The 71,338-nt window shown below is 38.6% G+C and overlaps 4 protein-coding genes across 9 annotated transcripts in view; 3 read left to right on the plus strand and 1 right to left on the minus strand.

Annotated features, from left to right (window-relative positions):
* slc6a16a (solute carrier family 6 member 16a) overlaps window positions 1–11,945 on the plus strand; it is a 23,747-nt gene extending 11,802 nt beyond the window's left edge. For all 4 annotated transcript variants that reach the window (XM_037544482.1, XM_017686705.2, XM_017686712.2 and 1 more), the window contains exons 2-12: window positions 1–40; window positions 539–696; window positions 1,971–2,097; window positions 3,370–3,545; window positions 3,766–3,876; window positions 4,931–5,172; window positions 5,303–5,480; window positions 5,814–6,015; window positions 7,426–7,585; window positions 8,549–8,711; window positions 9,329–11,945. The exon at window positions 1–40 is cut by the window's left edge and continues 192 nt beyond it. In XM_037544482.1, the coding sequence (XP_037400379.1) occupies window positions 1–40; window positions 539–696; window positions 1,971–2,097; window positions 3,370–3,545; window positions 3,766–3,876; window positions 4,931–5,172; window positions 5,303–5,480; window positions 5,814–6,015; window positions 7,426–7,585; window positions 8,549–8,711; window positions 9,329–9,664 (1,893 nt within the window). In that variant the 3' untranslated portion in view covers window positions 9,665–11,945. The remainder of the gene's footprint in view (window positions 41–538; window positions 697–1,970; window positions 2,098–3,369; window positions 3,546–3,765; window positions 3,877–4,930; window positions 5,173–5,302; window positions 5,481–5,813; window positions 6,016–7,425; window positions 7,586–8,548; window positions 8,712–9,328) is intronic.
* A 1,247-nt stretch (window positions 11,946–13,192) lies between these two features.
* On the plus strand, window positions 13,193–46,391 carry slc17a7a (solute carrier family 17 member 7a). The gene is made up of 13 exons (XM_017686724.2): window positions 13,193–13,357; window positions 29,889–30,141; window positions 33,961–34,079; window positions 34,194–34,308; window positions 35,981–36,068; window positions 36,840–36,926; window positions 37,715–37,857; window positions 38,387–38,536; window positions 39,362–39,494; window positions 40,231–40,341; window positions 41,643–41,770; window positions 42,379–42,448; window positions 42,983–46,391. Exons 1-13 carry the CDS (start codon window positions 13,296–13,298, stop codon window positions 43,270–43,272), a joined length of 1,749 nt encoding a protein of 582 aa, XP_017542213.1. The 5' UTR covers window positions 13,193–13,295; the 3' UTR covers window positions 43,273–46,391.
* A 1,295-nt stretch (window positions 46,392–47,686) lies between these two features.
* On the plus strand, window positions 47,687–53,000 carry zgc:55558. Of its 2 annotated transcripts, none has more exons than XM_017686735.2 (5): window positions 47,687–47,999; window positions 48,495–48,606; window positions 50,113–50,291; window positions 50,928–51,087; window positions 51,885–53,000. In XM_017686735.2, the coding sequence occupies exons 2-5, from the start codon at window positions 48,496–48,498 to the stop codon at window positions 51,996–51,998; spliced, it is 564 nt and encodes a 187-aa protein (XP_017542224.1). In that variant the 5' UTR covers window positions 47,687–47,999; window position 48,495; the 3' UTR covers window positions 51,999–53,000. The 2 variants fall into 2 exon arrangements, with proteins under 2 accessions (XP_017542224.1, XP_017542233.1); XM_017686744.2 differs by lacking the exon at window positions 47,687–47,999 and adding an exon at window positions 48,017–48,209.
* Window positions 53,001–55,212: 2,212 nt separating this feature from the next.
* pold1 (polymerase (DNA directed), delta 1, catalytic subunit) overlaps window positions 55,213–71,338 on the minus strand; it is an 18,984-nt gene continuing 2,858 nt past the window's right edge. For both annotated transcript variants that reach the window (XM_017686775.2, XM_017686758.1), the window contains exons 2-27: window positions 70,088–70,283; window positions 69,886–69,999; window positions 69,656–69,796; window positions 69,292–69,417; window positions 69,044–69,212; window positions 67,761–67,875; window positions 67,317–67,446; window positions 66,679–66,845; window positions 64,914–65,018; window positions 64,624–64,764; window positions 64,414–64,524; window positions 63,358–63,549; window positions 63,159–63,247; window positions 62,800–62,916; window positions 62,610–62,723; window positions 61,545–61,692; window positions 60,943–61,038; window positions 60,612–60,749; window positions 60,355–60,530; window positions 60,100–60,252; window positions 59,598–59,700; window positions 58,326–58,458; window positions 56,711–56,824; window positions 55,947–55,999; window positions 55,542–55,639; window positions 55,213–55,441 (exon numbers count right to left, since the gene is read on the minus strand). In XM_017686775.2, the coding sequence (XP_017542264.1) occupies window positions 55,354–55,441; window positions 55,542–55,639; window positions 55,947–55,999; window positions 56,711–56,824; window positions 58,326–58,458; window positions 59,598–59,700; window positions 60,100–60,252; window positions 60,355–60,530; window positions 60,612–60,749; window positions 60,943–61,038; window positions 61,545–61,692; window positions 62,610–62,723; window positions 62,800–62,916; window positions 63,159–63,247; window positions 63,358–63,549; window positions 64,414–64,524; window positions 64,624–64,764; window positions 64,914–65,018; window positions 66,679–66,845; window positions 67,317–67,446; window positions 67,761–67,875; window positions 69,044–69,212; window positions 69,292–69,417; window positions 69,656–69,796; window positions 69,886–69,999; window positions 70,088–70,274 (3,318 nt within the window). In that variant the 5' untranslated portion in view covers window positions 70,275–70,283 and the 3' untranslated portion in view covers window positions 55,213–55,353. The remainder of the gene's footprint in view (window positions 55,442–55,541; window positions 55,640–55,946; window positions 56,000–56,710; window positions 56,825–58,325; window positions 58,459–59,597; window positions 59,701–60,099; window positions 60,253–60,354; window positions 60,531–60,611; window positions 60,750–60,942; window positions 61,039–61,544; window positions 61,693–62,609; window positions 62,724–62,799; window positions 62,917–63,158; window positions 63,248–63,357; window positions 63,550–64,413; window positions 64,525–64,623; window positions 64,765–64,913; window positions 65,019–66,678; window positions 66,846–67,316; window positions 67,447–67,760; window positions 67,876–69,043; window positions 69,213–69,291; window positions 69,418–69,655; window positions 69,797–69,885; window positions 70,000–70,087; window positions 70,284–71,338) is intronic.

Raw genomic sequence — 71,338 nt, forward strand, 5'->3', positions numbered from 1 at the left:
GTGTGGAGATTTCCCTACCTTTGCCACCAGAATGGAGGAGGTACAAGTTTGTGTATCTCTAAGTGTGTGTGTCAATATTCAAAATGAATCAAAACTACTTTTATGAGTTTTCATGCTATAGGTACAGTGCATTAGTGCTGCATACTATACACTTGTATGCGAAAGTTTAGCCCCCCCCTCCAATGACGTTTTGTTGATTTTTTCTAAGTGCAAATAAAGAACATCCTCTACAGAGAACATACTTCTGCACATTTTAATGCACAATTACTGATTATTTGCTGCATTCAACATATCGGGGGAAAATTAAACCATATAAATTTAAATAATTTATATTTTTAAATTTACACATTTTATATTTTTTGTTTTATTAATTCCCCTATACGTTAAACTTAGCAAATAAATGTAAATTGTGCACAACAATAGGAAGAAAAACGCCATATCTATCTATCTATCTATCTATCTATCTCTCTCTCTCTCTCTCTCTCTCTCTCTCTCTCTCTCTCTCTCTCTCTCTCTCTCTCTCTCTACCTCTCTACAGGGGCGTTCATGGTCTTGTATGTGATGTTGTTGCTGGTGGTGGGAGTTCCTCTCTTCTTCATGGAGCTGGCCGCTGGTCAGAGTATCCGACAGGGCAGCATTGGAGTCTGGAAACACATCTCACCTCGCCTTGCCGGCATAGGCTACTCCAGCTGCATGGTAACGCACACTCACTTGATTGCTATTAATTGGAATTCAGTGTTTAACAGTATTTGTTTTGATCAGAGGTTAAATTGGGCCAGAGCTCCCTGGAGCTGAGCTCTAACACCTTTGGTTTGTGTGAAAGTCAAATGGAGCTGAGCTCTGGTGCTGTACATTGATGCAAATGTGAATTGTTTCCAAATATTACTGAAATTTATTTAACTATGGGCTGTGCTAACCCCTTAAACAGCCAGCACTCACCGGTGGGCCCAGAGTTTTGCTACACTCTACTATAACCTAAGAACAGCTCAGCCAGTTGGCAGTAAAGTTCCTGTAGTATTTGAATAATAAGCCCTAGTGTGTAATAAGTCTGGGATTTTGAGGGGTTAGACCTCTAAACATTCATATTCTAACAGTCTCTGAATGTCAGATGGGTGGCATCATGGTTTGAAACTGTTTTGCTGCTTTGCTAGTTTAAACTCTAGTGTAATTTTGTCAGAAAGTAATCAGACAATATTTTCATATCCTATTGTGAAAAGAATATTTTCATTATATCATTGCTGAGAAAATCTTACTGCATCATTTAAAAAATGTTCCCACATTGTTGACACCCATTGATAAAATAGGGCTCCCCCACTTCCGAAATCTGTTTTGCTCCTTGTTGTGGTCAGTGTGTTGTTCACTGTAAACTTATAATGAAGTAGTAAATACAACATTATAAAATTAAATTTAGTCCATTTTAATATCAGCTCACTAAAAATCTTTTAAGCAATTTTAAAACTGGATTTGGCTTCAAGACACTATGCACAAATAAAGTGTGGTATTTGTGTAAGGGGGAAAGCTGTGGAATTTCATTAGAAATAGTTTCAGATGAGTGTTTGTTGTAGACATTTTAAATGACCCACTCATGGTCAGGTTTTATTGGTCAGACATTAGCCATAGCTCCGGATGAGGCCACTGTCTAGCACTGCTTTCTAAAATTAGACACTTCAGTAAGCGTCAGTGGTGTAGGTAACAGCTCATACACAGAAAGACTCCTGCACGTGCAGTCTTGTGTGTGTGTGTGTGTGTGTGTGTGTGTGTGTGTTTCTCTGTGTGATCAGGTCAAGTATTTACTTCGTCAGTAATTGGAGAGCAGTATTTAAGTGTTCAGACTTGCTCAGACTGTATGTGTGGGTGAGGAAGTGCTGGTGTATGATTGCACTGTTATATAATAGAAACCCACTCTATATTTAAACATATTAACATACCTTGTCTATGTGTCTATTTCTCATTCTCTCCTTCTCTCTCAGGTATGTTTCTTTGTGGCTCTGTACTATAACGTTATCATTGCCTGGTCTCTATTTTACTTGGGGAACTCCTTTCAGTACCCATTACCATGGCAACACTGTCCTGTGGAACTAAGCAGCAACCAGACAGGTATGTCTCCAGATATAGTACATAAAGTCATATGCAAAAGTTGAAATACAAATTCAAATGATGTGTTCTATTAATTCTCTACATGAAAATACGTTGATGGGCATGGCCATAAATATGTCATTTTTCTTCGAATTTTATAGCACAATGTTTGAAATATTGGGGGAAAAAAAACATAAAACATAATATGTGCCATAACTATTGCCACATTTTATGTTTTACTTTTTTTTCTTCTAATATGTTACATTCAATAAATTAAGAGTGATTGCGTATTAAAATGTGAAGAAGTGCATTTGAAGATGCATTTATTTATGACTCAAAAAAAAAGCAAACAAAAAAATATTTGCTGATAATTTGACTCAGGGGTGCCCAAATATTTGCAAATGACTGCATGTCTCTATATGTATTGCAAAGTCATTAAATCAATCAATCATCACTCCTTAATATACAACATGTACCAAATCCCCTGTAAAAACACCACAAAGGCACAGTTTATCAGAGGTTTATCTTCAGTGGCAGTTGTATTTAAAAAATCAGTTTTCTTGTATCAGTCTGAAGACAAAACTTTAGTTTTTCTGTTTTCTTTCACCCTGTTCTAATACATCTTCTGAGTTCTGATTACATCTCTGTGCATCAGTGAGCAGGAAAAATAATATTAACCACTAATGACATGGTTCTCCTCCACCTCCCACCACCCCCACTTATCATGCAGTGAAATCGCTCAGACCCAAGAGATACTCCCTGATACTATACCATATCACTCTGAAATACACCACAACATGGAAGGAAAATACACTAAGATTATAGATTCCGGTTATATTGACTTAAAAATGAGGGAAGGAATACACTGCTGCATGTTTAAGGCCTTAAATATTCATTCAAAAATCAAAGCTGTGTGACAGATTTGGCAGACGTTTTACAGACTCCTCCTGACATTACAGAAGTTCTGCAGCTTGCCTGCAATTACATATTCCCACCAGATTCCCAACTCTGAGTAAGGATTTTGGTCTTTCAGTAAAATTACTCTTTTGGAGAGGTGAGATTTTCTTACAGCAGCAATATCGTCATTGTAATGTAATGAGCAGCAACCACAATATTTTTCTTGCAAAAACAATGTCGTTCCCTTTAGCCAGGTGTTCAGAATCTATATTTATATTCATACATTGATATGGATATTAAATTACTTCTGTAAGTAGGATTTGTACATCTGTGTGTATTATCTAACATGTAAGTCTTCTCTCTCTCTCTCTGTCTCTCTCTCTCTCACTCTTTCAGTGAAGGAGTGTGCTGCTAGCTCACCCACCTCTTATTTCTGGTTCCGTAAGGCTCTTGATATCTCTGACTCTCTCGATCAGTCTGGAGAGTTTAACCCCATCATAACTGGCTGCCTGCTGGCTGCTTGGGCTATAGTCTGTCTGGCTATGAGCAAGGGCATCAAGTCCTCTGCCAAGGTACTATTACAACACACTCTTACACTCTTGCACACACTTATTTGTTCATGTTACCAGTTGGCTCACTTAAATGATCTTTCAACCTGTGCCCTTGGAATATCAACTGTCAACATTCATTGTAATGTATTGTATATGATGATAAACAGTAAAGCCAACAGTAAACATTCAGTCTAAAATAATTGATGATCTTTCTCTTTCTCTCTTTGTTTTCTAATTCCAGGTGATGTACTTCTCCTCAGTTTTCCCATATGCTGTGCTGTTCTGCTTCCTCATCAGAGGACTGATGCTGGATGGAGCCATTGAAGGAATCACCTACATGTTTTATCCTAAAGTGAGTAAAAAGTAAGCGTGCACGGCTACAAGGGCTGTCCCTATCAATTGTATTGGCAATTGTGTAATCTACAGATTAATTTGACAGTTAATTAGGTTATTTTTTAAAAAATAGCCAAACTAAGATTAAATGAACAATAATGAACTATTCATAGACTTTCAAACATTTATATGCTATATATTTCAAACATAAAAAATGCTATTGGGAATAAAGATAAATATTATATATAAAATTACATAAAATCACTGTGATAAAAAAATGTGTACAAATGGTTGTGTCCAATAGGCTCTGTTTTTTGCGATAAGAGAAGGCAGTAGAAAAAACGATAATATGCATTATTTCCATGTAAATTGCAGACTAATCATTCACTAAAAGTTAAACTATAATTCTTTATTTTTTTTAAATAAAGTAATTGTAACAACCTTTAAGCTACTAGTGTCCCTTGCTTTCAAAAGAAGTGGACGCAGCCAGCCTTTTAGATAAACAGACAAATGCTAATGGTCTTTTACCCCAGCTAATGTTATTAGCCTAGCCTTTTTTTCACTGTATCTTTCAGCTCTAGAACAGCAAGCTTGTGAAGAGGTGATAAACTAATGTCAAACATGATAAATTTATTTTAAAAGTTTTATTTTATTAAGCTCATTCAAGTAGAATGTGAAAAACTTGTACTCAGCATTTTCAGCACTCTCAGTGCAAAGCATTCTAGTACAGCAGTGATATTCCATGCTGTATGGCGCAACATGACTGATGTGTGTTGGCCTGTAGTGGTAGCTTTGGATTGCAGTATGAAGAACCTTGTTTAGAATCACATCTAGGCTTCTTTAACTCTTCTTTAAATGCTGTTTAAGTGTACCACTGCTTGTGATAAGTACAAGATCATGCAAGTTGACCATTTGCTGAGCCTCTTCATAAAACGTAATAAAAACAAAGAAGTCTTTTTAACCCCTCTAAGGGCCAGTATGTGAATGCACAATTGTTCACTCACATTTTTACATAAGTAGATTTTGAATAATTTCTATTAAGTAATTAGCAACTAATTCTCTTTCTCTTGCAGTTAGAGATCTGGGGGGAGGTGCAGGTATGGCGGCAAGCAGCCACTCAAGTTTTCTTTGCTCTTGGTTTGGGCTACGGCTCCGTAATCGCTTACTCTTCATACAACCCTGTTCACAACAACTGTCACCGTGATGCCATCATGGTCTCTACTATCAACTTCATGACATCAGTCCTGGCCTCGCTTGTCGTCTTTGTGGTGCTTGGCTTCCGAGCTAAGAACATCGCCCTGGAGTGTGTTGCAGTGTAAGTATGTACGTGTGCGCACTGTTGTAATGGTGTTAACAGTGTTTATTGAAATTGCAGTATGTGTTTCCATTTCAGCCTCATTGTTGGCTGTGTTTTACATATATAATATTATTTTGTTATTTTGCAGAAATGTGGGAAGGCTGATGGAGATGGCAGCTTCAGGCTTGTCTCAGCAGTGGTGGCCGTGGTTCAACATATCTGATCCCAAATCCATTGACCTGCAGGAGTACAGGCAGTGGTACAGCCAATACGGCAGCCTGCTGCCAAACATCACTGACTGCGACCTGGAGAGAGAAATGAACAAGGTGAAGTACAATGCATTTGTGCAACTTTGCATTATGGAGGATATCTGAGTTAAGATTCATTGGTGTGAAAAAAGGAATGTGCACAAATAAGTAATAGAGCTGGATTCATTTCAACAGAAGAGGTTCTGTTATGTAATTTGAAAGAGATTTTACTGCCTAATTCATAAGGATAAATCTTTGTAATTTACCATGAACAAAATTACCATAAACAGCCTGGATTGAAGTGTCATAGGATTTGTACTCAATAACAATAACAGCACGGCACATGGTCTCTGGGTTCAGCCAATTACAGAAGATTATTTACTCCGCAGTTCTTCTGTCTTCCTCACTCAGGGAGTGGAAGGGACTGGTTTAGCATTCATAGCATTCACAGAGGCAATGGCACTGTTCCCTGCCAGTCCATTCTGGTCAGCTCTGTTCTTCCTCATGCTGCTTAATCTGGGGCTGTCCACCATGTTCGGCACCATGCAGGGCATCCTTACTCCACTCATGGACAACTTTAGACTGCTGGGCCGCCACAAGACCATACTCACAGGTACATACACACATGCTTTGGCTGTTCTGTGCTTAAGATGTCTTGTGCCTGTTACAAGAACTCTTCTGTGCTCTGTGTCTAACCACTAACCACGCAAACACAACTCTGCTATCTATAACTGCCATTTACATTATTTACACCATGGGTTGCTTAGATTTTAGTTGGCATGTAGATGCACTCAATCTATTTGGTGTATCTGTACCAGTTTGTTGGAACTACAACATGTCTGTGTCTGTTGTGACAAAGTGACCTTGTTAGGACAACAGCTTTATTATGATGTTCCTGTGTTGTGGCAAGTGCCTGTCACTACTTGAGTGATGTCAATAAATAAAAAATCAGTAATAGTATTGTACTTGCAGGATTTAAATTGTAATTGCACTGTAACAGCTTTACCGGTTGTTGATGTGTAGTATTTAAGTGCAGTGTTAAAGTGTTTTTAAATGTGCACTAGTGTTCAAAAGTTTGGAATCAGTTTTCAAGTATATAAAACTAATCTGGTGGTTCACATTTTCTAGCCTTGTACAATGTCACAAGGACACTTGGAAGAAAATTTAGACATGTCCAGAAAATGTATCAGATCTGTAGAAGTTTAGTATCCAGAAATGGCTTTATTGGGACATTAAATAAGGCAGAGAACTTTACAAAAATAAATGTAAATAGATCATTACAATACATTTGTCATCATTTTATTCGCTTCATGTTCACATGTAAATACTTTGTATTATTTAAATCCACATTGTACAAGTTATTGTACATCGCTGCTGTCGGAACGAAACCTCATATCTCCAAAATGGTAACTTTTCAGGAGATGGAAAAAAACATACATTATTTTCAACATAAGTCAATGGAACCAGACTTTTTTCAAATCATTTTTGTCCTTTTATTTTGGTCCATCTTTTATGAATTTTACCCACAATATAAAGGCCAACACGCTTTTTCAAATGATGTCAAAAACTGAAAATCCACAAAAATGGAGATACAAAGTTTTGTTCTGACAAAAGCGATTTATAAAATCCAATTATTGTTCATATAAAAAAGGTTATTACTACAGCAGGTACATCAGAACATTTGAACACTAGCGTAGCTCTCATAATATTTCTGTGTTGTATTGTTTTGTTGTGTCTGTGTAACTGTAATTGTAACACTATTTAGCTCTGACATAATGGTTGTGTTGTGTAGTTTAGCAGTGTTAATGTGCAGTTGCTTTAGTGTTTTTTGTGTTTGCAACAGTGTTGCATTGTTGAGCTACACAATTGTAGCTAATATGTGAGTGTTTGTGTTGCAGTTTTCAGTGTTAAATCAGGTTCCTGTGTGGTTTTTGTCTTGCATTGTTCAGCTGTTTTATCATAGCTCGTATGCGTTATGAGTGTTGCAGTATTAAACTAATGTTTTGTCTTGTATGCATTACAGTGTTTAGCTGTGTCCTGGGCTTTCTGATAGGGCTGCTCTTCACACAGCGCAGTGGCAACTATTTTGTGACCATTTTTGATGATTATTCTGCCACTTTACCTCTGATTATCGTCGTTATCTTTGAGACAGTCAGTGTGGCATGGATCTACGGGGCAGATCGGTAAGACTACTTCTGCAATTTCCTAATACTAAAAATGTACATACATGTTCATAGTACTGCAGTGGTGGCCATATGATAAACATTTTATTTATAATGGGGCAGTCGTGGGTTGGAGGTTAGGGAACCAGCCTCGTGACAGGAAGGTCGGCGGTTCGATCCCCAGAGCCTGACAGCACATCACTGACCCCCAACTGCACCCTGGGCGCTGCGGATTGGGCTGCCCACCGCACCGGGCAAGTGTGCTCACTGCCCCCTAGTGTGTGTGTGCTCACTAGAGTGTATGTGGTGTTTCACTTCACGGATAGTTTAAATGCGGAGGTGAAATTTCCCCATTGTGGGACTAATAAGGGTCTCTTAATCTAATTAATTAATTAATGCAGCTGTGTATACTATTCATACATGAGTCTATAATGGAACTGTGTTTACTCTTCACTGTACATTGTTTCTTTTCATTTTAATTTGATACTGTCTATTGTACATCAACAGGCCACTTCATTAAGTGCAACTACTTTGTATCATCATTCATTGTCCATTTTATCAGGTCCACTTACCATATAGGAGCACTTTGTAGTTCTACAATTACAGACTGTAGTTCACCTGTTTCTCTGCATACTTTGTTAACCCACTTTCACCCTGTTCTTCAATAGTCAGGACCCCCATAGGACCTCCACAGAGCAATACTGTCTGATCTGTGGTTGTCCTTTGGGGCTCTTGATCATTGAAGAACAGGGTAACAGAGTATGCAGAGCAACAGATGGACTACAGTCTGTAGTAGTAGAACTACAAAGTGCACCTATATGGTAAGTGAAGCTGATAAAATGGGCAATGAGTGTAGAAACTATAAGGTCAACTTAATGAAACAGCCAGTTGGTGTACATTTGATATTTCTGTTAATTCGAGCACCAAGGAAGAAATCTTGTAAAGCTGTGTTTAGAGATTAAAGATTCTGTTTATGTATTGCAGATTTCTGGATGATGTAGCAGTGATGCTGCATTGGCGCCCCCCTGTGGTTTATAAGTTCATGTGGAAGTATGTATGCCTGCTGGCTATGGTGGGTCTGCTGACTGCTAGTGTACTGCAAATTGTCTTCAAATGGCCAACTTATACAGCATGGAACCACACCACGGTAATACACAATGGCACAGTTTGTAGGACCAGCTAATTAAGGTTTTTTAGATGCTGGATGATAGGAAATTTATGTACTTCTTTTGCTCTAGCTGCCTTGCATGGTTGTGTGATTACAACCATTTATATACGAGAACATTTTTTGCCTCCTTATTGGTTATTTGTAGCTCTTAGTTATTTAAAGGGCCATTTTCTACATTTTTCTTGTATTTTTTTTTCAATGAAATTTCCGTATAATGCCTTTTTGGTTTAATACTTTTAATTCATTTTTACATTATAATTTCTTTATTCTAAGAATTAAACTTATTTTTTAATTGTGCCTAGATATATGTAAGTGATCTGTTCTAAGTGGCTGCCCAACATAAGGCCTTGTTCAAAACTCAGTCTAGCTGAAATGTTCAGAACAAACTGTTAATTTAGCTGAAATATTCAGAGATGTTGGTGAAAAAAAAACTGCAGCTACTACTTCAGTTGTCTGTATACTTAATGCTTACACAGTACATAAAAATCTTTTAATTAAAAAAGGTAAAGCAAAAGTTCTCTAAAATACGGCCCCTTTAAATCTCTCTCTCTCTCTCTCTCTCTCTCTCTCTCTCTGTCTCTGTCCTTCTCTCAAAGGGTTCTGAGACTAGCCTGGAGTATCCTGGATGGGCGTTGGTGATGCTGTCTGTGCTCATAGTCACCGCCTCTCTCCCAGTGCCTGTAGGATACCTGTATTATCTGATAACCCAGAGGCAAGATCAACCAGAAGAAGCAGGCATGACTGAGCAGCAAAGAGAACGGTACTCCAAATGCTATTCAACTGAGCCTGAACTCAGCAACCACCTCCCCATGTTGAACGAGGCCGGCAGCCGGCCGCACTCCACCTTCCTGCCACTGGGAATGGATCACTATAGGCCCCTCCCACAGCAGGAAGATGAGGATGAGGATGAGGAAGAGGACACAGAACTGTAAACAAAGTAGCCAAAGAAGCAGAGAAAGGATGACGGACGAGGGATAGAATAAGAAGGGAGAGTGGGGTATTTATTAACTGATGCTGGAGTCTTTATGGACAGACAGTAGAGGGACTTCATTTATCCTCATTATGCTAATGAATTCTATAATTATGTAATGGTGACCGTTAGCTTTCCGCACTGCACGAGAGGACACTCTTTATATAAGTGATATAATCACTGTATTTCCCTCTGTGCATGTGCCCTTAGGTGTACCCAGGTCAACTGCCAGTATTGCCTTCCTAAAGTGTCTTATTGAACACTTCAGGTACCTCACTATTTGTGTTTTTATCCCCCCAGAATAACTTTAATGCATTAAAGGAATATGTCGTACTTTTTAAAACCCAATCTCTGTCTGCTGCATCCGTAGCACAGATGATTATTTTGAAAAATGTTTCTTCTGCTTGGTAAAAGAGCAGAAATCTTATTAACTCAGAACACCCTTTGGCTTTTATTATAAGGGAGTTTTAAGTCATCAGGTTTTATGTTCTTTTGTACATGGAAATTACTGTTTGCAGTAATTGACTGTGTGCTAGATTCGTGACAGATTGCATTGAAATTAACTGGAGGATGTTTGCAAGAAAGCCATGGTTGGACGTTAGAGTTTGACAGTGACTAAAGTTAAAGGGACAAAGTATGTTTATGTGCACAATTTCTTTTTTTATTTATTTCCTTCTTGTCGGTTTATTATACATTTCAAGATGTGAATGCAGTAATAGCTAAAGTACTGTGCTAATGTTGGAGTGATAGCATGCCAGCTTTTCCAAAACTTGACACCCTTGTGGCCACACATAAACATAGAAGTGGACAAACTTTGAATAGCAGTCATACTAACTAAAGTTCCTTTGGTAAGAATTTTGACAGATTTCAAAGTTTGTTGAGAATGAAACACTCATATTTAATGGTGAAGTGCATTCCTATCTTTGGTAATCCATAGTTCTTCTTTTAAGGGTTTCCTTTTGCACTTCCTATTCTTTTCAGATGCACACTTCGGCTCTCTTTATGATGTGCCTTTGTGTTTTAAAAAGTGTCCATTATTCTATATGACACAACTGGACAAACTGACCGTGGAGAAGGAAGTAGGAAGTGCCAAATTAACTGACCACAATTTTTGCATGTCCCCCTCACCCCCCAGTCCCCCACAACTTGGAAGAACATTGAACAAAAAGGGACAAACAAGCACACAGCATGAAAACTGGACTTTTCAGGTGAATTTGTGCATTGTGACTTAAAATAATATTCTAGCCAATGAGACGCTGCCAAATTTTGCCAATTAATATTTGAAATGGGGTCATTCCAACAGTATATTAGGATACATGTATTAGCTGACATAGATATGGAAATGTCTTACCTAAGTTGTTCTGATGTAGTTTTATTCAACTTTCTAACACTAGAGCAACACAGTAAATAACTATTCTGGTTACATTCACATTTCCTTCACAAGTTTTTCTGGTATCTGGTACCAAATCAGGCAAGATAATCTAAAACTCTGCTTGATGCATATTATGCATGTAAAAAATTCAGACCTAGCTGCTCATAAAGTCAGCAAAGGTCCATGGATAAGCATTGGGAAAGATGTGTGTATGTTTTACTGAGCCTTCCCTTTTTGGAATTCATACTAATCCTCATGCTAATAATACCCAACACCACAAAACTTACCCAGTCAGAAATAGCACACATAGAGAGCACAGGCCTAAGAATAGAACCGAGGAATGCGCTTAGTCAGCCTGCACGGTCAGAGTGGACTGACACGAACAGACATGTTCCTGCATGCTGAGAAACCAATGGTTAAAGAAAAGCACAGAAGGTGCCACTTTGGTAACTGAGGTCTAATGTGTGGCACCGCAAGGCGAGAGCAGCTCACGGAAGGAATGTAACACAGAAGAATACAGTCACACCATAACACAAACACACACCTACACAAGGGCACAGACCTAAATATGTGTTCAGGCAGCTTCCACTGTGCAGCCAGTGAGACGGTAAATAAATAGTGTAGAGTGTGTACAGGCTTGGTCTGTTCTTTAAAGCCATATAAAAGTGTCTGTACATTATGTCTCAGACTTGATTGTTTAATTTTTAACAAATAGCTACACGTTAATCTCCTTTTTTATGTATTCTTTATTAGTGCATATACTTAGTTCTGTTTGACTGTTATGTGTGTGTGAGATATAAACCTTACATATTTTGCATTTTTGTGGTGAAATCCTTGTCTATATGCCAAATAAAATTTACATAGAAATATATACTTGTTTTCTACTATTATTACATTATTTTAAGGAAGGGGGACTTTAAAAAAAAACTACACTCTTAAAAAAAGATAGTTCTTTAAGGGCTCCTGTGGTAAAGGGAATTGTTGTACTTAGAACATTGAGTTCTATAAGGAACTATTTCTTGCTTAAATGGTTCTTTGCATAGTGAAAGGGTTCTTTAGACTCTTGGAGAATGTGTTGTGTATTGTCCTGTATGGAGCGTTAAGGGAAATTAATAATAATATACATAGTAATACACAAAAGTTTTTTGTTTATTATTGTTACGAAGTCAAGCTTGTAACGAGCTTGGGGGGCGGGGGGCTATGAGCCAGGTCTGTAATTTTGCTCATGTGACATGACATGCTGTAATCTTGAGGAGTAATGGAAAATCAGTAGCGATCACGTGACCACAGACGGGGGCGCAAAAATCCCAAACACTTCTGTTGTTATCGAACAGAACACTAGATGGCGTTGTAAGTTACCATATTCACACGTACCAATTCAAGTCTGTCAAAGGGGATTAAACGCACACCTTGATGTGGGGTGTGGGGTCAGTTATGTGGCCCAGTGTTGCGTTCTGACCATTAACCCAATAGAGATTAACACTGCAGGCAACTTAATTGACCTAAAAGAATGTAAATGTTAACATGTTAACAGAACTGTCGAGAGCAAATCAGAGCCAGCGTTCTAGAAGCAGACCCTAGGCCCTGGACCAGTTTACCTTCCCAGGTGGGCTATACTGAACACACATACGAACACACGCAACAGACACACTCGCACATAGAATGAAAACAAAGAAAATCGTTTTATTTCCAGAGGTTAAAAGTGAAAAAGATGGAAAAGTGCCTCTTTTCACTTTCTGAGAATGAAACTCAATTAGAGAGAGAGAGAGAGAGAGAGAGAGAGAGAGAGAGGGTGATGTAAATAGGCATAGTTTGACAGGAGGAGAGCGATAGAGAGTGAGTGTGTTTGAGATAGAGAGAGAGAGAGAGAGAGAGAGAGAGAGAGAGAGAGAGAAAGACAGACAGAGAGAGAGAGAGAGAGAGAGAGAGAGAGAGAGAGAGAGAGAGGGTGATGTAAATAGGCATAGGTTGACAGGAGGAGAGCGATAGAGAGTGAGTGTGTTTGAGAGAGAGAGAGAGAGAGAGAGAGAAAGACAGAGAGAGAGAGAGAGAGAAAGACAGAGAGAGAGAGAGAGAGAGAGAGAGAGAGAGAGAGAGAGAGAGAGAGAGAGAGAGAGAGAGAGAGAAAGACAGAGAGAGAGAGAGAGAGAGAGGGCGGAGACGGACAGTGCGCCCGGGACAGCAGCACACCGGCCGGATCCGGGAGTCGCGAGTCGCGAGCATGGAGATCCGTCCAGATCGCTTCAAGGCTGTGGCAGCTAAAACCTTAGGGAAGGTGCACAGGTAGGAAGATCTGAACTTTTCACTTCACACACCTTTTCGCCCAGATTCCTCGCTGTGCTGCTCACTGTGGCGTTTAAGCTCACATGACTCAACTCCTCATCTCTCTGCCCAACACCTCAGAGCTCTTTAGGCTGCTTTAGAGCGAGAGATGGAGGAGTGAGGGATGGAGAGACGGAGAAACTCTGGACTAGATGTTCCTCTGTTCTTCGCTGCACCTCTTCTCGGCAGTTAGTGTTCCAAAGTAGTTGTGTGTAACCTGCTCATGGCAGACAGATGCTCTCCGGGGATGAAGCGCTAGAGAACATCTGGGGCTCCACGAGGCCACTTTCAGTGGAGAGGGGGGCTGTTAACGGTGGGCTGCAGTGAGTGTACAGATGATCTGGGCTAAAGCTGATTTCAGACGCGGGTGTTTGAAGCTGTTCGGTGAAAGCGCGTGTCGTGATGGTCAGTCAGAGCTGTTCTTACATAATCTCCCGCTCACTGGCCGCTGATGGGAGCTGATACGGCGAGGTGTTTTAGCTTTTAATCAGGTTTTTACGCGTCAAAGTTCAGCGTCACTAATGATACTTTACACAGTAGACTAAGAACCGACTATTAATAATAAACTATTAAAACTATTAAAAACAAACTATTATTTATACAAAACTATTAAAATAACATAGTTTCACTAATAAAATCAGAATGATCACACATATAAACAGAGAAACGACTTCTCTGTTTTGTATCCTTTCAGATTCAAGAACACTGCCTATTTATGTTTAGTTTAGGATTATGAGCGCTTGCATGATAAAACGTAACATGTAATTTCTATCTATTATATTTTTGTATTAATAAACACAATGTTTAATTGATGTTTTTGAGTAGCGAGAATAGCATTTACTAACGGTAATTGAACTCCCACGAGTACAAAAACAACCTCAGTAACATTTACAATCTGTTTCTGAAGATGATCTATTTTAATTTTAATCAATATAATAACAAGAAATAAAAAAGAAACGAGAGCTACAGCTCAAACCACTGCGGTAGTAAAACCTACACGTTTTTCATTAATAATCCATATTTCTGCTCATTCAGTTCTTACCGCGGGTTTATTGTTAGTGAAATTTGCTTTGATAAGAAAAATGTAATGGAACGCCAGAAATGCTCTGGGTCTCTGGGTGGATGAGATTACGCTGGGGCGGAGCTGAGTGTGCTCCGCGCGCTGTGCGACACTGACGTCACCGTCATCACCTCCACCTGAAGCGCAGGTGCCTCAGCGTGCAGAACACAGTCCTGACATATCTGTCATACTTATTCATTTAAAACATCACTCTTTCTATACTGACGCATTAGAAGTGCTCCAAGTTTCTCTCCCGTTTCTTAGCGACAAATTCGAGGATCATCTAACTCGAGAATAATTTAACACATCTGGATTCAGGAAACTGGCGTGAATTAAAAATGAAGAATGAAAGTATAAATATCTCTCACAGGGATTTGCAGTAGCATCTACACATTTAAATCCCCTCTGAAATAGCTCATCACTAACACACACACACACACACACACACACACTCGGTCCAGCTGTTTCCTCCTCCCTTCCACATCGGCACACCCGTCAGCTCCACCCTGCAGCGCGAGGGGCACCGGGATTAAAGGCGGAGAGCACACGAGTTACTGTTCATTCACGTTGTCACACGTGACAGAGATAAAACGACCGATGAGATTCAGATTAGAATGAGCGACTGTCCACAGAAAAAAACAGAGAGAGAGAGAGAGACAGAGAGAGAGAGACAGAGAGAGAAAGAAAAAAGAGAGAGAGAGAGACAGAGAGAGAGAGAAAAAGAGAGAGAGAGACAGACAGAGAGAGACAGAGAGAGAGAGAGAGAGAAAGAGAGAGAGACTAGCATCAGGCTTTCAGGCTTCAGGTATATCACAAGATAATGAAAAACGGAAAACGTTGCCATCTTCTTCCAAAATGCAGAAACTTGTTCGAAGGTGCCAAATTAAGTTATAGCTCACAAACTCCGTCTTTAGCCTTTTATTTTTTCAGGTCAAGAGGTTCACTCATATTACGTCAGCCTTGTTTGCAGAAGTATTAGCAGAGGACTTGTTGGATACCGTTTGTGTTTACACACAGCTCATGTGTTTAGATAAATAAAGCATGCCGTCGTGTGTTTACAGATTTAGAGCTTTGATCTAATTGCAGAGAACCATCAACACAACCATCACCAGCACTCACACACACACACACATACACACACACACACATGGACACTCACCTACACACACACACACACACACATACACACGCATACACTATTGCCCATAAGCCTCGCCACTCCTTCTAATTTGTGGATTTGGCTACTTTAAGGCGCAGCCATGCCTTGCACAGTTTTAGTTTAGCTGCAGTAGATTGGGATGCACTGCTGCAGCCTCACACAAGCATCCATGCACAATTCCACACGTTGACTAGTTCACCAGCATTAGATGGTCGAACAGCGGAACACTGTGCTGTGATTAAGCACCATTTGGAATGGGTTGGAATGATGAAGCACCATTTGGGATGAGTTGGAGCAATGAAGCTCCATTTGGAATGAACTGGAGGATTAAACACCATTTGGAATGAAGTGGAGTGATGAAGCACCATTTGGGATTAGTGGGGGGCTGAAGCAGCATTTTTAATGACTCGGGGGTTTGATGCACCATTTGGGAAGAAATGCAGTGATGAAGCATGATTTGGAATGATTGGGAGGGTTTGTCATGCTTTGGGATGAGTTAGGGTGAGTAAGCAACATTTGGAATGGCTTATGGTGATGAATCACCAACAGTGAAAAAAAGCACAGAAAAACTGTTCTTGAGTGAGAGTACAGGAACTGTGTCAAAATCTTACTCAGTAAAAATTGGAATTATAGGACAAAATTACACTTGAGTGAAAATAAAATGTATGAACACAAACATACTCAAGTATAGAAAATTGAAAACCCTGTTCACTAACGCTCCTCTACTTTGCTGCAGAGTTAAATTCCCACCTGCATCTATCCCCCACCCTCCTTAGATGTTTAACAAGTACTTCAAAGGTCCAAGTGGAGTAAAGTAAGGAGTAAAATATACAGTATAGAAGTATACACAAAAAGTGCACATACTTTATGTGTATTTGCACCCCCGTGAAACCACATTTAGGGAGAGTTGGCGTGATGAAAGACCATTCAAAATTAGCTGGAGTGATGAAACGTGACTTGGGGTGAATTAGAATGATAAAGCTCCATTTGGGTTGAGTTAGATTAATGAAGCTCCATTTGGAATGAATAAGAGTGAGGAAGCATTGTTTAGGATGAATTGAAGTGATGTAGCCTCATTTGGGATTAGCAGAAGAAAAGATGCTCCATTTCGAGTTGGAGTAATGAAGCTATATTTGCAATGAGTTGAACTGATATGGCACCATTTGGGTTAAGTTGGAGTGATGGAGCAACATTTGTAATGAATGAAGTGAAGCACCATTTGGAATACATTGGAGTGATGAAGCACCATTCGGGATGATTTGGAGTGATGAAGCACCATTTGGGATCAGTTGGTCTGATAAAATACCACTTACGATGAGGTGGGCTGATGAAGCATCATTTGGGATGATTTGGAGTGATGAAGCACCATTTGGGATGAGTTGGAACGATGAGGCACCTATTGGGATCAGTTAGAGTGACGATGCACCATTTGGGATAAGTTGGAGCGATGAAGCACCATTAGGGATGAGTTAAAGTAAAGCAACATTTGGAACTACTTGGAGTGATGAAGCACCATTTGGGATGAAATGTGGTGAAACATCATATAAAAAAAAGTTGGAGCAATGAAGCACCCTTTGGGATAAGTTGGCATGATGAAGTGCCATTTAGGATAAGTTGAAGTGATGAAGCACTATTTGGGATGAGTGGGAGTGTTGAAGCACCATCTAGGATGAATTGAAATGATTAAACACCAGTTGTGATACGTTGGCATGATAAAGCACCACTTTGAATGAGTTAGAAGGATGGAGGACCATTTGGGTTGAGTTAAAGTGATTAAACTCCACTTGGGATGAGTTGGAGTGATGAAGCACCACTTGGGATAATTTGGTGTGATTAAGCATCATTTGGAATGGATTGGAGTGATGAAGTATCAGTTGGGAAGAGATGAAATGATTAAGCATCAATTGCGATAACTTGGCATGATAAAGCACCATTTGGAATTAGCTGGAGTGATGAAGCTTTATTTGGGATGAGTACGAGTGATTAGCTCTATTCGGGATGAGTTGGAGTTATGAAGCACTATTTGGGATGAGTTGGTGTGATTAAGCATTATTTGGGATGTACTGGAGTGATAAAGCACCATTTGGGATGAGATGGATTTATGAAGCACTTTTTGGATGAGTTGGTGTAATAAAGCATGATTTGGGATGCATTGGAGTGATGAAGCATAATTTGAGATGAGCTCTTGTGATTAATCTCCATTTGGGATGAGTTGGATTGATGAAGTATCATTTGGGATGGGCTGGAGTTATGAAGCACTTTTTAGGATCAGTTGGAGTGATAAAGTACCATTTGGGATCAGTTGGAGTGATAAATCACCATTTTGGATGAGTTGGTGTAATAAAGCATCATACAGGATGAATTGGAGTAGTAAAACATCATTTGAAATGAGTTGGAGTGATGAAGCTCAATCAAATACCAATAAGATGAGTTGGAGTGCTATTTATGATCAAGATATGTTCAGTGTATGACTGGGAACAGGTGTTTATAGCTATACAATACTGTGTGATCAGAGGCTACATTTTCATTAAATTTTTCCATCAAAATGGCCATGAAGCAAGTCATTCATTTTTAGGAGATATTTCTGAGAAGATATAATGTATAATGTAAAATATAATGTAGACATAGACATAAGATGATCCACTGACGTAAGGAAGAGAAAAGCCAAAGGAAAATAAGACAAAGAAAAGAGTTTCCAAAAATGATGTAAAATTATTAAAATATACAGTTATTATTGACTTCTAACAACCTCATAAGACCTGGTAGACCATTAATATTGTCACCATCAGATAAACAGTGCTTAAAGCTTTCATCTTTGGGAGAGAGGAGAAAATTAAGCTTCACGCTTCACATCTGAAAGCATCCAAGTTGTCTTGTCTATCCTTCCATTGTGAGCAGAACTAACATTATGACTCTGCATTATGACTCTGAAAGGATGTGTAGCTGGTCAAGAAGCTCTTACGGAAAAAAGAAAATAGACTAAAAAATAAAAAAAATAAAAACAAACTGCTGGTGTTCTCAAAACCATGGACTGGACACCCCCAAGTCCAGACCTCAACATCATGGAAAGTTGATGGGATTGCTTGAATCGTGAGAAGCAGAAAATTCAACCAACTTCTAGAACTGAACTTTGGAGGTGTGGACATATATCTCTGCAAGTTTATTTGAAAAACTGAAATCAAGTTTCCTGAAAAGAACGAAAGAATGAAAGGCACAAGGTGAACAATAAATGAAAAAATATACAGTAATGTGTGAAAGTCTTAGGCACCCAAGACACATTTTCAAAATCTATTTATTTGTGTAGTATGTGTTTATTTGCTGAGAGAAGTATTTTTCAAATATTTGAATAAACAAAATTTATAAAAAATGTATTAATAATGATTATATATATATATATATATATATATATATATATATATATATATATATATATATATATATATATATATATCCATCCAATATATAAAATAAATTGTGATTTTTATGGATGTTTGTGTGTTTGTTTTCAAATCTCTCCTCGAGGAAGCCAAGTTTTACATGCAGTTAAAAAGCAACTCCTGGTTTGACCAATCAGTGCTTCAGTAAATTGTGCTCATGATGTAATTGATGATATTAACAAGTCTCTGTGGTGGCAGTGAAAGTGTCAAGGAAAAATATGGACCCAAGAAATTCTTGTTACTTTTTAATGTTTTTATGTTTATTTGAATTATGAATAGGACTTTATTCTAATGTATATTGTAATAAACTCACTTCTGAGGTAAATTGTTTAAAAATTTGCTTAGATGCCTAAAACCTTCGCACAGTCCTGTATATACATATTTTTCAGTTGTTGAGGTTTCTGTGTGTGTGTGTGTGAGTGTGTGTGTTCATGATGAAAGTGCATTATAGAGAGCAGTACAGTCAGCAGCTGATTAATCATTTAAAGCCTCTCCTGCTCCTACTGTTACACACTGCCAGTACACACCAACCATACACCTCACACCTGCGCTCACACACACTCTCTGTCCCTCCATCTCTTTGCACTTTTCTACCTCTTCCCTCCGTGCCCCACACCTGTATGTCAACCTTTTCATTCTCTTTGGGCCACTATCCTTCCACTCATCCTCACTCATTAGTGTAGCCTTGGTTTATTCTGTTCATCTTTTGCTCTGTGCTCATCCACTTCATCTTTGATCCAGCTTTCCTACTTCCTTTTGTTCTTTTCCCTTTATTCATACTATGGTCACGTTCTCTGCAAATGGACCTTTGGTATTACAATGAGGCTGAACCATTGCCCAGTTGACCTATTTAAGCCCCGCCCACAAATGTGTTAATTTGTACCAACTGTTGCTAGATTTGTCAAGCTTGAAACACCATTGCCAAATTTACCATTTAATCTAATGTGAGATTGTAGTAGTGAACTCACATTACCTTCGCTAAGAGTATGTTATTCATTTCAAATAATATACATTTTCTATGAAACGTTGCATACTTTGGGGGTAGTTTTTCTCTTCCGACCTACTTACTTCTTAGTAAATACAACAACTTAGTTCCGGTAGTCAGGTAGCATTTTAACCCCTTGAAAGGCCAGGGCTTACCAGTGGTTCCAAACGTTGATTAAACACCACAATAGAGAATACCTCAGACGGTTTAATGACAGTACTTTGTTATTACTCAATAATAAGCCTTAGGATGTAATAAGGCTAAGATCATAAACGGATAACCTCTAGGTTACAAAAGCTACACAAAATATCACTACAATTTCTTTTAAGATTGAACAGAATATTTGCTAATGTTCTGTTAAGCTTGTGCAACTTCATAGCCGTCACGAAAAAAGAACACGTTTGCATTGATGCTGTAATTTAACAGCTGTATTCGACCAACTGAGGACAAATTAGGCTACAGTGTCACTACGTTTTCCTACACCAATCACTGATTATTCGACTCGTCATTTACATGATGAAGTTCTTATTTGGAGATTGGGTTGTTTGGGTATGTTGCTTATCTGATGCATGTGAAGGTCATGTTGTTATGAAATTTGTGTAACTCTGCGTGTGTGTGTGTGTGTGTGTGTGTATCAGGAGGGGGGGAGTCTCTCCCTGGGTGACACAGTCCCACTGAGACCCAATCTGTTCACTGGAGGCAAGGGTGGGGGGTGGGGGGGATTCAGTTTAAAATACATAGAGAGAGAGAGAGAGAGAGAGAGAGAGAGAGAGAGAGAGAGAGAAAGCAAGGGTGGAATGGCAAGAAAAGGAAAAAAGAGAGAAAAGAGAAAGGGACTGGAGAGAGTGTGTGTATGTGAGGGAGGGAGAAGTGAGAGAAAAGGAAAGAAAGAAAAGAGAGAGAAATGGGAGAGAGGGGTGAAAAAAGGTAATATGAGAGAGAAAGATAAAGAAACAAAGAAAGAGGGAGAAAGAATGAGAGGGGGAAAAGACAGAAAGAAAGAAAGAATGAGGGGGAAAAGACAGAAAGAAAGCAAAGAGATCAAAGAGAAAGTGAGAGAGAAAAAAGAGAAAGTGATACTCAAGAGAGTTAGAGAGAGGAAAAGGGATTGCATACAGACAGAGATAGAAGGGGAAAGAAAGAGAGAGGGAGCAAGAGAAAGAGAAAAGATGGAGAGAGAGAAAAAAGAAGAGTGAAAACAGGAGTACAGAGAGGAGGACAGAGAAAAGAGGACAGTGAAAATGGGAAGAATAAATGACAAAGAAAGAGAGATGAATAAGAAATAGAAGGAGAGAAAGTGAAAGAAGACAAAAGAGTGAGAGAGATAGAAAGAAGAACAACAAAGATAGAAAGACAGATAGAAAGAAAGAAAGAAATAAAGAAAGAATGGGGGTACAGAGAGAAAGAGTGAAAGAGAGAGAGAGAGAGAGAAAGAGAGAGAGAGATTTGTGTGGATTTCCATTGCTGTAATCTGTCACCTTTTTCAATATCATCACAATCAAGGACAGTGTTGATTCAGATGTAGGTCACTAAAGAGGGTCAAATAGATGATCACCTGCCAAACTGCTCACTGTAGGTTAAAACTGACAGTGTTATGGGTTGATTGAGTTTATTAGGAGAGTAAAGGAACAGCATAATAATGAGATGGATGGATGCAGAGACAGGGACAGAGACAGAGACAGAGACAGAGGGAGGACAGTGGGATTATGTAATTTTTTTACTGCACAGGCCTCATCCTCTTACTGTGAGATTAAAAGGAACTGTTTGTGTGTGTGTGTGTGTGTGTGTGTGTGACAGAGAGAGAGAGAGAGAGAGAATATCACCAGACAGTTCACACATACCTCGCTCACTTCATTAAACAGTGAATGTGTATCTGGCCATCATGACTGCAAACATTTAATATCAAACTACATTTTTAACAAATAAGCTACACTGCAGAAACATTTATCCATTATTACATGATCACAGATATTCTCCTTAGATATTCTGTTTTAGTTCATAGGTTGAGCCTTATTTCAGCCACACTTTTGCATTTTAGAGCATGAAGTGAGACTGCATTCCTGTCCTTCATGGCAAAAACACATATTGTCTGCAATTAAGTAAATGCTTTAAAAATATATATTATGATTTTGTGTGCAATGGTTGAAAGCTTGTTAGTCATGTTCTGGCTTGCACGTTTGAGTTATGGTCAAAATTATATTGTCATTACTGAAACAATCACTACTGAAACATAAGATAAAGTTTCAGTAGTGTTATTTCTACCAGAAAGACTCCAGAGATGAGCATGAAAGAAGAAAAATAGACCATTTTTGAAAAAACAATTTTTGTAAGTTAAAATCCTTGGCGCAGGCCCTATCGTCAGCCCAGGTCTTCAAACATTTACAGCTTCACAGATCCTGCTGTATAGTGATGGCAGGGGGTGGAGGCTAGCCCGTTGGCAACTGGGCAGAGACCAAAAATTTCTTTAGTCTAAAGTCCGAGTCAGTTAAAAGTCTGAAATTTCAGACTCTGACTTTGAACCTATTTGGTAGAATGATGTATCCAACAAACCTTTTTGTTATTGAAACAAAGAAAACATATGTTCTTAATTCATTTTAATGTAGTACACTATAATAAATGTTTTTAAATTGATAGACAGTGATTAAACAAAAACTGGATGAAAAAAGAAACATTGATTTACAATAAACATTGAGGTCACTAGGGTTTGTTATGTTTCATGTATTTAAATAGCTTATTTTAAAAAAGCTCTTTTTGCTTGTTTCACAGACAAAGCTTCACTCATTCATTCATGGATAAACATTTCCTGCTTTTATTTGTATTAACAATGGGTCTCAGGTCATGTCACTCAGGAGGAAGATACACTGTGTGTGCATATGTGTCTGTGTATTAGCAGTGTGTCACAGATTGTAGCAGCAGGATGGAACATCTCAGTGAGGCTATGTGCTGGCGCAGGAGCAGCCTCAGTTCAGGGGGATTCTTCATGTTAACGATAGCAGAATTCTGCCTCCTACTGCCTCACACCTGCTTGTCATAAGTGAACTTAAATCTGCATACACACACATGATCAGCTGTTTTGTAGTTCTATGGTGGGCTACAGAAAGAAATCTAGATAAGCTGAAGCATGGGGCTGTTTTCTGCAGCAGAGCAAGACTCACAAGTACATAATCTGTAATCCTAGATTTTTTTCATCCCCTATGCACACATGGTGAAACATGGACATACACACACACAAATGGACCCCTACCCCCACCCACGCATAGACACAAGCATTGGGAATAAGCTATAAAATCAGCGCTAATTGCAGCCAAGGGCTATTCTCATTAGCAGGTAGCATATGTGCTGCAGTTGGCCCCCAATCTGTCTGTAACCAGTGTTAGCCTTAATTACATATTCTTTCCTTAACACAAGATTCAGCAAGTGTAAAACAGAAAACTCACAAAGGAATGAGCTAAAGCAGCGGCATCACTACCAGCAGTGCAAGCAGGGCAATCACCGTGGGTCCCATCGTGCACTGCATTTGTATTGGACCCCATAAATTGCTAAATGCAGAATTTTGAACCATGACTCATTGGTGCCTATTGGAGGTGCTACAATACTCGTGTCAATGGATCACAAGACAATATATGCTGTGAAGATAGATAGATTTCATGCAATAAAATGCATATGTCTATACTTCTGTTGAACACATTCTATGATATCCTGATATAACCACAGATGGAAGCAAACATCAGCCTGGGCAAAGGTGAAGTTAGTTTCTTATTAGAATTTTCCATTCCACCTTAAAAGGTACAGTAGTTAACATTCTGCCACTCTAACAGTGGAATGTAATTGCTGTACTATTTTGGCGCAACATTAAATTCAGATAAGAAGCTGCTGAATAAGAAGCGAACTTTAGTTTCGTCTTTTCGCTTTTTGACTAGCCAAGTTGTTTGGAATGGTGTGTAAAGACACTCAGCTTGTGCTGGAACAAGCAAAGTCATCCTCATGTTCATCTACTTCATTTAATTCATATGTCATATAAGTCTTATAAGTTTCTTGTGCCTTCTTGTTTTCAATTTTCAGACAACAGTAATAATTACTGTAAAACAATAACAAAAAAAAATTGGTAAAATCTTTGGCTACTACCAATAGATAAATTCATTAATGTGAGATCTTTTTTTCATTTTGCACTATTGGTTCTTTTTTCTCTGTTCTAGTTTAATAAATATTTATTGTGCATCATAAATGTGTCTTGAAATCATGATTGTTGTTTTCTTGGAAAATGTTTCGTGTCATTATGCAAAAACAATACGTATCATGTCATTAAATTTGCATATTGTTATACTTGTAGCGCATATAGAAAAGAAAAATCAAATAAGCTAGTTCTCTGTTATCTCTATAAAATGAGATTATCTGTAACTAAAGACAAGAATTCAACCATTTCTCGTGAGTGATTTAGAGCCTTCTCAGTTTTAATGCTGTGAGTAAGTCATATAATTTTATATGGACCAGAAGCAGTTCATGTCACATGTTATTGCATCTGAGAAATTTGAAGAGAATCAACATTATGTTTTCAGAGCCATCAAAGACAAACATTTGAGTAATAAAACTGAGCAATATGGCAAGAATACAACACTTATGCTTTCAAGACACATTTATGATACACAATAAATATTTGTTAAACTAGAGCAGAGAAAAAAACAATAGTGCAAAATGTAAAAAGTGCTATCAAAACTATAACTAAGCAGATCAATTACACCTTTTTAGTCATAAATGGCAACGTTTGGCAGTGTTCTTTGAGCACTGACAATATCTATGATGTGCTCAGAAGAGCATATTGATATGTAATCGATCATGATAACTGTATCATTTTTGCCCACCCCTAACGGGTGGCAATAATAACTTCATAACATACTCCAGCTATTAGCCTTAATTAAAGATATGGTCGAGATATAGCAATAAATATAACAACAGATATTAAGAGTCAATTTACATTGTTATTTTTATTTAAAGAAGGTGGCTATTGTACAAAGGGGCCTTAAGGTCCTATCTGAAGATGAAAGGTAAATCAAGAGTGGACTCGCGTCACACATCTCCATCTCACTGCCGCTCACATTCATTTCCGGAAGTGAATAATTTCTGTAATCCTAATCTGAGGGTGGAGTTACAGATTATCTGTGAGCGAAACAGCGAGTGTTGAGAGAGAGTGAAAAGGGCGGAAGTGGTGGGCGAGAGAGCTTTAGGCCATATATATCCCTCACTTACACACATAGCAGGAAGGACATAAGTTCCTACTTATAGAATTGATCATTTCAAATACATGAATATCTGCAGTTGAAGATGTAAATCTCTTGCAAACGTGCACACAGAACCCACAGATATTGGTCTCTTGCGTCACTATATCCCTCCATGATTGTTTGTTGTTTCAGGTTGAAGGGATTACGAGGGGATCGGGAAAGTGAGGTAGAGGGAAAAAGAGAGAGAGCGAGAGATTAATGGATAGAATGTGATGCAGTATTTGTGAATGTTGTGCAGCTTCGGGGAATCTTTGTATTGTGCAGTATTATACACTGCAGTCCAAATGAATTGCTCAAACATTGATTTTTTGTTTGAATGTTTGATTGTGTTGATATTTAGTTCATTTTTTGTATGTACACATTTCATGTCATTTCCATAGGTCACAGTTTTCTATGTAGAGCCATGGAATCTTGCAGGATTGAAGAGCATATACAAAAATAGTGCACTTTTTCACCTTAGAAGCCCCCTAAGCTATTGGCCAAACAATACTTCAGCAATCACCTGGGATACCGTAGTAGTAGCCTGGCAGCACCTTAGCAATCACCTGGGAAAACAAAACACCAGCCTAGAAAGACTTTTGCAACCACCTGGATCAACACATCAATGGCTTAACAACACCTCAGCAACTACTTGGAACAACATAACAATGTCCTAACAACACTTTAGCAACCATCTAGAATTGCATAGCAACAGTCGCATGTTTTTATTCCAGTCAAGGAGAAGCACACCTGATTGCACTTATTCAATAACTCAGTCTTCAAACAATTAATCAGTTTTGAGATGTTCTCTTGCTTTGTTGGAATGCACCAGCCCTTTGAGACTAGTGACTCACAAAGTACATACAGGGTTCCTGATGGTGTTCCAGCTTCACACAAACAAATACTTGACTGACACCTCAGATGTGACAAAAAAAGTTACCTGAAAGGGAGCTGAGGGGTCCCACCTGTGTCAGAATACTGTCCCATATTGGTCAGAAGCTCAGCCCTGGTTGCGCCAAGAGCTGTTTATGATCTGTAATCTTGCCATGATGCAGGCTAGGCATGCAGAATAAGTTGCCATGGTGATATAGCCTCCTAAAAAAGGTTCCACTGTTGTGAAGCAGAAAACCAAGGTTTGAAAGAAATAAGCTAAGTTAGCTGCCTAGAAAGACATTCTTGGTTTGAGATGAATGCTCCAGGTGTAGGTGTAGGTCTCACACTGCTTAGTCATAGGTTTTATGTGACCTAAAGAAACTGCTTACTCATTGTTCTCTCCTGTCCACAGAGCATCCATAGTGGTTGGATTTTTCCTCTCCATGCATTTTCCACCATAGTTTCTCTTTGACCTAAGGTGGGCAGTCCTAATCTTGGGTCATGCATATGTAAGCAATTCCCTCACCAGTCACAAGGTTGGTGCATTTTTGACATATGCACAAAATCTTAACTCCCCTCTCTATTCAGTCAAATTCAAAAAGTGCATATTATGAGAAAAAACCCAGCTTAGTAAAGAAAAAAACTTGACTGAGCTTTGAAGCTAGCTCATCTGTCTGTCCAACTGTCTGTGTTCAACTATCCTTTCATTGCTTCCTCAGTCCATTTGTTTCATTCTTTCCACCATTCCCTGGATGCAGATACAACAGCAATGCAAATCAGAACCTTCTTTAACATGTTTCCACATTAAACTTGGATAATGTTTTCAGTGAGACCACACAGGATGGTCAATAACAGCACCTGAATATGTAGCATTATTAATCCCCCCCCCCATTTCAATTGTTCTGTTGTGTTTAGTTCTGTATAATCAGTGTAGTGGGCTGGGAGTGCTGACCGAGAGCTGTTAATCATACATAGTCAGCAGACAGTTCTCAGTTCTAAAGTAACACAAACATTTATGCCACACAAGGTTAACAGGGACTTTGTTGGAGCAGAGATGATTCGGTTCCAGTGGTGGACACAAATCATGTACTTGAGTTACAGTAGAGATAACCAAGGTAAAATATTACTCCAGTAAAGTTAGAGGTTCCTCCTTTTAGACCTCTAATTGAGTAAAAGTACAAAAGTATTTGCCTTCAACTGTACTTAAGTATCAAAAGTAAAAGTACTAAAAGATTAATTGTAACTTTAATGTCCTATTATCATTTTTGTAACAAGATTCTTGCTTTATCATCTCATTTTATGTGATAATACTACAGTGCCACTCTTGATACACCAATCTTTTAATAGAATGTCATTAATTAGTCTGATGCAGATGTCTAATAAAATTATCATAAGCACAAAACACTGAAGGCAAACAATTTCCATCAGGTAGAACCTAGAGTGGCTGTGAAGTAACTTTTTGTGAATAAACAAAGTTTCAGTTTAAGATTTATTTGCAACTTAGTTACAAGTTTAAGTTTGATAAGTCTTGCATTAAAGGTTCACAAATGAGTTTTCCTTTACAATATTGCATCTGTAGGTCGCTGTTCATAAACATAAACTAGCCAAAACAAATTTACTACAAAATGAAAGTGTTTGTAGAAATTCAGAAACAAGACATGCCAGTCACAACAACATGTACATGTGTACATATTTCCATATTGTGGTCTATTTACACAAAGATAGGTTAGTTCATCATTTATGTTGAATAGAGACTCTCAAAATTTCATGCAGGTGCACTGATGTTCAGTATGTCCAACAGATCAAAACAAGCCCAAAACAAGGTAACTGGTGTGTCCTGATTGGTGTTCTTCTTTCATGCTTCTTTTGTTTTGACATGTTACATTTTTATGCACACACATAAACCAAAAGGAATGACAGATATCGCATAATGTAGTGGAGTAAAAAGTAAGATATTTGACTTTGAAATGTAGTGGGGTGAAAGTAGAAAGTCGCCCAAAATGGAAAAACTTCAGTAAAGTAGAGATACACAAAAAACTACGTTTTTGTAAAAAATGTAAAAAAATTACATTTACTTACTGTCCACCACTGTTTTGCTCTGATTTTGAACAAAACTGATTTTGTGGTCAAAACATATTATAAACAGTTGCTAAACCTAAGTGATGCTTTTTGACTTTCAGTGTAATTGTAAAACATTATATTATATTTCCACAGCATGAAGCACAGAAATACTGTGTGGTGTCATTTATTTGACTTGCAATCAGATAAATATTTACATCTGATGTATGATTATTTTGTGTGCTCCATAGTTACCTGCACATTGGCTTGTGTGTGTGTGTGTGTGTGTGTGTGTGTGTTGTGGGGCAGGTTGCAGTACCCAGATGGTCTCTCTTCAGGTCTCTGCTTAACGCCCATGTTCTGATATCCACTGAGACACCCCCTCACAGTCTCTCTCTCTCTCTCTCTCTCTCTCTCTCTCTCTCTCTCTCTCTCTCTCTTTCTCTCTCTATCTCTGTTTTTGGCTCTCCTTCTTTCTGTCTGATGTACATCTCACACTCTACCTTTCTCTGTCTGTCTCTCTCTCTGTCTATTTCTCTCTTTCTTTCTTTATCTCTCTCACTTTTTCTCTCTTTCTATCAATTCCACACTCTACCTTTCCCTCTACCTCTATGTCTTTCTATGTCTCTCTCTCTCTCTCTCTCTCTCTCTCTCTCTCTCTCTCTCATGCAGGGGTGCTAGATGTGTGTAGTGTAACTCATGTATGTGACTGTTACTGAATAGCAGAAATCCTTAATTTTTAAAGGAGATTTAACTTTAATGATGTGAAGTGCAAACCTAAAGTTACCTTCTTTTGAAATTTGAACTTTGCTCACTGTTACCTTTGAAATAAGTCAGCAGACTTACAATACTTGCAGATCTATTGCTAATTTAACACCTTTTTTGCATATATTTTTCTCATTTTTTGCAATATGTTCATCGTGTTCATCCCAGTGTCCTTGGTGAACGTCCTCAGTATGAAACGCAGGTTTTGCCTAAATAACGATCTGACACTTTTCTTTTTCAAACTGCCACACATTGATATATTTTTTAATTAAACACCTGAAAGGAGTGCTGGTGAGTACTGACATTACAACAGGGTGGGCAAAATAGGTGGGCTGCAGCATTATTCTCAAAATAGCATTGTCAGGACAACTGTCACAAATGTACATGTGTGGTATTGTTTTCCTCTAAATGAACCTGCCTACTCCTATATAGAGTACTGACTGCAAATAGACCAAGAAAAAACTAATTTATATTTATAACATTTTGAAAAGTCCTTCCAAAAGCATAGAAGGGTAAAGTGCTGCACTATTAAAGTTAGAATTAAATGCTATCATTCATCTCCATGCTCCATCGTCGTGTTTAGTGTGGGTGTCAGAAAGTTTGTATCTTTCATTCTGCACTGGAGCTATGACACTAATGTAACTAATAAATAATGAAAGTCCATTGCTGGCCTTTAAACTGTGTGAGAAATTCATGAAGAACAGGCCAGTAGAAATGTTCTAAAGTTACTTGGAGTAAATTTAACATTAAAAGTTAATAATGTTTTTCTCCTGTAAAGTTACTGTGTTGGAGATATAATGTGCTCTACTAAGATGCAGTTTTGAGATATTCATTTATGGATAATTTAAGGAACTTTCTGTGTTAAGGTCATTTAAGGAAATGCTCTCTTTCTTCCTACAGAATCCTAGAAAAGCGTCAGGAGAATGGAGAGACCATCGAGCTGTCGGCGGAGGGCAGGCCAGAGCTGGTGGAGGAGAAGGAGCTACCCGTCGTGGATTGCACATGCTTCGGCCTGCCGCGCCGGTACATCATCGCTATCCTCTCTGGCCTGGGGTTCTGCATCTCTTTCGGCATCCGTTGCAACCTGGGTGTGGCCATCGTCAGTATGGTCAATGAGCACACTGTTTTTAAAGGAAAGAAGCACATCATAGAGGTGAGCAGGGCATGAACAAAGCGCCATGATAAACAAGCTGTAACTGATCTTATAAACATAAGAATGCCAGAAATGTACATGTTAATTGCTTTTTGTGCAGTACAAGTGTAGTAATTTAAGTGCCTAGTTTAACTTACCTGATATCATGCCTTTAAAGAAACCAAAATGATTAAAGAGTCCATGTATTTAAAATCACAATGTAGTTTAATGTTTAATGTAATGTATACACACTATTAAGTAATGTTCACTCAATAGTCCATATATGCAAATTAAACTGCAAAAAAAAATTAAATAATATGTTTGCAGAGCCGCCAGCAGTTTCACTCCAGTGGGGTTCAAGCCAGAGGCATTCAGCGCATGCACTGATGCTTGCTTTGTTTTTCTTAGTGCGTTTTACATTAATCATCATTTCAGTCATTTTATGTGGGTTTCCAATAAATTTGTGATGAATTTGCGTTGGGCTAGCATTATATTTTATGCTTTAGGCTAAAACCAAATTTGGTTTAAATGCATATAGAGAGTCACAGGCTAAATATTACACAAACTACAGCTTATGTTGCCTAGATAAACTAACGGGATATGTAGACATACAGCTCAATTAACTTACCTTAATATGGGGGTTTTATGTGTACACTTACATTACATATGCAGGCATAAAACCTTACCTTAGGCAGCTTAAACTGAGCATTATATTAATCTTTAGTTTTTAAATGTGTTCCTGCTGAAAAGCCCCATAGAAACTAATAAGTGTTTCATTTGGTTTCGGTTGGATTTGTAATGTGTTTTGGCTGATGGTTTTAATGGTATCCTGAATGGTAATATGCAAGGCGACTCATACAACCAGCACAAACAGTCATCTGCACAATAAACAGATCAGTCAATGATAGAGAAACGAATGGGAATGCTGGAAACACTTGACTTTCCTATAAGGACTCTGTTTACATAGCACAATCGTGGAAATCAGCTTTATGGCTCTGTAGACATAAAAAATTTTAATTCATTGTTTTTGTGTTGAGACTACTCTTTGGAAGAGGCACAATACAGGGTACCCGATCAGAACAGAGGTCACATGCAAGAGTCAGTCTTAATAAAAAGATACTGGAAAACTGTGATGCAACAATTAATTAAGAATTAATTTTGTACAAAAACCCACACAAACTTAATAAATGGACCTCAGGGGAAATACAATACAAAAGAAACTGTGAGCTTTTTAAAACTGTGAATGTGGTATGAAATATGATTTGTTTCTGCTTTGGTTTCTTAGAATGATGACTTAATGATAGGTTAATTTCCCTAATAAAGCACTGGTTGCATAGGCCTACCAGTTGTATTTGGAGCCAACGAATTGTGTATTTGGCTTCATGACTACTCTCTCAAAATGTTAAAACCAAAATCAATTGGTTAGAAGGAACATCCTGCTCTGCCACTGGATGCAGGTTTTGGCATGTGTCTCGTCCCAGTGTGACCTGTCAAGAGGGATCAGCTTTGGTTAATTCCTGGTACTGTTGCAGCATGCACGGCACCCAGCAAAGCACATATTATGCCCAAAGATTTAGTGGCTATCATGCATCAGGTCAGGAAAAAGAAAGATAAATAAAACAAATTTAAAACAAATATTCTCAGGCTACTTTGGTCTCCTTTGGTACTTCACTGCATAGTCACACTTCACCACATGTACTTGTTCACTGTCCTGAGTTCTAGGACAATAAACTGTAGGGTTTCGATCTCTGGCAATGTTAGATTTTATATTCTGCTATTAGTAGGTGTGAGTGAGATGGCTATCATAACGGTTTTGTGGTTTCGTCTAGTTCATTGTAGCTTCTAGAGCTACGTTGTTATTTAGGTTCACAAGTTAGTTTCAACACTGGTAGCTTGATGTGGTTAATTCACAAGAAAATCTGATTTCCAGTGAATCAATTTACAGTTTGTATTGTGCTACCAATTTACATGTTCATGGATTTGTAGCCTAAATATTTACCCTCTCTCCGGGGGTTTGGAGGATTGACATTTTTTCACCTACAGGCTTCAGCCTGACTGTGACCACATACTAACTTGGACTAAATCCACCCCCTGATACAGAATAACACATTAATAAACACATATCACATACTGATGAACAATAGCATAAACAACGACAAAGCCAGTAGTTGGTGGCTACAATATATTTTTGTTCTTTGTACACCTGGAAGATCCAATAACATCCCAGTTTTAGCTTTTTGGCAAAGGGAATTGGATTTTCATTTTAAATTCTCCTGGTACTATATGGAGTCCAAGATAACACGGTTCCCAGGGCCTTTAAAGGACAAACAGCACCAAAACATCAAGGATCCTCCAACGTACTTAACCCCTAAAAATCCCAAACTTATTACATACTAATGCTTATTATTCAGTAACTACAGGGACCCAAATCCAAACCAGCTGAGCTGTTCTTAGCTTATGTGTGGGATAAGATGTACGTCTTTTGCAGTGTCTAAAGTAGCTTGTTAAAAACAATCTTCTATGAGTAAATGAAAAATCAAAGTCAAGTGGAAGTGGTATATTTAGTATTTGAAAGTAGAACTATTTAATTTTACTTTAGTAGGTTCCTAGATGAATATCCATGCACTGTTATTTCTGGATTCGCCTCAGTCATGATTTTGATATTGGCATGAAGCCTAAACCAGTTCGTATTACATTGTGTTGTAAAACTGCTCACAGTGCAGAAGCAGTTACTGTATGGTTGGATTTCAAAAGAATATTCCACTGTTGGCAGTTAAGTGTCATTAAAAATTTAAAATATTTTTCTCTCTCTTACGTTTTTCTCTCTCTCTCTCTTTCATTTCATCTTTTATTTTTCTTGCTCTCTCTTTCTTTGTCTATTTTACTGTCCTCTCTTTTTTACTATCCTTCTTTTTTCTCTCTTCCTTCTCTCTCTTATTTCTCTTTTTCTTTCTCTTTCTTTCTGTTTTCTCATTCATTCTCTCTCTTCATCCTCTGTTCCCTGTTTCTTTTTCTCTTTACCTCTCTCTCTCTCTCTCTCCCTTTTTCTATCTTTCACTCTTTCTTTTTCTTAGTCTTGCTCTATTTTTTGACTGTCTCTCTCTCTCTCTCTCCCTCTTTCTGTCTCTCTCTCTCTCTCTCTCTCTCTCTCTCTCTCTCTCCCATGCTACGCGGATTGGTCCATTAGTGTAAGATAGTTGTCCTTTCTGTGGAATGTCAGAAACGGTGCCTCATGTTTTTCTTCAGTGTGTACGTTTGGGTCCAATTATGGGTTTGATTAAGGACTGGGGTTTGCAGTTTTTGGGCTCTTTTGATGAGAGTTTATTTATTTATGCTCCAAAGTACACAGTTTCAAAAAGGAATACATTTTCTGTGTGGTTCTGTTAAGTTAGCTATCTGGTATACTAGGAGGAACAGAATAAAGAGCTGTGGGGGTACTGACCCGGCTCTGATGGTCAGGGGATGGGTCATGAAACGACTCCTTGTTGAATTGACCTATCGCACACTTGTTGACAATGTTGACCTTTTTTTTTCCTTTTTCTTTTGGGCGAGAGCGGTGGGGGGGGGGGGGGGGGGGGGGGGGTTGCTTTGTGAACCTGATGAGCTTAGTGGGTTTGTGTTAAATGTGACCTCTGTGTTAAAAGTGACCTCTGTGTAAATTGGCTGAGCTGTTTTTTTGCTTTTCTTCTTTGTTCTGTATTTAATTTTATTCTGAGCTGGTTGTGACCACTCTAATTATGTGGACAGTGGTTGATTAAGGGGGATTAAAAGTCTCTGTCTCTCTCTCTCTCTCTCTCTCTCTCTTTCTGTCTCCCCCTTTCTCTCTCTCTCTCTCTCTAGGCTGCTCAATTTACATGGGATCCAGAGACGGTGGGGATGATCCATGGCTCATTTTTTTGGGGTTACATTGTCACACAGATCCCCGGAGGATTCATCTGTCAGAAATTTGCTGCCAACAGGTTCTTAATTTATCCTCATATTGTTTTTTTTGTTTATTGATTAGGAAGAGCTGATATTGTGTATGCTGTTGTAAATGTGTGTTCTGAAATGGTTTGCATTCCTGTTTGTCTCAGAGTGTTTGGCTTTGCGATTGTGGCCACGTCCATCCTGAACATGCTGATACCGGCTGCGGCACGAGTCCACTATGGATGTGTCATTATGATCAGGATATGCCAGGGTCTTGTGGAGGTACGCCATCTGTGCTTTGTGTGAGAGTGTAAACGTGTCCAATTCACTGCATTTGTAAAATTTAATTAGGCACTAAAATGCTTTTCACATGCACAAGTTGCCTTTTTTCTTTTTTGAGCTTTGTTGGTGTTTATCTGTTTGTACATTATTATACAGCAGTACACCATAAATCCATTTTGCCAATCGCTGTTAAACTGCTTTGTAACGATCTTGACTGGAAAAAGTGCTACACAAATTTAATTAAATGAAATGCTCAAAATTCTAGAATTTAGCACCATCCCATAAAAATGCAAACAATACAAATCACATGATACTGTGCAAAAGTCAGAGACCACCCTTCACTTATTTTAATTACCAGCCAAAGCCTTAGGTACCAGTCACGCCACAGACAGATCCTCTCAGTATTATGAACTCCATCTCCCAAGATCCTTTGGGAGAGCATGTGACCTCTGACTGTGTGACAGCTTCAGAGTCCATAGCGGACTCCATTTCCCAAGAGATGCAGGGAGATCACATGACTGGTGACGACCAGCTATGCACCTGTCACAGATCTCAATCACCAGAGTACTAACTCTTTACATCTGTGATCTAGGATCAGATGACTTAGTCAGGCTAGTTTATAAGCCTGGGCTTTGGCCAGTTAGAGTTGCGAGGTATTGTTTCTCTATGAACTTGCTGAGCGTTTTCTTTGTTTACTCTCTCTCGTTTTTGTGCCTGACCCTTTGCTTGTTACATCCAACTTTGTTTTTTGCCTTACCCTTTTGTATTTGGCAGCCTGAGTTTGGATTACTGGTTTCGACCCTTGCCTGCCTTTGGACTTCTCCACTGTCTCACGTCAATAAACCCATTTTTGTATCTCAGATCTGCATATGTCTGACTGCTGCTAAACTCTTACAGTACCATTCAGTACAAGTTATTAATTTTCCAAGAGACATTTCTAAAGACACTGGCTATAGAAGGGGGTAAACGGAAAGTAAGAAGTAAATCTAAATTAAAAAATGAATAGAGAAAATTTGACTCCTAGCAACTGTGCTAGACCAGGTATGCCATCAATACTGTCACCATCAAATGAACAGTACTTAAAGCTTTTAACTTCGAGAGTTACAAAAAAAAAACAAAAAAAAATTCCACGTGTGTTTCTGTCCATCCTTATACTGTGAGATTCAACTCAACAATATGAGTCTGAAAGGATGTGCAGCTGTAAAGAAGCTGTTACTGAGAAACAGAGAAAAAAAGAATAAAATTTGCAGATCAAACAAAGAAGCTGCTGTCGTCCCCCAGAAGCCAGCCAGCCAGCCAGCCTGACAAACAGACAGACAGCCAGATAGATAGATAGATAGATAGATAGATGAGTATAAACATAACTCGGAATAGTAGCAGTATGTACAGTCTAATGTGTGCAGTTAGAGTGTCGTTACAGTCGTGTCATTGCATCATCATTGAATTTGGTTGTAACTACTTGGATCACGAGAAGCAGAAAATGCAACCAACTTCTAACCATGAAAGCAAGTCTCCTGAAAAGAATGGAAGCTGTAATAAGGGCAAAAAGTGGACACACCACTCCGAGACGCTGCATCAGTTTGGGCCATAATGTTTCATTCTCTTTGTTTATCAGTTGCCTAATGTTTGAGGTGCTTATGTTCATCTGCATTTTTTATTGCTACACCCACAGGGCGTGTCATATCCTGCATGCCACGGGATCTGGGCCAAATGGGCTCCGCCTCTTGAGAGAAGCCGATTGGCTACGACAGCTTTCTGTGGTGAGACACCAACTAACGACAATTCACTCTTTACAAAGATGATTTTTTAAGGGTTCTAGTGAAGACAATGGATCTATGTAGAACCATGATTACTCAAATAATGATTTGCATGGTTAAATGGTTGTTTGGTTGGTATAAATGCTTCTTCAGATGGATGGAGAATATCTTGTATGTGAGTCTATATAGAGCTTTTTTGAAAAAAAAAAATATTTCCTCTATTTTTATGATGGAAAGCTTGCAACAGTTGAAGAATCTTTATTGGAGCTATACAGTGTCAGCATGCAAATGGCTCTTAACAAACTTAACAAAGTGCATTAAAGTTTAGAGGCTGCAGGCTGTGCAGTGGGCCATGATGTTGACTGTATAAAAAGTTCCACAGTCACAGAGTAAGCAAGAGAACAGTATGTGCTACTGTATGCAATTTGTAGATTTTGGATACAATAATGACTTTCAGACAAGTCATGAGTTGACACTGCTTAGGCTATTTTACTGCTTTATTTAGCCTCCCTGTTTGGACACAAAGTGAATGAGTTATTAAAATTAGGGCAACATTTATTTCTAATGCAAATTGGGTCTTTATGTTAAGGCATCCAGCTTTGCTGGATCTGGTTGGTCACATTATTAGATTTACATTATAACATTTTTACATCGTTCTTTTTTACATTCTATTAAAAAGTCATTTAAATGTGTCAGGTGATTTATTTCCAAAGTGAGCTTCATTTAAGTGTTAATGATGGAGCATGTTTTTTTGTGGATCTTTGTCTGATTTAGGGTCGTATGCTGGAGCTGTGGTGGCCATGCCTTTAGCTGGAGTGTTAGTGCAGTATACTGGATGGTATTCTGTGTTTTATGTATACGGTAAGTGACAACTACGTGCATATACATGAAATGTTTATTTATCTTCTAGCCAACTCTCTTCTGCACCAATAAGACATTTAAACGGTGCCATAATTATAATAAGTAATTATATCCCTTAAATGTAAAAGAATGGTTAGGCACAAATCAGATTTACATAATTTTCCACTTATCAGATATTTCTGATTGGAGAAGACATGTCTGGTGCCCAAATGTTTTCTGTTAATGCTTGTTCAAAATTCCTCTTGACCTGCTACAAATTTCCGACTCCACCACTGAATCTGGCATTCCTTCATGAACATGCATGTCACTGAGACATATAGACTCATATATACTCTTTCTTGATTTCTGTTGTTTTTACTTACAAACATATCTCCAGTTTGAAAATGCAACAGTGATTTATAAATATAAATCACAAATGTAATCTACAGCATTGTTATGCCTATGCGTGTGTGCACAAGAAGGAAGTCGAACTCGGTGCAACATCTGAAGTTACTGACTGCAGTGTTTAGCTATACATGGTAAAGTTTTGTTTACTTTTATAGTTCACAGTTCTACTGTGCTCTGATTGATTGTGTGCAGCCTTAATGAAGACCTGGATTACATTGAATTTTGGGAAACTGATGCACATTTCATACACTTGTCAGTGATCGCAAACATTAGATGAGGTCGAATTTGTTGCCTTTGAATGTGGTGTGCTTAGCCAATCAAGACTGTCTTGTGGAACGTGTGACTCCTGGGCTCCCTCTTTTCTCTCATATATCTCTCCTTCTGTTGTCTCTCTCTCTCAGGTAGTTTTGGGATATTATGGTACCTCTTCTGGATCTTGGTGTCCTATGAGAGTCCAGCTGTCCACCCTACCATCACCCCAGAGGAAAGGAAATACATTGAGGATGCAATCGGCGAATCAGCAGGACTAGTCAATCCCCTTCAGGTGTACATTTGAGTTCATTATTTAGGTCCATGATTTTAAATTATTGGACCTCATTCACCAATGACCAAGTTTTTTTTTCTTAATTTGTTCTTGAGAAAGATCCTGGGAAAACGTCTACGTCAGATTCAGAATGGTTTGCACCTTTGTGCTCCTGAGTGTGCATGGATTTTGTTCTTACCTAAGAACAGTTCGGTTAGATTCAGGTTTTGGGTTGAGGTTAAGGTTAAGGATAGTGTTAGATTCAGGTTTTGGGTTGAGGTTAATGTTAAGGTTAGGGTTAGATTGAACTTTGGGTCAGGGAAAATTACGGTAGACAAATTATGTTTGTATAAATGAGGTTTCATATGACAGCACTGGTATATTTATACAGAATTTTTTTTTTCTCCTTCCATCACACCCTGGCACACATTCAGGGTGTACGTTTGCATTCTCTCTCCTTCTTTCTCCTCTCTCTTTTTGCTGCTGCTGTAATATGCTATGCTGTGTGTGGAAGGGAAACAGAGACCTCTGTGTTTTCCATTCTCTGCAGAAATTTAAGACACCCTGGCGTCATTTCTTCACTTCAATGCCGGTGTATGCCATCATCGTGGCTAACTTCTGCAGGAGCTGGACCTTCTACCTGCTTCTCATCAGCCAGCCAGCGTACTTCGAGGAGGTGTTTGGCTTTGAGATCAGCAAGGTGAAACTCACTTATACCTGCTCACTCCTACCAGAGCACAGAATTTGACCTGTATGGCAGAAATGCAAGGACAGAGACAAACACAGTTGCCTTCAAAAGATTGTAGTGGCTTGTTCGCTCAGTCTTAAGCCCTGTTTGGATTGGATTTGTTTCTATGGGAGGATGTCTGTCAAATTTGCATGTTGTGTTTTATTTTATTTAGTTTAAAATTAGCTCTTTAAGGAATTTATAATAATTTGAAATCACCAAGGAGCATATGTACATTTTATTTCATCTGAATGGGGTTTAAGTCAATAAAAGGTCTGATTTTTGATTTTTAGTCGAATGACTACAAATTGAACGACTAGAAATTGACAGTGTTTTTTAAACAGTGCATGACATAAGCATGGTCCAGTGCCAGTAGATCATGAAATAGTGTGCAAAAGTCTTAGGCAGCCAAGATCTCTCTATCAGTAAGTGTGATTTTCCACTAAAAACACAATAAAAATAAGAACAAATGCAATTAAACATAAATACAGTAAAACATGTAAATATTTTTAGCTTTTAAAGCTTTTTGTAGTTTTTTTGTCTTAGAAGACTGGACAGGTATTACAGTTAGAAGAAATAGGTTTGGTTTCTGACTTTTCAGTGCACTTCAGCCATTGCATGAATTCGTTAAACATCAGCAGCAGCCCTGATTTAAATTAATGAAAGACTAATTAGATAAACTACGTAAGCTGGATGGTAACTGTAAATAGTAAGCATTCTTAAGAAGAGCGTTGGAAATTGGACTTGATTAATGATTTGTTTATATGTATTTATTCTCTCTCTCTCTTTCTCTCTCAGGTGGGGTTGGTGTCTGCACTTCCTCACCTAGTGATGACCATCATAGTGCCAGTGGGGGGGCAGCTGGCTGACTACCTGAGGTCACACAACCTAATGAGCACTACAAATGTCCGCAAACTCATGAACTGTGGAGGTGAGAAAGAGAGAGAGATTAACTGAAAGAGAGAGAGAGAGAGAGAGAGAGAGAGAGAGAGAGAGAGAGAGAGAGAGAGAGAGAGAGAGAGAGAGAAAGAGAGAGAAAGAGAAAGAGAAAGAGAAAGCGAGAGAGATTAACTGAAAGAGAGAGAGAGAGAGAGAGAGAGAGAGAAAGAGAAAGAGAGGAGATAGAGGATGTATGTGTGTGTGTGTAATGTCTGGTTTAGGTTTAGCAGCTGGGGCATTAATCACTGATGCATAACACAGTCATACGCACACACTCGAACAGTGAATTGACACAGATGCATGTATGATTCAATAATATTTCACAGAGCAGCGAACAGGTACACACAGAACGCAAACTCCAGAAATACAATGCGCTCCAGTTTTGATGCTCAGGAGCGTGTCACCTGGACCCCCTGCACCATCCACCCAACTAATTTTAGGAAAGGTTCAGTACCTCTCTAACTACAGCTTAAACATTTAATGACAAATGTCCATGTTTCATCATAGTTACAGAATCATTCATAGTACCTACTAAATAATAACTTACATAAGATGTATAACTAAATAATAAAACAATAAAGCAAAGAAGACCATAAATACAGTTACAATTCTAAGTAATACATGCAGACTTACAACTGCCACCAGTTTCATCTGAAAGCCTTGTGCTTTGAAATATGTTTATTGCTAAAAATTCAGTACTGTGGTTAATGTGTGTGTGTATTTTGCAGGATTCGGAATGGAGGCCACTCTGCTGTTGGTGGTGGGCTTCTCTCACACTAAAGGAGTGGCTATATCTTTCCTCGTATTAGCTGTTGGCTTCAGCGGTTTTGCCATCTCAGGTTTGAACACACAACACAGGACACTTACTACTTATAACATTGACCATACAACACAGTTCAGCACATACACTGACAATCAAAGTTTAGGGATGCCTAGCTTTTCAAAATGATTTTAATAAGTGGGCATGTTTGGCAGTTTGTAATAATGTTGCATAGCATACAGTCAAACGGAAGTGAAAATGTACTTTTTGTTTTCATTTTTATGAGATGTAATTCAGCAAATCACATATTTTAACCCTTTAAAACCCCAGACTTATTACAAGCTAAGGCTACTCTTCAGTAACTACATGGACTTCAGTGTAAACTGGCTGAGCTATTAGGTTATAAAAGTGTGTAATACAACGTGCCCACCAGCAGACCTTGACCCTTTAAGGGGTTAAAAGACATAGTTCTTGCTTTCTTGTGGTCTTTGATTGAATTGTAGTGACTTTTGCCTGCCTCAAAAACAGCACCATGATTTTTGATTGTGTGACTGTGCACCCACGGGGGAAGAAACATAATATTCAGAAATCATTTTATGTTTCACCTCCCCACCCACAACCCACTCCTATCATTGAGCAAAACACAAAGCTAACTCAGAGACCCTCCATGATAACCCTTGTCACTCATAAATATGTCACAGTACTAAAAAAAGTACAATATAATTTCCAGATCCCCTTAAAATGTTGAACATATGTTGCTATTTTCTTTGTAAAAACGGCAAACCTGAAGGCACAACTGACAAAAGTTCTACCCTGTGAATAATGCTAAGCCCCCACCCCTTTGTTGTGATATCAGTTCTCAAACATCTCAAGTCTTTAAACCACTTTTTGACCAAAAGAGTGGTAAAAATAGCACACCAAACAGTGTGCTTTGTTTTATAAAAGAAAACTGTCAGATCATTAGTTAGGCAAAACCTGCTCGTCTGTGTAAGAAACTCAAAGTCTGAGAGTTAAAAGTAGCTGTTGCCAACAACATCTACATGTTTATGCATGACAGGTGGCCCCAAATTTTTGATGGACAGTGCATATAAATATGTATATAACTGGCATCGTAGGACATGGTTTAATTATTATTATTAAGTCCCATGTCTGGATTCCTCTTATTGTATTTATGCATCTTGAAGCTGGTCATCCTGTTCCTCTTTGTCTTCAAATGTTGCAAGCATAATGGTCTTTCCCATGAATTGGTTCTTCTCAGAATATGTCCAGAATAAGCTTAAGTTTGGTTTAGCTGGGCTTCGAATGAGAAGTGATGCTTGAGTTGGTTGAGGACCCATTTGTTTTCAATTATGACAATTTTTCTTTTTCTCTTTATGATAGGCTTTAATGTGAATCATCTGGACATAGCTCCACGTTATGCCAGCATCCTGATGGGCATTTCTAATGGAGTGGGCACTTTATCTGGCATGGTGTGCCCCTTAATAGTGGGAGCCATGACTAAACATAAGGTAAATGCTAATAATAACAGGCCCCCAACACACTGACATGCTTGCATTCATTCGTGCATCAATGTGTTTTGCTTCTGAAGCATTTGTCAACTCCACACAGCTTTTCATATTATAGCTTACATAAAGCAATGACTTCACTTCTTTTTACCATCTAAAAATAGCAGCTGTCTTTTAAATTGCGTGAATATTGTTTGATGAGTGGAGCAATAGAAATGGCCCAAAATTTTGCGAAATCTTGCTAGATTATTATACATTACAGTGTAAAACTTTTTTCCTTCTGCTATAAACTTACCAGTTTGAAGATATGAGGTTTTGTTACAATTGTACTGATACAGTACAATACAGTGAAATTAATCAAATGAAGGGTGGACTTTACTGAACATTACTGCACTTAAAGGCTGCACAGCTGTATATATATGTGGCATCGGTCCATAAACCCAAATGGTTATAGCATCAGTTGACCTGAACCTCTGCACCATCATTATACATTAGTGACTGTCCTGTACAGAAACCTTTTACTGTAACTTCTGTGACATTAGTCTATAGATTTGTTAAAATACCCTTACTGCTGCCGTTATTTCAATAATGTATGTCCTTTTTGTTTACAGACTCGTGAAGAGTGGCAGTATGTCTTCCTTATTGCATCACTTGTGCACTATGGGGGTGTGGTCTTCTATGGTATGCCTCATAAACCTCAGTTACATGGGTTAACACACATTCATTGATGCAAAGTATACAGCTTGTGTTCTTTACCATATATGAGCAATGTTCTCCCAGATAAATTAAGAATATATATATATATATATATATATATATATATATATATATATAGAGAGAGAGAGAGAGAGAGAGAGAGAGAGAGAGAGGGAGAGAGATAAGATAAGATAAGATAAGATAAGATAAGATAAGATAAGATAAGATAAGATAGCAGGGAAATTCACAATATATTCACAAATAAATATACAATAATACACAAATAAATTCACAATAAATTAACAAATATATAAAATATATGTTTTTGCTTTTTTTGGTGTATAGAAAGATATATCAAACCAAGACACCACTGTAATGTGACAAACTGAATTCTGAAATTGTGTATTGGTACACCAAGTCTACAGTAGCCCCATTGCCTCAACGGCTGATCATTCAGTGTAACATGAGAAAAACATGAGAAAAGTATTTTAGCATCTCATTTTCACTCTTCTTTCTCAGGTTTATTTGCATCGGGAGAGAAACAGCCTTGGGCAGATGCTGAGGACACCAGCGAGGAGAAGTGTGGCATCCTGGGAGAAGACGAGCTCGCCAATGAGACAGAAGAACTTTACAGGACGGGTGGGCAGTATGGCGCAATAAACCAACCCAACCCTGCAGGGCCTAATGGGGGCGAGGCTGGGGGTGGAGGGGGATGGGTCTCAGATTGGGACAAAACGGAAGAATATGTACAACCAGTAGGCAGAAATAGTTATCTTTATGGAGGAGAGGCAGACAGGGAGTTTACATAGTGGCCCGAAATATATACCTAAAAGCAAGAAAGCATTAATATAAAAGTGAAAAGTATAATGTCACACTGTCCACAGTAAAATCTCAAGTGTAAAATGAACTTAAATTTAACACGGTAGATTTTACTGTGAATAGGCAAGGAAGCTGTGCTACTGCGATGAGTGAATGAGTATGACTGTGTGTACGTGAATGAGAATTGTTGAAAAGTTGTGTCAAACTGAGAGATGCTGTGCAGATATATGAGTGACTTACAGTGCTTGTGTGTGAGTTCGTCAGTGTGAACAATGATGGTGCTGTGTTTTAACTTCAGTGTTTTAGGCTTTCTGCCAAAATCGCTGTAATGCACTTAATATGAAGATGAATATCGGATACGGAATGCATACATGTGTAAAGTACTGTGTAACAATCAGAGACCACCCTTCATTTATTTCATTCTCTATCAAAATTGATCCAAATGTATCTATTTTCCATGTGATATTTCTGAGGAGATTAGATATAAGAACATAAACAAGAGGAAGTTCGAATGTCCTTCCACTGTGAGAAGACAACTCAGTGTTGTACGTCTGAAAGGATGTGTAGCTGTGAAGAAGCTTTTACTTAGAAAAGAAAATTTACAAAACAAACAAAGAGGCTGCTGGTGTTCTCAGAATTGGACTGGCCACCCCAGATTTCAGACCTCAACATCACTTAATGTTTTTGGGATTACTTGTAATGTGAGAAGCAGAAAATGCAACTTCTAAGGCTGAGCTTTGGAGACGTGGAAAAATATTAATGTTAATATAGATTTCTTTGAAAAACTGAAAGCAAGTTTCCCAAAAACAATGAAGGCTGAAAATGTATATTTAATTGTTGAGGCATCTGTTAAATTTTCTCTTAAATATATGTTAGAAAAAAATAAATAAACGAAAGGTGGTCTTTCACATTTGCACAGTACTGCATGCGTGTGCGTGTGTGTGTGTGTGTGTGTGTGTGTTTGTTTTCTTTCCTGTGCACAGTTCTTTGTGTTTCCATACTTTATATGATAAATGGGTGTTCATGGTATCAGACGGGTGAATGTGTAACCTACATGATCAAAACTAAATGTGCTAATATTGTGTGTGTGTGTGTGTGTGTGTGTGTGTGTGTGTGTGTGTGTGTGTGTGTGTGTGTGTGTGTGTGTGTGTGTGTGTGTGTGTTTCTTTGCTGTGCACAGTTCCTTGACTTTCCATACTGTATATGGTAAATGAGTGTTCATGGTATCAGATGGGTGAATGTGTAACCTACATGATCAAAACTGGACATGCTAATATTATGTGTGTGTATGTATGTATGTGTGTGTGTGTGTGTGTGTTTCTTTGCTGTGCACAGTTCTTTGTGTTTCCATGCTTTATATGGTAAATGGGTGTTCATCAGATGGGTGAATGTGTAGCCTACATGATCAAAACTAAATGTGCTAATATCGCGTGTGTGTGTGTGTGTGTGTGTGTGTGTCTGTTTGTGTGTGTGTGTGTGTGTGTGTGTGTGTGTGTGTGTGTGTGTGAATTATGCAATAACTGAAGTTTTGGAAAAAGACAAAGCCTGAAATTCTCTCCATCCAGTAAATATATTCTCACTCATGACTACTATTCTCCATAATGAGTTTATGCATCCCACTACCATCTGTCCCTGTTCTCACTTCAGGATCTTCAGCCAGGGCAGTCCAGCCTTCTAAGCACAATGTTCTTTAACACAAAGTTAACACGTTTTTTAGCACAAAGCTAAACAACACTAGTCTAGTTCTCTGAACTCATTCCTCTTCTACAACTTTGCAGTCACTCTTCAAAACCATTTTTGGCAATTAAAAAGCATAGCGTTCTGTTGCTATTGTAAGAAAACCTTGAATCGCCAAAGCCTATATCATGAAAAGAGTTTTTTGACTTCAGTGATTTCAATAACATGAAGCCAGTTTATTGTGGATACATGTATAAAATGATTCTATTATGATGCTACTACTCCAGCTAGTACACAGCTCCACAGATCTCAACTAATTACTAGGAATCTGTAAATAATGCAGAAATTGTAGAGTCCAGAATGCTAAACAACTGTAGATGATTTAACTAAGAAAGCTTTATAACATCCAGAATGACAATCTAATAAAATTCAAATCTAGAATGCCTTGTATTGGAGTGATTGTACAGATAACATTTAAAGAACCTCTATCACGGAAAACTGAAACAGTGTTAAATTCCCAAACATGCATTTCACTCCCCAGGTCATACAGTCCACATATGGAAACTAAGCTGCAAAAAACAGCCTTTTTTTTATTGATGTCATAAAAATCAAGACATTTCCATATATCTTCCTATTCAGCCCACAGAGGTTTAGCTCCACCCACTCACTCTGAAGTAAGGAGTCTTTTGACTGCCAAGGTAGAATACAGGGCTGCCAATCAGAACATAGCTCATTTACATATATCAGTCTTAAAGGCAGAAAAACAATAACAGCCTGTTTAACTCTAAGGGATAAGGAGAGAGTGGAAAATGGCCATGTAAAAATGTATTAAGCATTTGTGGAACATAAAGCCCAACTAATGTCACAAAATGGAGCTTTGCGTAAAAAAACTGTATACTAGAAAGACATGGGAAATGGCCCCTTAAGACCTGTTGAAATAGCATAGCTGATGGTATATTTGTTTTCCTATAATTTTGGACCAAAATTGGTCCACAATTGATAAAATGTTCAAATGATGTGAAAATGAAGTGCAAAAACTGTGAAGCAATGATGTGTAACTGCTAAGATGTATCTTCTTCAAGCACAAAATGATGATACATTTAATCTATTTAGATTTTCTGATGTCCTCACTTTAACATTCACGCCTTGTTTAGAGAGAGTTGATTCAGGGTTCAGTTTGAGAAGAAGAACCCCACCAGAACTGCAAATGAAGGCATTCTGGCCCCTTCAATTTGATGTTGTTTCTACTTTTTGTTGTTTTGTTTGTTTGTTTCTGTGCTCCTCTCTGAAAAAAAAATCATAATGTCATCTGAAGAATATGTAAAAATAATAGTTAATCCTTTTTTTTTCTTTTTTGGAAAAAAGAATGAAATATGTGGATGAACTGTATATGTGAGATTTCCCTGTAAACATAAAACTGATGAAACATTAATCCTGTGATTAGCGTTTTTGTTGTTTTTTATTTACTGTTGTCAGTTTTGACAGTAATTGTGGTGTAATTGTTCTAAGGACTAATCCTAATGAAGGTGCTGGCAGGTGCAACAGTACTGCACTTTCCATCTGATGACATTTATACTTCACTGCCTTTTTTCCCAACACGCCCCCTTTCATTTCTTATCCCTCTTTTTCCATCTCTCTCATTCTCGTGACACCCATCCTCTCTCTCTCTCTCTCTCTCTCTCTCTCTCTCTCTCCACCCACTGAGGGCATCTGCTCTCCTCTAATCTTTGCCTAAAATCAAGATAATCCCTCCATCCATCTGTCATTAGGGGGAGAGCCGTACAGTAAGCCCTTTTGTCCTGCACCGCTGATGACATCTAGCGGTAGAGAAGAGCAAATGCAGGCACAAGCCAAGTCGTCCAATCAGGACTATCCGTGTTTTTTCTATTTACCTAAACACCTAAACGACCTTGTTTTGCCTCGTAGGAGTTGAAACGTTTTTAGAACACGTTGGTGACTCATTAGTGGAGCCTGTTGTCACTGTAGCCATTTCCACTTAATAATAACTCTTGTTGTGGAGTGCCTTGTTTTCATTTAAACGATGCTTTATTTCCATTTAATGCATTTTTGTTTACTGTACCTGGTGGGTAAATAGCTATTTTGTGTATTATATAAACAAATACTATTTTCCTATATTTATATTTATGTTAGTTGAATAAAGTGACCCAGATAAAGGATCTTTTTTTTCACTTGGGTCCTGGGTTCACTTGGCCAGGGTCCTGCACAGTTTGGTGATATACCTGCTCTATCACACCTGACTTAACTCATCAAGCTTTGTGGGAAAATAACCAAACTGTGCTGGTCTTCGGTCCTCCAGGACTGGATTCGCCCTTTCTCTCGCACATAACTTCAAGAAACATCGAAGTCATATAACATGAGATAAAATTTATTAATAAAACTTAATTCATATTGTACCTTTCCTTGAGGTTTTGTCTATAAAGTAGTCCATAAAGTAGCTAAATCAGATGAAGAAGTGGAAGATAAAAAAAATACTAATAAAGCAAGTGCACACTCTTCGACTACGTCTTTTTCCAGAACCGCTCTACGCTGACCTCTTCTGTCCTTTTAATGTGGCACACAACGGCTGATTGGTCAGGAAATGGATGGGAGAACGCCAGAAGCGATCTTCCACTCTGATTGGCCCGATTTTCTTTCTGTTTACTCGCCGACCAATAGAATATGACTTTAGAACAATCAGCGTGTCACAATTGGTCGGTTATTTCTATGATCCCGCCCCTCCTCGCCCACAATGAAACGGAGAGTCCTAGCCGAGAAGAGCTAATGTGCGCCGCTTTGACCAGATTTATTTAGATTTCGCTGCCGAACCTGAGGACGAGACTCATATAAATGATTGTTGTAATGAAATACGAATAGTGTTGAATTCGCTACACACCAAATACACCCCGTACGAGTGCATATAAGTAGTTTAGAGCGAACGTAATGAGGCTCAGGGGCTAATCCTTCCTCTTCATTCAAACTAAATTGGATTTCTCCGCCTTACTTTTGGGAATACGAGATTGATTTGACGATTCTTTTCAAGGTAAAAAAACATAATTGGTATTATTGTAATCCGCATTGCCTTCTTGCTGTTTGGTGACTGTTTACATATAATCGGTAAAAAAAGTGCTGGAATACATTTTACGTTAGCTAGCTAGGTTAGCTAGCTAGCCACTTAGCCCGATTAGCTAACGTTAGATAAATGTTCTTCGGAGGAGACGCAGGCTTGCCGTTGAGTGACGGCCACGAATAGGTCAGTACAGTCATGGTTTTACACAGTTAATTGCTTATTTAGTCTTACATTTGAGTCCACTGTCTGTCACCTTGACCGTCCACAGTTTGAGCAAAATTACTAAACTAACATAGCTAACTGCATCACAGCTAACATTATCTAAGAGTAGCTGTTCACGACTAACTGTGATTGTGCATAAACAAATCGCTGTAACTTGCTGTGGTTTTCAGACATCACCTTGATTTGTAGTGTCTTGCTGCTTTATTTTGTGATAATGAAAGTAATGTTGTCTTTTATTTTCCCCAGGATGACAGAATACAAGTTGGTGGTAGTAGGGGCAGGAGGCGTGGGGAAGAGTGCACTGACCATCCAGCTCATCCAGAACCACTTTGTAGACGAGTATGACCCCACTATTGAGGTACGTTATATTTCACGTTGACTACCTGTGAGAAACTAACATGAAGAGCGCGTGTTGTATGTGGGGTGAAAAATAAACAAATGATGTAATAATTGTAATGAAATGTTACAAATGTAATTTGTCTTGAACAAAGCAGAAAAGACCACTGAAAAACAGCTGGAATAGCAGGGAGGGTCGCTTCTAGCCATATAACTTCCCTCTATGATAGACACACAAACCTACACTAACTAAACCACAGCCCAGCACAATAAAACACAGTCAATACATAAACACAACAACAGCAACAAAACATCCCTTTTATGGAGGTGGGGCACAGCAACATTTAGAAGTGACTGGCAGTGGTTTGTATTCAGTAATGGAGAACGTTACATGCCCACTGACCTGCATCCAGGGTTGGATTCATAAAATCACAGTTTGGTTAATAAAGGTTTAATTTATTTATGGTTTTGTCTGTGCTTGTTTTAATGTTCAATTTTTGTCACTGGGGTGCTATTTGGAATATAGTCAGCAATCTTAAACTAATAGACCTACATTAGTTTGTGTGTAAATCCATACCTTAATCCAAAGGTGCCCAACCCTGCTGCTGGAGTTCCACCAGCCTGTGGAGTTTAGTCCCATCCCTAATCTTAACACACCCGACTCCAGCATTTGGGTGTGTCAGTAGCTGCCATGGGTGCTGCAAGAAGATAGGTGTACGCAATAAGACTGTTATTGTGAAAAAGTATGTCACAGTGCATTGAGGTGGGCGATATGGCAAATACAGCAACTTGATGCTCCAGGATCTTTTTTATGGTATGCATTGTGCATTGCTGCTACTCTGAAACATGATAAACTGGAACAGACAACAAAGACCCAGTAAAAGTACCATTAAATATGAATATAGTTGTTTTTATTCAATGGTTCGCATACTGCACTGCACTAAATCCAATTAAACCGGCCTAATTATGTTCTATGATAAAAGAAACAGGCGGGTGGTTAAGTACTGACAATCCACAATACACTTAGAAAAGCACTCATGACTTAATGTAGTAAAATTTTTCATGATGACAAACATATTGTCTACTCCTTCTGGTCTCATGACTGTCATCAGTACTTCTAGAAGACCAAACAACTGCATGCATCATAAAGTGAATTAAGACCAACTGTAGAGAGCTTACGAACAGCAATCAGTGTATAATAATGGCATAAAATACAAAGTAGCTGATTAGATGTATTATGTTGTATCTTAAATATTTAATCTGTGCTGTTCTTTCTTAAATTGTTTATTTTTGTAGACAATTTTTGTAGACAATTGTAAAAAAATCATACGTATTTTTATTTAAGTTTGGTGCAAACTACATACCATGATATCTTGAATTGTGAAGCCATTTTGCCCACCTTTACAACAGGATCGACAAAACCTGTTTATGACCAACATTAAAAAGCGTTATCTACCTACACTGCTCAAGGTAATCCAAAACAACATTGACCATTAGTCATTGACCATTTACCCTCTGTTCAATTTAGGACTCTTACAGGAAGCAGGTGGTGATCGATGGGGAGACATGTCTACTGGACATCCTGGACACTGCAGGTCAGGAGGAGTACAGTGCCATGAGGGACCAGTATATGAGGACTGGCGAGGGCTTCCTCTGTGTGTTTGCCATCAATAACGTGAAATCTTTCGAAGACGTGCATCTCTACAGGTACTTTATTGTTTTTTCCCATCTGAAGAAAGAGAGAGAACTTGCTGTTGGATCTTACAGGATTCATACGCTCTTTAGACTTTACATCTAAGGAAAGCTTTGGTGCTGATTTAAACTTTAGACCAGAGTTTTTTTTTAATCCTGACCTTGAATCCAGTTTCCAGTCTTAGACTTTGCAGTCTCTGGTAGGTATGATACTAGGTGGCCAATCAGTTACATCATCAAACAAGCTCCAGGTTAGGAAACCAGTTTCAGGGTCCAGATTTGAATGTAGCTGACTTTGGACAAAGATTAAGCCAAATCAGTAATTATGGAGAATTTTGAATGGAGAAGTCATTTGATGAGTAATAATGCAAAGGCTGCATCTCTAAATTCTTGAACCAAGTTCTTAAGCATTACATTACATACATTACTGGAACAGTCTTTAGACATTTCTTGTAAGACCATTAACTTGGTAATATAATGAAATTTACACAGTGTAGCAACTTCCTTTTCTCCAGAGAAGCGTAAAAAGAAAAGTTGATGAGTAAGGGATTTAATTCTGCATTCAAGAATTGTGTTCACTTTATAGACGTTTCACTTTGCAGACTCTGTTTACCCATTTACAAAATAACCACCCTGTCTGTTGTGGCGTAGGGAGCAGATAAACCGGGTGAAGGACAGCGACAGCGTCCCGATGGTATTGGTGGGGAATAAGAGTGATTTGAGCTCTCGCACAGTGGAGACACGTCAAGCACAAGAGCTTGCTCGTGGATATGGCATCCCATTTGTTGAGACATCTGCCAAAACACGACAGGTAAGTGGATACTACGTGAAAGCATACCTCGTTCAGTGATTTTTAAAGGATCCATATGCTAGTTTTTTTCCCCTGAGGTCCACTTATAACATTTGTGTGGTTTTATGTATCGAAAATGATCATAATTTGTTTTTATTTGATGATTTTCCAAAACCTTTTTATCCCTTCCAGTTAAAATGGCCCTCTGTAAATGCGCTCTGTTCTAATATGCTGCTCTGTTGCTTCATACAAAAAGCAGTTCTTAGAACTTAAATATGAATAGACAGGACTAAACCGCAGTAGGTTGCATAGGTGGAGACATGGAAATGTGACTTCACAGAAACAATCAATTCAAGACAGGATGTAGTGTCTAAACATTTAAAATTAGCTTTGATTTGCACTGAATTAGAAGAAACGCTCCTTTTTATTAGAAGTGTTCTAAGGCAAATCAGCTGTCAATCATAAACATATAGAGGCAAGTGTTTCAAATTAATAAATGCATATTGAAGAATCCATATAGGAGTTGTGGATCATAAATTAGTTATGTTCAGTATTTAGCCAACATTGCTTGTGAAAGAAGAGTGAAATATATAATAACTTTGAAGGTGAAGTTCAGTATCCAACGGACTAACCTAATGGTGTTGTATTGAGCATAAGGTAGACATAGTAAGATGATTTCACTAAATTGTATCACTGTGAAATTGCATCACTTCTAGCTGTTCAGATACAATCAGTTTGACTCGAGATACTTATAACTCTTAAGTGTGAGTACGAGATTATCAGATGAATGTAATTAATAAAGGTAAATGTCTTTACAGGGGGTAGAAGAGGCCTTTTACTCTCTGGTCCGAGAGATCAGGAGGTATAAGGAGACAAACCGCAGCAACAAGAAGAGCAAGAAACACACACAGAGACGTTGCATTCTTTTATAGCAATACTTACAACCACTCTTGCACTACATTCCTGGAATAGCACTGTGCGCACTCTCACACACACATTCTGCTGTAGCATCTCAACCCTTCCCCCTCCACTTTCTCTGTAAAGGAAAAAAGCTCACTTGTTAGTGCAAGACGATGAGATCATAGAGGAAGTGATCTGTTGAGAGTCCCAAGTCAGGAACTTCAGCAACAGTGCCATGACTTTCACAGGTCTAGCTTTACTAGCAAAGTAATTACAGTGAATGTACTGCTACCTTTTTTTGGTGCTGTTTTGCTATAAGGGAACACATTGCTTGCCAACTGCAGAGGTTCCTGATTGGGGCTTAAACTTTGAACCTCACTTGGAATGTTTGGATCATGTCTCACCAACTTATTCTCCCTTTACTCTTAAGAGCCTCAAACATGTATGAAAGTCACCTATGCGAAAAGCAGGTCATTGCTGGATTGTCCTGCTCCTTTTCATTTTAACATCTCATATGTACATCCGTTTAAAGCATTACTGTTCACTGAGCTCTGGACCTCAAACGAGCTATCTACCTGTAACCAGCATGGACTGTGCTTCAGAGGTTGTCTTGTATTTTATCCTGTGGATTTAGAATTTATCAGTTCAGATATAGAAGCCAGCCAACCCAGCTGCTCCTCTCAGTAGTGAATGTTGGTGGTTAAAGGTTTCTGAACTCCTGCTCTATTATGCCCTTCAATAGACCCCTGGGAAAGGTACATTCAAAACCTTCCCGCTGCTGTGTCTATACGCCACTGTGTATCCTTGGCTTAATCCCACTTTTTCCAGTAGTGATATCTGTCAAAGTGGAAGCTTTGACAGCCCCAGAGAGATCATTTTGTATTGCATTCATGCACCCATGCTTATAAATGAGGGAACAATGCAACATAGAACAGGCCTAAAAATGTGGTCTGACCACCTCTCTGATACATTCCTATTGTCATAGCGATGAGTTATAGGAGTTTTTTTGTGAATAAAGAGAATTTTGGCTAAAATGGTGTCTGGCCTGTGTGTAAATAGTAACTTGCAGTGTCTGGGGACTGGGGACCTACTCACCATCCTGTTGGAATTGCTTGCATGTTAGAACATGCTACATTATAAACTAATTGGCTATGCTATCAGACCATGTTACACCTCACAGATCAGTTAAAGTATATCACTCATCTTTGTATGTTGTATGCTATTCATTTTTTTTTTTTGACCATTGGGGTTTAAAAATTCCACTTTTGGAGACACTTTAAAGGCACATTCTGTTGACTTTCCTATTGTCGTTTGTTAGTCTATTCTATTGTATTCTGTAGGGCAGCTAGATGTGTCACAATTACTGCAGAACCACTTCAGATATTTTAGTTGACAGCCGTTTACTAAGCTGCCTGCTGTCACTTCCTAGTCGTTAGATTTCACAATCCTGTTATGTTGCGTCAAAACAAGAACTGCGTGAAAGTTTGAGACAAATGTCAACGATAGCAGTAAATGCATTCATTGACAACAGGACTTCTAAAAACAAAAGTTCTAACTGCTTTAGTACATTTGAGAGGGCAGAGCAGAGTAATAGTTATTAGCAATGAAGGTAAATCTGAAGTTTTAAGTAAGTATGCTGACAGAGCAAGTTTTTTTTACTCATATAGGCACTCTCGAAAAGAACATTTACACCAATCACGCATAGCATTATGAGCACCACCTAACCCTAACCCTGTTGTGCTGGTACGAGTGGAACAGACACAGCAGTGCTGCTGGAGTTTTTAAACACTGTCCACTCTATTAGACACTCCTTCCTTATCAGTCCACCTTGTAGATGTAAAGTCAGATAATAGTTCATTTGTGTTAAGTTGGTCATCCTCTGGTCCTTCATCAGTAGTCACAGGATGCTGGATATTTTTGGCTGGTTATTTTCAGTCTAGCAGTGACACAGGTGTTTAAAAACTCCAGCAGCACTGCTGTGTCTGATCCACTCAGACCAGCGCAACACACTCCAACACACCACCACATCAGTGTTACTGCAGTGCTGAGAATGATCCACCACCCAAATAGCTCTGTGAGGGTCCTGACCACTGAAGAACAGGGTAAAAGGGGATAAAGTATGTAGAGAAACAGATGGACTAGTCTGTAGTTGTAGAACTACAAAGTGCACCTACATAGTAAGTGGAGGTGATCATGTCTGATCAGTGTAGCTTTGCAAAATTCTACATGTAATTCTGTCACTACATATCAATGTGTTTGTGCAGTATTGATGCGTTACAACCAGTGTTAGCTAATAAGAAAACAGTTAGCAAGTAACGTCATCATGTGGCCACTTGTACATTTTTTATATTTTTAGATTATATTTTTAGAGTTACAAATAATGAAACAGACAAGAATTAAATTGTAAATCAATTATTTCTGACAGCCTTAAGCACAAGCCTCATCACTTTCACAGAATGTACAATTTTTCACCAATCAGTTTTTCCACTGCAATATCCAGAGTGCACTACACAAATACACAACTACTGGGAATTTCCATCACACAATGATGAAAAGCGCTGAGGTAGGGGCTAATAAATACAGGCTTAATGTCAGCTATTTGGGTTCCTTCAGCATCAGTTGGCAGGAAAAAAACAAGTGTAGCATATAAAAATGTGTAACCTCTAATATGCATCATTTAAAGGTTTTTTTTCTAGTCTTAAACCAGAAATTCTCACTTTCAGGACAGTTGACACTGCTGTAGCAAGTGAGAAGGCATATTTAGAACACATGAAGTAATTTGGCCAAAGTGCCACTTTAGACTGGTGATTACTTGAGTTGAATTGAATGCATACCTGTTCTAGACACTGGCCCTCTAGGACTGGAATTTGACACCCCTGCTGTTGACAGGATATTTTTGGTTGACAATTGTCAATATAGCGATGACACTGAAAATCCCAACAATGTTTCTGCACTGTCTGTCATCCGGACAATATCTGGTCAGCATGGGTCCTATGGTGGTCTCGTTCAATTGAAGACCGCTACTAAATTGTGCAGTAACAAATGAGCTCAGTTCAATGAACATAAACCTACAAAGTACACCTATTATGCCTAATAAACTGACAGTTTAGTGTAAGCAGAACAATCAAGTAACAGATGCTAAAACAGAACCAAGCGATGTATCAATTATACATTTTAGGTTTCCAGCTAGTGCTTCTTTTCAGGGTGACAATAAGTGTTTAAAAATTGTAGAAAACTAACTAAACATAGCATTTACAAAACCTCAATTTTATTTCTTTTCAGTGTTAAAAAAAAAAAGGCATTTAATATTTTTTACAAATTGGTACACAAAAAAGCCACCATTTCAGAATGGAGCAGATTGAGAATAAGGGAACGCCCCGGTTTCCCTCACCAGCCGAAACGAGACACAAGCTTCTCTTGATCACTGAGGTCTTTCTGAACCTTCTTCCTCATGTAGAATATGGGGCAGTCTCGGCTACACAGACATGGAGAAAGGAAGATTTCTGTGAGATGACTTGAGTGTACTTAAAATGTATTTATGAACACTGAGTATTAGCATGTGCGCATACACACACCTGGTACATAGCACATCTTCATGCAGGGATCCTTGGCAGCGTTGACACTGAGTCCACAGTCGAGAGAATTTCTCCTCCAGAGCTGACAAATGAGCAATCTGAAGAGCATGCAGAAGATACCTCAAACATATTACAGCCAAATATATAGCAGACCACATCTATCGCCAGAATGTTTAAGAGGAAAAAATATTTCCCAGTAAACAAACTGCATTCACGGTTCTGATGGCCAGTAGAAAACAGTTTAGTGCCTTCTCCTCTCACATGACTGGTTCAACTCAATCAAGCTAATTACAGCTTGAGTCAGTTGTGGAATGCAGTGATTCAGCCCTTAAGGACTGGAATTACCTACCACTACTAAAATACCCAGGAATCAATGCAGGAAACTGATGATAAACACACACATACCTCTTTTTGATAGAGCTCTGACTCTTTCTTCTTGCAGAAATCACAGACAGCAGCTACAGGGTGTGAAAGGGTTATTAGAACAGAAAAAAAAATCTTGAAATTCTGATGTTATATTTTAAAGTAGTTTGGACAGGATTTATTTTACATGGGGAGGTGGGGTAACGTATGGAGTATTCACTCAAAGTAAGTGCTTATTTTCTCTGTAGCCTAAATCAAGCTGATATGTACTATCCTACCTCAAGTGTATGACTCAGAGCATCAAAATAAGTTGGATTCTATGAAGTGATGTTGACTGTTGATTGTAAAGTCCCAAGCTAATGACACTGCATTCTCTTATAACTGCTAGGAAGATGGCTACAGTAAATGAAATTATGATTAAATTAAATATTTGGAGATGCTTCTTATTTGTGAGAAGCTGAACTTATTGCACATGGAACTGTGACAGAAATGATCATGTAGCCCCCCTCCCATCTCTGTTATTTATAGCAGGATCTTTTTCTGTGCAAATTGATCCTAACAATCACAGTCACTCTGTGGTAAAATTACATTACCCCATCTCCCCACGGAAAAATGATCCTGTCCGAATAGTGTGTGTATATATATGTGTGTGTGTGTGTGTGTGTATATATATATATATATATATATATATATATATATATATATATATATATATATATATATATATATATATATATATTTTAAAGGACTTAAAATGTTTTCTTAAAATCCTTCTAAGAAAATTCCACATCTCCACTGAAACATACCATCTGTTTTGAGAACAGCTCTGCAGCCGATGCATGTGCTACGTTTCTGGGCAAAGGCCATGAGGCCACCCACCTTGGAGGTCAGCACAGTCTTACAGCGTGTGTGATCTCCCTCTGAAACGGATGGCATATGCAGTGAGATTTAATCAATAGTTCACCAGTGAAATTAATTGAGTGGTACTTCTTACAAGCCAGGTGTGATGCACTATATTGCCAAAAGTATTCACTCATCCATCCAAATCATTGAATTCAGGTGTTCCAATCACGTCAATGCCCACAGGTGTATAAAACCAAACACCTAGGCATGACTGCTTCTACAAACATCTGTGAAAGAATGAGTCGCTCTCAGGAGCTCAGTGAATTCCAGCGTGGCACCGTGATAGGATGCCACCTGTGCAACAAGTCCAGTCATGAAATTTCCTCACCAACTTTCTGCAGAGTCAATCGCTACAGACCTCCAAACTTCATGTGTCCTTTAGATTAGCTCAAGAACAGTGTAGAGAGCTTCATGTAATGGGTTTCCATGGCCGAGCAGCTGCGTCCAAGCCTTACATCACCAAGCACAATCCAATGCATAGAATGCAGTGGTGTACAGCTTCACCACTAGACTGTAGAGCAGTGGAGACGTGTTCTCTGGAGTGATAGATCACACTTCTCTGTCTGGCAATCTGATGGATGAGTCTGGGTTTGGCAGTTCCCAGTAGAATGGCACTTGTCTGACTGCACTGCGCCAGGTTTGATGGAGAGGGGATTATAGTGTGGGGTTGTTTTTCAGTTGTGCTTGGCCCCTTTCCAGTGAAAGGAACTCTTCCAGTGAACTCTTCCAGAGTTCCAGTGAAAGGAACTCAATGCTTCAGCAGACCAAGAGATTTTGGACAATTTCATACTACCAACTTTGTGGGAACAGTTTGGGGACGGCACCTTCCTGTATCAACATGACTGCGCACCAGTGCACAAAGCAAGGTCCATAAATACATGAATGAGTGAGTTTGGTGGTGAAGAACTTGACTGGCTTGCACAGTCCTAACCTCAACCCGATAGAACATCTTCGGGATGAATTAGAGCGGAGACTGCGAGCCAGGCCTTCTTGTCCAACACATCAGTGTCTGACCGCACAAATGTGCTTCTGGAAGAATGGTCAAAAATTCCCATAAACAACACTCCTAAACCTCGTGGAAGGCCTTCCCAGAAGAGGTGAAGCTGTTATAGATGTAAAGGGTGGGCCAACATCATATTAAACCCTATGGATTAAGAATGGGATCTCACTCAAGTTCATATGCATGTGAAGGCAGACAAGAGAATAGCTTCTGGCAATATAGTGTACATTAGACACTACTGTAGTCATTTGGTCATTTCTCCAATGCTAACATGTAGAATTGGTATCACACACAGAATTATGAGAGATGAGATCATTGTTAAACTGTACATTAGCACTCTACCCTTAAAGTGGTTAAAGGTTTGTAAAAATCAAAGAAGAGTGATTCCACCCATTCTCTGCCCTCAAAGAATGTAGATGTATTTAAAAACAGGCTGCTCACATGATTGGAAAAGCATGCTTCTGGTAATAACAAACAAATGTACATATTTACACACATCCACCCACACTTTTACTCACTGAGCAAAACACTCTCAGCCTTAGTCTCTCCCAGTATAGGCTCAAAAATGCGCAGTAGAGGTTTAGACAGCTGTTGCTCCAGGTAGTACTGGGTGTCAATAGGTATGTTGTTCTCCAGTACATAAATGGGGTCCTGAACACACAAACGGAATATAATTTAGTTCAGCACAGTATCTTATTGCTTAAGAATGATGACAATATTAATGCAGCTACTGATACAGATACCTTGATTTCGTTACTTTGTAATTTTTTTTAATATTGTCTTATTTTACCAACAGAAAGTGGGAGTTAATTAAGCCAGGAATGAGTGTGATTTGTATCAAAGTGGGTACAGTTGCTGACTGCAATGGACTAATGAAGAAACATGTCACTCACTGGCATGTGAAAGTTACTTAGATGCTCAATCAGCAGTCAGGTTTTAGGTACTGAAAGACACTATAAATTCTATAGTACTGAAGTAATTTGGTTGGTGCCACAGAAGTACTGTAGAGTACAAAGTGAACTCCCTAGCACCTGCAAAAATGCAGTCAGATGTTAATACCTACTAACTGAGCACTTTAATTCTTCTGAAAGGAGCAGTTAAAGCATTTCAAATGTAACATTAATGGATACACCATGGACAATCAAAAGAAAACATTTATACAATTTGAAAATGTGTACTGTCCCTTACATTGTGTGAACATTTCCATGATGACTTAATAGAACGGGTCCAAAATTACATGGAATAAAATCTCACTAATGTGACCATTTTTACTTCTATTAAATGGGAATTCCACAGATTTTCTGAAATTTTGGCATAATTCAAGTGCTGATATGTAAAAGTCAAAGTGGTTTGATGTGAAATGGGGCATTTTAGACTAAATTAACTGTTTTACAGTGGTGGTGATAAAATACAGGGGTCGAGATTTGTACATCACAAATACAGCTATATTATTCACTACCAACTGTCTTCTGAATTTGCATGTAATGCAATGTTAAAATAGAGGTAAATCTGAAATATCTGGTTTCTTTGGACACTATTTTGCCTTAGAACGTCTTACAAAATCTCAAAAAAAAAAAAAATTTTTTTAAAAATCATAAAACACAGTATTCATAACCATATCATGTAATAACTTTATTTGGATGCGATCACCATGTAAACAATTCTGACCAAGTTTCTCTCGAACAAAGCATTTCACATCAAACCACTCTGAGCGACGTTTGCATGCCAACAATATTATAAACAGGCAAACGCATCCCAAACACAGTCGGACAAACAGAAACACTACCAACCTCTGACTTCATGTACGCTGCTACTCCTTTGGCTGCCTTAATGATGACGTATGGAACTCGATCGCCAAGATTAGGAGCACTGCCTGCATCTCGCTTGCGCATCCTGTGCATGCACACAGATATCAGATATGAACAGCTTAACTGAATTAGTTTAAACTGCAGTAACAAAGTAAAAAAAAGAAAAAAAAAAGAAAACGAGTAACATTTTGCAACTGATTTGTTTTGAAGTGAAGTTGAAATGTTGAGATTTATTAATTTAATTTTTAAATAAGAAATAAGCTTTATTAATAAAAACAAATTATATATATATATATATATATATATATATATATATATATATATATATATATATGCGCGTTCCACATTTTCATGTCACTACCGAAACACAGTGTCAGTACATGGTTGGTATCCTTGGACCCAAATATCCTTAGTAATATCCCATGAAATAATATACATTGACATCCTCACACAATAAATAAATACATTTCTCCACCACACACACCTCTCGGCGAGTTCGACATGGGCCTGTTTGCCTGCATACTCCTGCGCTGTGCGTGTCAGTTCCTTGGTAATGACCAGCTGACTAATGTCAATCCGGTTACATAGTAGATCTGAGATCACCTCTTTAGCATGGCCTACAGCTCCATCAGGGTCTCTACAACACACACATTCATGCAATCAAATTACACTGAAAAGTTCAATTGAGTCATGAGAAAACTCTTAACTAACCAGCTATGTGGTGTTTATGGGTGCATACCTCTCTATGAGGATCTTTTGAAGGCATGTGTTGATGAGGTTGGCCACTAGGGGGCAATTGTCTCGTCTGACAGTTTCTATCCCCTTACAGTCCATTTTATCATGATGTTCTGCACTGGATGAGAAATACAGGCCAGCATACCTCTTCTTATTGATCAGCAGGTAGGGGTAGTACACCTGAGAGAAAGACAAAAGTTCTTAAGTATACGCTTACAGAGCAATTCTTTATGCTATTAAATGCCTCTGTGCTGCATGTACCTTCTCAAACTCCAGTTTGATTGGTGGAATAAAGTGAGAGGACACCCAATCAGCTGCATCCTTTCCAAGAGTCATTGCTTCCTGTACTGTGTCCACACCCAGTTTCACCATAACGGAGTCTGTGTCTCCATAGACGACCTAGTCAGACATAAAACATTTTTTAATAAAAACTGTGTGAATGTTTTCAAAATACCTAGTATTCTTTGATATGAAGACAAGAAAAGATGAGCTTAATATAAAAAAGGTAAACACTGCTTCTACAGATCTGCTCGTTCACAGGCAGGTTTCTGCATGTCACTTGTACCACTGAACCATTGTGTGGGTGTCTTACCTTGGCATCCGCCCGATATCCGTTAGCAATGGTGTACTTGGACTCCACAAGCTGTTTAGTCTGTTCAATCATTTGTCTGCCAAAGCCTGTCACACTCTATGCACAAACACAAGGAAAGTTCAAGTTGTAATTAACATATTAACAAAAAAATAAAAACACCAAGCATCCTCCATATTGTAGACTGTGCATGTGACACAGAACCACAAAAAAAATAGGACAAGTAGCCAACATTTTGTCTCACATTAAGCACATTGGTGACAATCAAGAGGAGCCATAAATGGAACCGTTTCAATTCTTACAAATTCTTACAGTGTAAATTGTGCAAATTACTGTATTATACAATGACTGGTAGTGTGACACAAAACATGTCTATAACACAAAGATAAATTATTAATCCAGCTGACCCTTTATGTATTTATTCCTGCTTATGATAATGTTAGCTGCACACAATAAACAACTAAACCTGTGTTTATTTCCCATTTCTTACAAAAATTCTCTCACAATTCACTCAATACTATTCATTTAAAACACATATTCCAAATACACAAATGGTTCAAGCACTTCTGCTTAGTTTCTAATGAGATGTGAGCAGTGAGGCTGACCTGTGAGATTTCCAGGCAGGGCAGTTTGCCCACTTGTGCCCCAGTAAAACCATACACAGAGTTTGCGCTAATCTTCAGAGCAAGCTGCCTGCCGTCCAGCACCTGCTTCTTAAAGGGGTCAGTCTCCTTCTTCAGCTCAGCCTTTGCCCTAAATGCACAATACAACAAGGCTGAGGGCTCACACAGATGCTTCCTAAACTCATAGACTGCACAATTTTGTATTTTTCCTGCTTTAAAACATCCAACCTCTCTCACAAAAAGCCTGATAACTGGTGGAGTGGGTCTGGGACTGAGAATGCACGATTTATACAATCAACATATCACATACAATATACATATGGCTAAGAGCAAAAGGTTCCCAATCACCAAGCAGTGAAGCAGGCCACTATGTGGCTGCTAGCAGCTAGTAGCATGAAAGTGGCGTTTCATTAATACAATAACAGTATTTTGTTTTTAAGGATGACTTTTTGCCATTAAAGCATTTACATAAACAAATTTTATGTAATCTTGAATATATTTGTCTACATTATGTCTTTGCATGGTTTGGTAGAGGTAGGTCACTACTGGCAGCTGAGTGCTACCATAAAGTACATTTTTTTTTTTTTTTTTTTTTAAATTGGGGCTGCAAACCCAGACAAGAACAGAAACAATACCAAGAAAAATGTATTATGATCACAGCTAAACAAAGTACAGCTTTGCCACTGGTGATGCTGAAGCCCCAAAAAGCATGTGGTTTGCAGGGAAACTAGTGAATTATGCCATTTGAAGACAAAACAGCAAAACATAAGCTATTCATGACCATTGACCAGTATGTTTTATTATTTCTAGAAACATTGCAGAATCCCAGCATGAAACAATCTGATAAATTGCTGATTTGGGTGTGACTCAAGCACTGGAACAAGCTGAGTTTAGGACATGACAACATCTGCTGAATTTTGCAACGCTTCAACTTGATCTGAACACTCACTAGTGCTGGAGGCACTTTATTTCACTTCTGTTTCACTTTCTGAAGTCATGAATTCACACATTTAAAGTAACATGATGGGTGTGGCTTCATTCTCTTACCTCTTCCTGGCACTCAGCAGGTTCTCCAGGATCTCAGGCAGAAGGCCTTTCCTCACCGAGCTTTTAACAAACAGATCTCCTGTAGGAGTCTTAATGAAGTCCTCTGCAGAGAGACTACATATATGCAAGCAACCGTGAACACACATTTCACTAAAACATGGCCTTCTCAAACATTAGATCAAACACTCACCCCAGTTTGTCCACCTGCCCTTTCTGCAGCAGGGTAGTGTAGCACAGATTATGAGCCATCATAATTGAAGGGTACAGTGAGGAGAAATCCAGAGTGGCTATGGGAACACTGTAATACCTGTTTACACACCAATGAAACAGTTTACAATTACAATGGGCTTTTGGCAACTCTACTCATAAAAATTACATTCTACATAAGTATAACTGGTGATCATAATTTTTTAAAAACGTACTTAAAAATAAATAAATAAATAAATAAATAAACAAACAAAACACTTTAAAAATTCATACAGTAAAACATGGGTTTTATCAATATGGCCCACAATCTGAGTAGGTTAATACAATGTTGAATATACTCACCCTTTTTCTGGTTCAATGACTGTGGCTCCAGTGTAATCTTCCCCTCCCTCAGTTTTGACTACTGGCATAACCAAGCCCTGCTTCACAGCCTAAAACACACACACACACACCTAACGGTCAAAACAGTTTCCTTATGTGTGATGTGTTTGACTTGGATATATGCATGCACTAAATAGTTTGTGCATACAGTTTCACACACCTGTCGCAATAGCTGTGACACTACTTTAATCTGTTGGCCACGGGACAGCAGGTAGGTCAGAGGCACGCCAGTCACTCTGGCCATCTCCATGTAGTTAATCACACACATCAACTTCTGCAGCAAGCGCAGTGGCAAGTATGCATCCTTCAGACAGTAAACTGCCAAACGCCGCCTCGTCTGCTCATTCCCATTCTGCAGACAAAGAGAGGTTACTAACATTCCTTGAAAGTCTGATGACTATACATGCCTTCATTCTTTATGTAGCAGTCAAGTGGAAATAAAGGATTGAATTAAACTCTCTGATAATTATGCACACTATATGTATCTTGTGTAAACTGCATGCCTAAATCATCAAACATTTGCTTCAAACCAAGGCAGGTTGCAAAGTCATTTTAAAGAGACTTGCTTTAACAGTTCATAACAACGTATAACACACTTTTCTAAAAGTTAAAAAAAACAAACAAACAAAAAAAAAAAAACAGCATAGCAAAAGACAAGTAGTAAACATCTTCAAGCTTGATTTCATCAAACAGGCTCAGGACTAGGGGGGTGAATTAATGTAAATTTATTTTATTTATTTATTTTTAAATCCAACAATCATCATTAAGTGTTTCGGCTCCTACCTCAAAGGCCCAACAGCAGTGGCCATAGAAATCACCTTGAACTAAAGACTTCAAATAGCCAAGTCAAATTTTATTTATACAGCGCCTTTTACAGCAGGTGTCATCACAAAGCAGCTTTAAAGAACAATCTGGGTCCGAGCCCCCACGAGCAAGCCAATGACAACAGTGGCAAGGAAAACCTCCCTAAGAGCAAGAGGAGAACCTCGAGTCAAAGAGTCAAAAGGGCAACCCATCCTACTCTGGTTGACACTGGACAGCAAACAGTAACAGCAGAGAATGAAATGTGATCATTAGTATAACTTACAGAAAAAGGGGAAATACCACAACAGCACCCAGGACCTCTGCAGTTTCAGTTCTAGTTGTAGTTCATTATAATAAGCCCAGTACTGCATCCTGAGCTCTGACTGACTGTAAAGACAAAGAGGTTTCACACCTGTAGGTCAGTGATGATGGAGTGTTGAACATCCTCTTTCTGCTCCTGCAGGAAGTGGAAGCTGACTGCGTTGAGAGTATATGAGCGCAGCTTATAGTCCCTCAACAGTACCTGCAAAAGACAGCACATCACACTGCAGCTTAGTGTGCATCCTTTACATGTTACTACTGCCCAAGTGTCAAAAAAAAAAAAAAAAGAGAGCGTTTCTACCTGCAAAAGGTCAAACTGCACTCTTCCCTCCATGTTGACAGTTTTGTTTTCTCGACGACCCATCTGCTTGCTCTGGAAGCTGGAGTCCTTCAGAACAGACTTAATGCCCCTCATTCGACCCAGATAGGGGAAGAAATTTACCTACAGACAAAGAAGCACAAACAACCTGAATTATAGGGCATGTCTCCAAGTCCATATGATCATGAGAAATGTATGCATCACTGCAGCTGTATACTACAACACAAGCAAGTGCATACATTTGTGCACATATATACACAAAGCATACACACCTTTAGAGTGGCAGCTCTGTTCAGTAGGTACGGCAGGTCAAAGTTTTGAATATTGTATCCTGTGATGATGTCCGGATCTACTGTCCTCACAAACTCTGCCCAGCTCTGAGAACATAAATGAGATCATAGAGAGAGGGTTCATCAGAACAACACAGAATCAACAAGACCTACACTTCACATGAGTAGTGCATACATAAATTAGGAGCGAGCAGTATAACATTATTATTATTGTGATAGTTTATGTCTTTAGGTTACAACATGCTTTTCTGAAGCATACTGTTGATGTAGGATGCAGTCAGTACTCAAAGAGCAATGAACAACTGCATGTTTCATTCCAAACAGAACGTAATTGGGCCTGTTTAACTGGACTCTGTTAAATTGGACTGAAATGGTATGCATACTATGACAGGCATGTTTTAAATATACCAATGCTAGATGTTTCTCTGTTCAAACTTATCGCCAAAAATGTAACTATCATGATTCATATTATGTATTGTAAATAGAGCTGGGCTATATGGCCAAGAATATCATCATGATGAACAAAATATAGTTCGATATCGATACATATTGTGATAAATGTCAAATCGTTATTTCTATTAAGTTTGAAGGCTGATTTTTGCTCCTGATTGGCTAATGTCTGTTTTATACTATTCTTTATGGTCAAAACATGATAAACATTCAACAAACAGTGGAACATTTCACAAATGTGTCACGGGATCGTGGGAGAAAGTTTCTTGTTAGCTGTTCTTACCAGCTGGAAAAGCACGGCTGCAGTTTTTGTAATAGTCATAATTTAAGAAAGAAAACATTATTTTTGTCTGTCTGGTGACGAGTGCTACCGTGTGGTTGGTTAGTGTAGTGGGTAACACCTCTGCCTTCTACGCTGTAGACTGGGATTCAATCCCTACCTGGGTAAGCACCCTACACTATACCAATAAGAGTCCTTGGGCAAGACTCCTAACACCACTTTTGCCTACCTGTGTAAAGTGATCAAACTGTAAGTCGCTCTGGATAAGAGCGTCTGCCAAATGCCATAAATGTAAATGTAAATGAGTGCTAGGCTATCCCATTACAAATGCTAAACAAATGGCCAACAACAGTGCTAAACTGCTTAGTTTCTCAACAACGTCATCGCTCTCCATGTCAGAGTATATCAGAGCATATCACAGTGCATTTTTGCCTTGTTACCTTCACCTTTACCTTCGTTGCTTGGGAATTTAAAAAATACTTGAATATGACTTTTTGAGTGCTGTATGTGTGGAGCAGACGTGATTTAACGTTGCTAAAGCTTGTTAGGATGTGAGGAAAGAGAAAGTTGTCGATCGCTCCACTGTGTATATATGTATGTATAACTCCACGTTTCAGACATTTCTAAAGTATATTTGGCAACTCATTTCACTCCTTGAGCCTTCCCTCTCTAATCATGTTGAAAACCTAAAAGTGCACCCTCTCCTGGCGACAGCAGAGTAGGGTCACTCTCCTTGCAGTAGAATACTCCACCAGGGTGGTCACTAAAAAACATGGAAGTGTGAGAATCCTCTACTATATAAAACATTTACTGAACTATTGTTATCGTTTTATCGCCCAGTCCTAATAGTAAATATTTTTGCCATATTGCCCCCCATTCATGTTAAAACATATCTTTTACAACTGCAAAATCAACATGTGCCAAGTTTGGATTTTCAAACAACAGAGAGCAACAAAGCATGGATGTATGCATGTCTGTGTTTTAGAGATGGATATAGTGTGAAGGTGCTCTGCATACCTGTAGTAGCTGCTTCTCTTGAGTGAAGCAGAGGATCTGAGAACCCACTATACTAGCACAGCTCTGTAACGTAAAAACAGTACGGATAAAGGGCTCCTTCTCTCCTTGACGCTGCACCATAGAGGCGATCTGAATCACAGGATCCACCTCAGCCTCTGGAAACACACCTACAACACACAGACATGTCTGTGAGCCTTTACAGTGACTCCAAATAGCACTATAAAAAAAACTCTTGAAACCCAAAAGAATGAAGAAAAAATAAATAAATATATGTAAACCTACACGTTTTGATGGGACATAGATAAAGGAACCAGTAGTGTCATTTTTTTAAAAACTACCATAACTACTGTTTTTTTTCAACGTGTTTCATATTATGTACTGCACTAAACATCTAGTGTGGTTTCCCTAATTATGCTCTTTAAAAAAAAAAAACAAAAAAAAAAAAATGACATTAGTTTTTAAAGTACCAATGTATGTAACATATTGTGACATAATGTAATGTGTCATGATAATGCTAAATATCATCATATGATACTAAGAGATCATCTGGTTCACACACTTTTTTTCTTTCTTTTTTTTTCGCACACTTTTTGCTCTAACTAGATGTACAGTAACATCACTGTCTAGCATACTCTTACCTTTCCTGCCAGCACACTCAATATCAAAGCTGAGGACCCTGAGTGGCGCAATTCTCTGCCAGTCTCCCTCTGCTGGATGACTGATCAAATCTGTCCAGCCCACATCCACCTCATACTGACAGAAAGAAACCTTACAAACACACAGAGAAAGACAGAATGGAATCAAAGCCTCCGATGAGTACACAGACCCAGACAATTATGTCAGGAGTATGTATGTAGGTGTATGTAATGACTTGAGCAATGTAGTGAAGTAGTCAGACACATTATTTATCTGCATTTGCTTTTATACATATTAACATGCTGAAGTGCTGATGCCATTGGTCAGTAGAATAGTTTGTTTTTGTATGGTTGTGTATTTTCTGTAAAGCATCCTAAGTGAAGAAGCTACATCAATACAAAGTATTATTTACCTTCATACCTCCTAAACAGCTGAGAAATTATTACCTTGCTCGGGGTGTCCGAGTCTGCCCCTCCAGGATTTTTCTCCTCTCTCAGTTGGTACTTCCCACTAGGCAGCTCAATCCAGCAGCAGCCCACCACGTCACTGTCTACCATGAACCTGTTTCCCACAAATACACACTTGTAATGCCAGATTTTATACTGGTAAGTATAAGACACCTGATTATTTACTAGTTTAACAACAACCGCTCTTGTGAGAACATATATTTTGCACAACCTAAAAGAAAGGACAAATCATTATTACAGCAATAGAAAAGAACTTATGGGGGGACAACAGCTGTAGCACTGCATTGGAACAATAGGATTTAGTACTAATCCTGAGTTAGTATGGCAGCAAAAAATGTTTAATAATACAATAATAAATTTGATCAAAAAATGTTTTAAAGCCAATCTTCAAAACACTCCCTTTTTTGGGGGAAACAAATATTTGTTTATCAAGCTAAATGCTAGCTTGTCAATAATTGGCAGTCGTGGGCTAGTGTGTATGTGGTGTTTCACTTTACGGATGGGTTAAATGCGGAGGTTGAATTTCCCCGTTGTGGGATTAAAAAAGTATCACTTAACTTGCTCTGCACACCAGACTCTTGCGAAATGAGCACAGTGATGAGACTATTTGTAACTGATTTGAGGAAAGGTTTGGTTTTAACCTCCAATGTGGATCAAATACATTTTTCTTATTGCTCCATATTGCTAGTGAGCCAGCATCCTCGCTGTGACATTCGTGTACAAGAATAAATGAGAGCAAACAGGCTAGCAAGCTCCCTGGAACAGAAAGACTGCACCAAATTTTAAGAGTGGGGAAAAGCTCAAATATCTATTACGTATTTGGGTATGTAACATGATAAGATCTGACCATTTTTGCCAACGTATAGGTTCAGTCTGTTCGGTTTCAATTTACTGGTAGCTTCTTCCGCTGCTGACTGAATGAGAGTTGTCGAGCAGGAAGTATAGCCAAATTTTACACTCACAAATATTCTGATTTGATGTTACAACCGCCACACAGACAGAGATTTCCTGTCAAACTACTGTAAAGAAAGGGCAGGCCTACACTAGGACCGTACACATCAGCTGAAATTAAAACCGTTGCAATGAGCCAAGTAAGGTGGTAGTAAGGTCCAACATGTAATGCGTAAAAAAAAAACAGCAAGTCTAGTAATAATAATTTCAATTCATTCAGAAGTAGAATTTAAAAAATGAGTAGTGTATACGTGAACCATATATGCATATAAGTATATTAAAGCAAGTGAATAACATATAGACTCACATACCTGATCTCAAAGTCAATGTTGGCCTCATAGGCAGAGTAGCTCTGAAGGGAGAAGTTTGCAAACTTGAAGCCCTGTTCCAGGATACGTTTCGCTGGGGCAACCAGACGTGGCATCGCCATGGTGATCCGCAGGAAGTCCAGAGGACGGCTTCCATGGTAACCATACATACCTTAGTAAAAACAAAAGATAATTATCAAAAGACGATCATACATAACCATAAACGTATAAACAACAGATCGAAGACTCACTTTCTTTGCGGGTCAGATCCACTGCCAGAACAGTGACTGATATGTTGTCTTTATTGGAGCGCATGTCCTTCACCACAGCTGAATTTAGCTCCTTCTGAAACTCAACCAGGTGAGAATGAGCAAAGCCTGAAAGACAGAGAAAACAACGATTCATTAAATGCATTTCCTAATATCTGATCAATAAAATTTGTGAGATCATCTATATTTACAGATCATATTCCTTAGTATTTCCCATATTTAACAAAATGGCAAAGTAGCTGGTCAAGCTCACAACAGGTGACATTTCAATCAATAAGACAATCACTTATAATGTCTGGTTATTGCTGAGAGTGTGTGCGCTGGAGCAATGGTGGCTGTGGCTCACCAGCTGGAGCAGGGACATAAAAATAAGGTGCAAATCCATGCACATGACAGCAGACACTGTTCCCACCATCAGTCACTCCAAACATACGGACCACCGGAACCTTCCCCTGGACCTGTCCTGGCATCCCAGCCACTGCAGAGCCTACACACATGCATTAAAAAAAAAGCAGAGTTAGCTACAGCAACAGAGTACACTGACAGTTATTTTCTCCCCAAATGTAAGTACTTTACCCAGATAATAGTCCAAGTCTATCTGCTGGAAGATGAGTGTGTCTTTGTCGGGCTGGAGTGGAGGCGCAGTAGGTCGACGCCAGCGAGGGTTCAGATCAGCAGAGAATAATTCACCTGTCCGAAAGGAGACAAGGTCAAAAAGGTTACCACTTATTTCGCACTATACCTCTCTCCATCTGGGCACACTGACTGCACCACTTACCCACTGGTATTACATCATGACCGGCCTGCCCTTCCCCTGACTCCCCCTCCATGTCCATGTCATCAAACAGGGCAAGCTCTTCCTCAAACTGGGATGGGCCATCCTCCCATTCTGTACCCATTTTACCCCTCTTAGCCTGGGAGGCCCCGCCCAACATAGGCCCACCATTCCGCCTCTTAACATCCATCTTTAGCAGCTACATGGAAACACAAACATGTTTAGTTGCTTTTTCCCATTAACACATAAAATCTCAGTAGAGCAGACAGCAGGATACCATTTTGAGCAATATGCATTAAGTAATCACGTATCGACCAGTTCACATCACCATCTATTAAAATGTGCTCACCTGTTAAACTAAATGCTATTAATACATGCAGGGATTTAGCACTGAATTTGGTCCTGATGCTACCCACAGTTTGATGACCTTTCTCCCTTACACCTACTTGCATTGCACAGACACAGACCGAAAGGGGGACTCCACCAAGCTTTCAAAATCTCTGCATAATTAAATGTCAACAAAACCGGTGAGTGTTTCTAAAAGCACCCTTACCAATAATGAAAAGGTGAAATAAGGATTGTGAGTACACTGCATGATGTCCGGGACATTGTTTTTGACAGTTTTGCAGTTAAGTTTTGGCCTAAAACACATTTTAATCAATTTACTTTAATAAATGTATGGTGGAGAGATACAAGAAGGGTGTTCTAAGGCAAAAAAGTCCCCCCAATATTTTTTTTCAGATTCATCATTACTCTAGCATCATGAAAATAAGTGAAATAGCTTTATATTGCATTGTAGACATTGAAACCCTTGGTTCCGATCATCACCACTCTAAAGAAATGAGTCGGTACGTTTTTCTACAAGCGAACCACTTTATAATTTTTTTTTTTTTAATATAAACAAAGTCGTTCACATCTCAACCATTGAGTTTTGCAGATTAAAAAAATACGGCGTTATTTCTCTTTAAGGTCTGAGTCAGGGAATGTGATTCTGCAAAAGCATAAAAATCAAATAAGATGCTGTTAACCAGTCGTTTCCATCACTATGATGTCTGCCACTCACATGCGAGCCCCATGATGGGATTTTAAGATGTTCCGCTAGAAACCACGCAATAACGCTGTATGCAGGATACCGCACACGTTTATCTTTCTATTTTCATTTATTAAAAAAAAGCTTAGACTTATACATGCCGGTATGTTAAAAACAACCCGTGAAAATGAGTAAAGCGTAACGTTGTCAGAGAAAAAACGGAG

Source organism: Pygocentrus nattereri, chromosome 14 (assembly GCF_015220715.1).
Source record: "Pygocentrus nattereri isolate fPygNat1 chromosome 14, fPygNat1.pri, whole genome shotgun sequence".
Classification (NCBI taxonomy): domain Eukaryota; kingdom Metazoa; phylum Chordata; class Actinopteri; order Characiformes; family Serrasalmidae; genus Pygocentrus; species Pygocentrus nattereri.

Bases quoted from the DNA above. Each gene is read 5' to 3' on its own strand.
- zgc:55558 (XM_017686735.2), top strand. From the start codon at position 48,496: ATGACAGAATACAAGTTGGTGGTAGTAGGGGCAGGAGGCGTGGGGAAG. The intron at 50,292-50,927 runs GTACTTTATTGT...GTTGTGGCGTAG, and splicing joins GAAGACGTGCATCTCTACAG to GGAGCAGATAAACCGGGTGA. The intron at 51,088-51,884 runs GTAAGTGGATAC...ATGTCTTTACAG, and splicing joins CATCTGCCAAAACACGACAG to GGGGTAGAAGAGGCCTTTTA.
- slc17a7a (XM_017686724.2), top strand. From the start codon at position 13,296: ATGGAGATCCGTCCAGATCGCTTCAAGGCTGTGGCAGCTAAAACCTTA. The intron at 37,858-38,386 runs GTGTACATTTGA...CATTCTCTGCAG, and splicing joins GACTAGTCAATCCCCTTCAG to AAATTTAAGACACCCTGGCG. The intron at 40,342-41,642 runs GTTTGAACACAC...TCTTTATGATAG, and splicing joins CAGCGGTTTTGCCATCTCAG to GCTTTAATGTGAATCATCTG.